The 72,089-nt window shown below is 39.1% G+C and overlaps 4 non-coding genes across 4 annotated transcripts; 2 read left to right on the plus strand and 2 right to left on the minus strand.

The window, feature by feature from the left end:
• Nucleotides 1-3,661: 3,661 nt before the first annotated feature.
• On the plus strand, nucleotides 3,662-3,765 carry LOC130949376 (small nucleolar RNA R71). Its single transcript, XR_009073375.1, has one exon. It is a non-coding gene; the product is annotated as a small nucleolar RNA R71 (small nucleolar RNA).
• Nucleotides 3,766-26,962: 23,197 nt separating this feature from the next.
• LOC130950560 (small nucleolar RNA R71) lies at nucleotides 26,963-27,070 on the plus strand. Its single transcript, XR_009073631.1, has one exon. It is a non-coding gene; the product is annotated as a small nucleolar RNA R71 (small nucleolar RNA).
• Nucleotides 27,071-52,508: 25,438 nt separating this feature from the next.
• Nucleotides 52,509-52,616, minus strand: LOC130951406 (small nucleolar RNA R71). Its single transcript, XR_009073964.1, has one exon. It is a non-coding gene; the product is annotated as a small nucleolar RNA R71 (small nucleolar RNA).
• Nucleotides 52,617-58,183: 5,567 nt separating this feature from the next.
• Nucleotides 58,184-58,291, minus strand: LOC130951413 (small nucleolar RNA R71). The gene has a single exon (XR_009073965.1). It is a non-coding gene; the product is annotated as a small nucleolar RNA R71 (small nucleolar RNA).
• Between the last annotated feature and the right edge of the window lie 13,798 nt (nucleotides 58,292-72,089).

Consider the following 72,089-nt stretch of genomic DNA (forward strand, 5'->3'; position numbering starts at 1 on the left):
TTCAGAATGATTGGCTTCTCTAGGAACTTAGAATTTCGGATAGTGTTATTGACTTTCCTAGTTAAGCATGTTGATTCTTGAACACAGCTACTTATGAGTCTTGGTCGTGGCCCTAAGCATTTTGTTTTCCAGTATTACCACCGGATACACAAATGCCATAGACACATGACTGGGTGAACCTTTTCAGATTGTGACTCAGCTTTGCTAGAGTCCCCAGTTAGAGGTGTCCAGAGCTCTTAAGCACACTCTTTTGCTTTGGATCACGACTTTAACTACTCAGTCTCAAGCTTTACACTTGGACCTTCATGACATAAGCACATGGTTAGGGACAGCTTGATTTAGCCGCTTAGGCCTGGATTTTATTTCCTTGGGCCCTCCTATCCATTGATGCTCAAAGCCTTGGATCCTTTTTACCCTTGCCTTTTGGTTTTAAGGGCTATTGGCTTTTTTTGCTTGCTTTTTCTTTTTCTTTCAAATTTTTTTCACCATTTTTTTTTCGCAAGCCTTTGCTTTTTCACTGCTTTTTCTTGCTTCAAGAATCAATTTCATGATTTTTCAGATCATCAATAACATTTCTCTTTTTTTCATCATTCTTTCAAGAGCCAACAGTTTTAACATTCATAAACAACAAGATAAAAAATTATGCACTGTTCAAGCATTCATTCAGAAAACAAAAGTATTGTCACCACATCAATATAATTGAATTAATTTCAAGGATAAATTCGAAATTCATGTACTTCTTGTTCTTTTGAATTAAAACATTTTTTCATTTAAGAGAGGTGAAGGATTCATGGAATTATTCATAACTTTAAGACATAGTTACTAACTACTAATGATCATGAAGTAGAGACACAAAACATAGATAAACACAGCATAAAAACCGAAAAGCAGAAAGAAATAAGAACAAGGAATGAATCCACCTAAGTGAGGGTGGCGCCTTCTTAAAGGTCCAATGGTGCTTTTTGAGCTCCTTTATGTCTCTTCCTTGCTTATGTTGCATGATTCCTAGTAATTTTGGTGTTCCTATCCTTAGTTGCTCCCAATAATTGTGTGGAGGACAATTTATCCCCTGAGGTATCTCAGGGATCTCTTGATTTGCAGTGAAATGTTCTACCACTGAGCTATAAACCCTTTAGATGAGTCTTTCCATCTCCCATGACTCAGAGGTGGAAGCTTTTGTCTTCCCTTTTTTCTCTTTTTTTTTTTTGAGGTTTCTCTGGCCTTAGGTGCCATCAATGGTTATGGAAAAACAAAAAGCTATGCTTTTTACCACACCAAACTTAGAAAATTGCTCGCCCTCGAGCAAGAGAAGAAAGAAAAGATGATGAAGAAGAAGAAGATATGGAGGAGATGGAGGGATGTGTGTATTCGGCTATATGGGTGTGATTGGATGGGAAAGAGATTTTGAATTTTGAAGGTAGGTGGGGATCCTATGAGGTCCACAAATCCTGAGGTGTCAAGGAATTCCATCCCTGCACCAAATAGGCATGTAAAATGCCTTTGCGCACCATTCTGGCGTTTAAAGGCCGAGTGGTGCACATTCTGGGCGTTCAACGCTCATATGTAACATGTTTCTGGCATTGAACGCCAGTTTCATGCTTGTTACTGGTGTTCAGCGCCAGCTTTTCCTCTAGGCACATTCCTGGTGTTCAAACGCCAGGATGTTGCTTGTTTCTGGCGTTCAGCGCCAGATTCATGCTCTGTTCTCGCGTTGAACGCCAGCCAGATGCTCTTTACTGGCGTTGAACGCCAGCCTGTGCTTCCTCTAGGGTGTGATTTTTCTTCTGCTGTTTTTGATTCTGTTTTTAATTTTTATATTTTTTTCGTGACTCCACATGATCATGTACCTAATAAAACACAAAATAAAAATAAAATAAAATAAAATAAAAATTAGATAAATAAAATTGGGTTGCCTCCCAACAAGTGCTTCTTTAATGTCAATAGCTTGATAGTGGCTCTCATGGAGCCACAAAGGTGATCAGGTCAATGTTGTATAGTCCCAACACCAAACTTAGAGTTTGGATATGGGGTCTTAACACCAAACTTAGAGTTTGGTTGTGGCCTCCCAACACCAAACTTAGAGTTTGACTGTGGGGGCTCTTCTTGACTCTGAACTGAGATAAGCTCTTCATGCTTACTCTCTTTTGTCACAGAGAGATGGCCATGTGCCTTAAACACAAGGTAGTCCCCATTTAATTGAAGGACTAATTCACCTCTGTTGACATCTATCACAGCTCCTGCTGTGGCTAGGAAAGGTCTTCCAAGGATGATGCATTCATCTTCTTCCTTCCTAGTGTCTAAGATTATGAAATCAGCAGGGATGTAAAGGCCTTCAACCTTTACTAACACGTCCTCTACTATTCCATAAGCTTGTCTCAATGACTTGTCTGCCAATTGTAATGAGAACAAGGCCGGTTGTACCTTAATGATCCCCAACTTCTCCATTACAGAGAGTGGCATAAGATTTATCCCTGACCCCAGATCACACAGAGCTTTTGCACAGGTCATGGTGCCTATGGTACAAGGTATCAAAAACTTGCCAGGATTTTGTTTCTTTTGAGGTAAAATTTGCTGAATCCAGGTATCCAGTTCACTAATGAGCAAGGGAGGTTCACTTTTCCAAGTCTCATTACCAAACAACTTGGCATTCAGCTTCATGATAGCTCCTAAATATTGAGCAACTTGCTCTCCAGTCACATCTTCATCCTCTTCAGAGGAAGAATAGTCTTCAGAGCTCATGAATGGCAGAAGGAGATTTAATGGAATCTCTATGGTCTCTATATGAGCCTCAGATTCCTTTGGATCCTTAATAGGAAACTCCTTCTTGCTTGAAGGACGTCCCAGGAGGTCTTCCTCACTAGGATTTTCGTTCTCCTCCTCCCTTGTGCATTCGGCCATATTGATTACATCAATGGCCTTGCACTCTCCTTTTGGATTTTCGTCTGTATTGCTTGGGAGAATACTAGGAGGAGTTTCAATGATTTTCTTACTCAGCTGGCCCACTTGTGCCTCCAGATTTCTGATGGAGGATCTTGTTTCACTCATGAAACTGAAAGTGGCCTTTGACAGATCAGAGACTAGATTGGCTAAATTAGAAGTGTTTTGTTCAGAATTCTCTGTCTGTTGCTGAGAAGATGATGGAAAAGGCTTGCCATTGCTCAGCCTATTGCGTCCACCATTGTTAAAGCCTTGTTGAGGCTTTTGTTGATCCTTCCATGAGAAATTTGGATGATTTCTCCATGATGAGTTATAGGTGTTTCCATAAGGGTCACCCATGTAATTAACCTCTGCCATTGTAGGGTTCTCAGGATCATAAGCTTCTTCAGAAGCTGCCTCTTTAGTACTGTTGGATGCATTTTGCCATCCATTCAGACTTTGAGAAATCAGGTTGACTTGCTGAGTCAACACTTTGTTCTGAGCCAATATGGCATTCAGAGCATCAATTTCAAGAACTCCTTTCTTCTGAGGTATCCCATTATTCACAGAATTCCTCTCAGAAGTGTACATAAATTGGTTATTTGCAACCATGTCAATGAGTTCTTGAGCCTCTACATGCATTTTCTTTAGGTGAATGGATCCACCTGCAGAATGGTCCAATGACATTTTCGAAAATTCAGATAGACCATAATAGAATATATCTAATATGGTCCATTCTGAAAACATGTCAGATGGACATCTTTTGGTCAACTGCTTGTATCTTTCCCAAGCTTCATAGAGGGATTCACCATCTTTTTGTTTGAAGGTTTGAACATCCACTCTCAGCTTGCTCAGCTTTTGAGGAGGAAAGAACTTATCCAAGAAGGCAGTGACCAGCTTATCCCAGGAGTCCAGGCTATCCTTGGGTTGTGAATCCAACCATATTCTAGCTCTGTCTCTTATAGCAAAAGGGAAAAGCATGAGTCTGTAGACTTTAGGATCAACTCCATTCGTCATTACAGTCTCACAGATCTGCAAGAACTCAGTTAAAAACTGATAAGGATCTTCAGATGAAAGTCCATAAAACTTGCAGTTTTGTTGCATTAAGGCAACTAGCTGAGGTTTCAGCTCAAAGTTGTTGGCTCCAATGGCAGGAATGGAGATGCTTCTTCCATCAAATTTGGACGTTGGCTTTGTGAAGTCACCAAGCATTCTCCTTGCATTATTATTATTTTCGGCTGCCATCTCCTTCTCTTGTTCGAAAATTTCTGAAAGGTTGTTTTTGGATTGTTGTAATTTAGTTTCTCTTAGTTTTCTTTTTAGAGTCCTTTCAGGTTCAGGATCAATTTCAACAAGAGTGCCTTTTTCCCTGTTCCTGCTCATATGAAAGAGAAGAAAACAAGAAAAGAAAGAGGAATCCTCTATGTCACAGTATAGAGATTCCTTTATGTTAGTAGAAGAAGAGAGGGGAGAAGAATGAAGAAGAATGAATAGTCTGTATAAAGAGTAAGGATAGGGGAGGTGAAGAGAAGTGTTAGTAAATAAATAATTAAATAGAAGAAGAAAAGAGAAGGGAAATTTCGAAAATAATTTTGAAAAAGGGGTTAGTAATTTTCGAAAATTAAAGATAAGATAAGATTAAAATTTAAAACAATTAAAAAGAAATTTTTTTTTGAAAAAGAGAGAGGTATTTTCGAAAATTGGAGAGGGAAAAGTAGTTAGGTGGTTTTGAAAAAGATAAGAAACAAACACAAAGTCAAAGAGTTAGTTGAAAAAGATATTAAAATCAAATTTGAAAAGATAACAAGATAAGAAGTTAGATAAGATATTTTGAAATTAAATTTTGAAAAAGATAAAATTTTTGAAAAAATATGATAAAAGATAAAAAGATTTAATTCAAAAATTTGAAATTACTTACTTCACAAATAAGAAATTACAAGATAAGATTCTAGAACTTAAAGATTGAACCTTTCTTAACAAGAAAGTAACAAACTTCAAATTTTTGAATCAATCACATTAATTGTTAGTGAATTTTTCGAAAATATGATATAAAGATAAGAAAAAGATTTTGAAAATATTTTGAAAAAGATTTTTGAAATTTTCGAAAAATAGAAAAAAATGAAAAAGATATTGATGAGCGGATAATTTATACGCTTTTTGGCATTGTTTTTAGTATGTTTTTAGTATCTTTTAGTTAGTTTTTAGTATATTTTTATTAGTTTTTAGTTAAAATTCACTTTTCTGGACTTTACTATGAGTTTGTGTGTTTTTCTGTGATTTCAGGTATTTTCTGACTGAAATTGAAGGTTCTGAGCAAAAATCTGATTCAGAGACTGAAAAGGACTGCAGATGCTGTTGGATTCTGACCTCCCTGCACTCGAAGTGGATTTTCTGGAGCTACAGAAGCCCAATTGGCGCGCTCTCAACGGCGTTGGAAAGTAGACATCCTGGGCTTTCCAGCAATATATGATAGTCCATACTTTGCCCAAGATTTGATGGCCCAAACCGGCGCTCAAAGTCACCCTCAGAAATTCCAGCGTTAAACGCTGGAACTGGCATAAAACATGGAGTTAAACGCCCAAACTGGCATGAAAGCTGGCGTTTAACTCCAGAAAAGGTCTCTACACGAAAATGCTTCATTGCTCAGCCCAAGCACACACCAAGTGGGCCCGGAAGTGGATTTTTTTGTCATTTACTCATTTCTGTAAACCTTAGGATACTAGTTTACTATTAATAGGATCTTTTGACATTGTATCTGTACCTCATGACAATTTTACACATTTCATTGTATACTTTCCACAGCATGAGTCTCTAAACCCCATGGTTGGGGGTGAGAAGCTCTGCTGTGTCTTGATGGATTAATGCAATTACTACTGTTTCTTACTCAATCATGTTTGCTTCCATTCTAAGATATCACTTGTTCTTAACCCGGATGAATGTGATGATCCATGACACTCATCATATTCTCAACTATGAACATGTGCCTGACAACCACCTCTGTTCTACCTTAGATTGAGTAGATATCTCTTGGATTCCTTAACCAGAATCTTCGTGGTATAAGCTAGAACTGATGGCGGCATTCAAGAGAATCCGGAAGGTCTAAACCTTGTCTGTGGTATTCTGAGTAGGATTCAATGATTGAATGACTGTGACGTGCTTCAAACTCCTAGCAGGCGGGGCGTTAGTGACAGACGCAAAAGGATCGATGGATTCTATTCCGGCCTGACCGAGAACCGACAGCTGAATTCCGCTATGCTGTGACAGAGCATATGCAATCGTTTTCACTGAGAGGATGGGAGGTAGCCACTGACAACAGTGAAACCCTACATACAGCTTGCCATGATGGAGCCTTGCGTGTTTGATGAAGAAGACAGTAGGAAAGCAGAGATTCAGAAGATGGAGCATCTCCAAGACCTCAACCTATTCTCCATTACTGCTGAACAAGTACTAATTTCATGTTCTTTTGCTTTTTACAATCAATCCTGATAATTTCTGATATCCTGACTAAGATTTACAAGATAACCATAGCTTGCTTCAAGCCGACAAGCTCCGTGGGATCGACCCTTGCTCACGCAAGGTATTACTTGGACGACCCAGTGCACTTGCTGGTTAGTTGTGCGGGATTGCAAAAGTGTTATTGCAATTTTGTGCACCAAGTTTTTGGCGCCGTTGCCGGGGATTGTTCGAGTTTGGACAACTGACGGCTTATCTTGTTGCTTAGATTAGGACTGTTTTATTTTTGTTGGTTTAGAGTCTTTTAGTTGAGTCTAGTTTCATATTTTAAGTTTGGTGTCTTTTGCATGCTTTTATTTTTCTCTTGATTTTCGATTTTGCATGTTCTTAGTCCCTTTTTGATTCATAAAAATTCTAAGTTTGGTGTCCTCTTTGTGTTTTCCTTTAAAATTTTCGAAAATTAGTGTTTGATTTTCTAAAAATTTTAAGTTTGGTGTCTTTTTGTTGTTTTTCTCTTTCCTCTTTTCAAAAAATCAAATCTTTTTCATAAAAATTTTTCAATCATATCTTTTTAATTGCTGTTTTCAAAATCTTTTTAATTAACTAATTGATTTAGTTCTCAATTTGCTTTGATCTTGTTTTCTTTTTGATTTTCGAATTTTTTTTTATTTTAATTTTCTTTTGTTTTATTTTATTCTTTTTTTCGTTTAATTCAAAAAAAAAAACAAAATTTATCTATTTGCAATCATTATCATTTCCCTCTTGTCCAGTATGGACCTAAGAGGGATTGATCAGTCCAAAAGGACTCTGGGGTCATATGCTAACCCCATTACAGCTGCATATGGGAGTAGCATCTGCACACCTCCCATCAAAGCAAGCAGCTTTGAGCTAAATCCTCAACTCATTATCATAGTGCAGCAAAATTGCCAGTATTCCGGTCTTTCACAGGAAGAACCTACTGAGTTTCTGGCACAGTTCTTACAAATTGCTGACACAGTACATGATAAAGAGGTAGATCAGGATGTCTACAGACTATTACTGTTTCCATTTGCTGTAAAGGATCAAGCTAAAAGGTGGTTGAACAACCAACCTACAGCAAGCATAAAGACATGGAAACAGTTGTCTGACAAATTTCTGAATCATTTTTACCCTCCAAAGAGGATGACACAGCTAAGGCTGGACATCCAAGGCTTTAAACAAGAGATAATGAATCCCTCTATAATGCCTGGGAGAGGTATAAGGTATGCTTAGAAAATGCCCCTCTGAAATGTTTTCAGAGTGGGTACAGTTAGACATCTTCTACTATGGGCTTACAGAAAAAGCTCAGATGTCTTTAGACCACTCAGCTGGTGGATCCATACACATGAGGAAGACAATTGAAGAAGCTCAAGAGCTTATAGACACTGTTGCTAGAAACCAATACTTATATTCTAGCAATGAGTTCGTTCCAAAGGAGGAGGTCATGGCATTAGTCACTGATCCTAATCCTCAGGAACAGATGAATGAGCTTAATCAACAATTGCTCCTGATGACAGAACAGTTAGCAGAATTTAAAGAAATGCTCCATGATACTAAGGTTGCTAACAAGAGCATAGAACTGCAGTTGAAACAAGCAAAACAACAAATATCTAAACAAATAACAGAGGAATATCAAGCAGTTCAACTGAGGAGTGGGAAGACACTGAATAACACTGCTCAAAAGAGCAAAAAGCCAAATAAGGAACAATTGACAGAGGATAACCAACCCACTGTTCAAAATCCCTCTGAGGATAGTAAGAACCCAGAGAGGAATGCTATTGGCGTTCAAACGCCAGAAAGGAAAGGAAAGCTGGCGTTAAACGCCCATTCCTTGCCCAGTTCTGGCGTTCAAACGCCAGAAAAGGGGGAAAAGTTGGCGTTAAACGCCCATTTTCCACCCAATCTTGGCGTTCAAACGCCAAGGGGGGATCAGACACCTGAGAGTGCTGATAATTATCCCTCTAACAAGGCTTCTTCAACCACTTCTGTAAGGAATAAACCTGCAGCATCTATGGTTGAAGAATATCAAGCCAAGATGCCTTATCCTCAGAAACTCCGCAAAGCGGAACAGGATAAGCAATTTGCCCGCTTTGCAGACTATCTAAGGACTCTTGAAATAAAGATTCCGTTTGCAGAGGCACTTGAGCAAATACCTTCTTATGCTAAGTTCATGAAAGAGATCCTAAGTCATAAGAAGGATTGGAGAGAAACTGAAAAAGTGTTTCTCACTGAAGAATGCAGTGCAGTCATTCTGAAAAGCTTACCAGAAAAGCTTCAAGACCCTGGAAGCTTTATGATACCATGCACATTAGAAGGTGCTTGCACCAAGACAGCTCTATGTGATCTTGGAGCAAGCATCAATCTAATACCTGCATCCACTATCAGAAAGCTTGGGTTGGCTGGAGAAGTCAAACCAACCAGGATATGCCTCCAACTTGCTGATGGCTCCATTAAACACCCATCAGGCATAATAGAGGACATGATTGTTAAGGTTGGGCCCTTTGCCTTTCCCATTGACTTTGTGGTGCTGGAAATGGAGGAGCACAAGAGTGCAACTCTCATTCTAGGAAGACCCTTCCTAGCAACTGGACGAACTCTCATTGATGTACAAAGAGGGGAAGTAACCCTCAGAGTCAATGAGGATGAGTTCAAGTTGAATGCTGTAAAAGCTATGCAGTATCCAGACACACCAAATGACTGCATGGGCGCTGACATTATTGACTCTCTGGTAGAAGAGATCAATATGGCTGAAAGCTTAGAATCAGAGCTTGAGGACATCTTCAAAGATGCTCAACTTGATCAAGAAGAACTAGAGGAAGCAAAGGAATTTTCGAAAATTCCCCAGGAGGAGGATAAACCTCCCAAGCCTGAACTCAAACCTCTACCACCATCCCTGAAGTACGCATTTCTGGGAGAGGGTGACACTTTTCCAGTGATCATAAGCTCTGCTTTGAATCCACAGGAAGAGGAAGCACTAATTCAAGTGCTAAGGACACACAAGACAGCTCTTGGGTGGTCCATAAGTGATCTCAAGGGCATTAGCCCAACTAGATGCATGCACAAGATCCTGTTGGAGGATAATGCCAAACCAGTGGTTCAACCACAGAGGAGGCTAAATCCAGCCATGAAGGAGGTGGTGCAGAAAGAGGTCACTAAATTACTAGAGGCTGGAATTATTTATCCTATTTCTGATAGCCCCTGGGTGAGCCCTGTCCAAGTTGTCCCCAAAAAGGGAGGCATGACAGTGGTTCATAATGAAAAAAATGAACTGGTTCCTACAAGAACAGTCACAGGGTGGCGTATGTGTATTGACTACAGAAGGCTCAATACAGCCACCAGAAAGGATCATTTCCCTTTACCATTCATAGACCAAATGCTAGAAAGACTAGCTGGTCATGATTACTACTGCTTTTTGGATGGCTATTCAGGCTACAACCAAATTGCAGTAGATCCTCAGGACCAAGAGAAAACAGCATTTACTTGCCCTTCTGGCGTGTTTGCCTATAGAAGGATGCCTTTTGGTCTGTGCAATGCACCTGCAACCTTTCAGAGGTGCATGCTCTCTATCTTCTCAGATATGGTAGAGAAATTTCTGGAAGTCTTCATGGATGACTTCTCAGTATATGGAGACTCATTCAGCTCCTGTCTTAACCACCTATCACTTGTCCTGAAAAGATGCCAAGAGACTAACCTGGTCTTAAACTGGGAGAAATGTCACTTTATGGTGACTGAGGGAATTGTCCTTGGGCACAAAATTTCAAGCAGGGGAATAGAGGTGGATAAGGCAAAGGTAGAGGTAATTGAAAAATTACCACCACCTGCCAATGTTAAGGCAATCAGAAGCTTTCTGGGGCATGCAGGATTCTACAGAAGGTTCATAAAGGATTTTTCGAAAATTGCAAAACCTTTAAGTAACCTGCTAGCTGCTGACACACCATTTGTGTTTGACGCACAGTGTCTTCAGGCATTTGAGACCCTGAAAGCTAAACTGGTCACAGCACCAGTCATCTCTGCACCAGACTGGACATTGCCATTTGAATTAATGTGTGATGCCAGTGACTATGCCATTGGTGCAGTGTTGGGACAGAGGCATAACAAACTTCTGCATGTCATTTATTATGCTAGCCGTGTTCTAAATGATGCACAGAAGAATTACACAACCACAGAAAAAGAACTACTTGCAGTGGTTTATGCCATTGACAAGTTTAGATCCTATCTAGTAGGATCCAAAGTGATTGCGTACACTGACCATGCTGCTCTTAAATACTTACTCACAAAGCAGGATTCAAAACCCAGGCTTATCAGATGGGTGTTACTTCTGCAAGAGTTTGATATAGAAATAAGAGACAGAAAAGGGACAGAAAACCAAGTAGCTGATCATCTGTCCCGAATAGAACCAGTAGCTGGGGCGTCCCTCCCTTCTACTGAGATCTCTGAGACTTTCCCAGATGAGCAACTCTTTGCCATCCAGGAAGCTCCATGGTTTGCAGATATGGCAAACTATAAAGCTGTGAGGTTCATACCCAAGGAGTACAACTATGTGCAAAGAAAGAAATTAATTTCAGATGCCAAGTACTACCTCTGGGATGAACCATATCTCTTTAAGAGATGTGCTGATGGAGTGATCCGTAGATGCGTACCCAGAGAAGAAGCACAAAGGATCCTATGGCACTGCCATGGATCACAATATGGAGGACATTTTGGAAGTGAGCGAACAGCCACCAAAGTCCTCCAGTGCGGCTTCTACTGGCCTACTCTCTATAAAGATTCCCGAGAGTTTGTGCGTAACTGTGACAGTTGCCAAAGAGCTGGTAACCTGCCTCACGGATATGCCATGCCTCAACAAGGGATATTAGAGATAGAATTGTTTGATGTATGGGGAATTGACTTCATGGGGCCATTCCCACCATCATACTCAAACACTTACATTCTGGTGGCAGTGGACTATGTATCTAAGTGGGTAGAAGCAATTGCTACACCCACTAATGATACTAAGACCGTGCTAAAATTCCTCCAGAAAAACATTTTCAGCAGATTTGGTGTTACCAGAGTACTAATCAGTGATGGGGGCTCTCATTTCTGCAACAAACAGCTATACTCTGCTATGGTTAGATATGGAATCAGCCATAAAGTGGCAACTCCGTATCATCCACAGACAAATGGGCAAGCTGAAGTCTCTAACAGAGAGCTAAAAAGAATCCTAGAACGGACTGTGATAGCCCGAAGAAAGGATTGGGCAAAAAGCTTGGATGATGCTCTGTGGGCATACAGAACAGCATTCAAGACTCCTATAGGAACCTCTCCATACCAACTGGTGTATGGGAAGGCCTGTCATTTGCCTGTGGAACTGGAACATAAAGCCTACTGGGCAACCAGATTCCTAAACATGGATGCTCAGTTAGCTGGTGAAAAAAGATTGCTCCAGTTAAATGAGCTAGAGGAGTTCAGACTCAATGCCTTTGAAAATGCAAAAATTTATAAGGAAAAGGCAAAGAAGTGGCATGACAAGAAGTTGTCAACCAGAGTCTTTGAGCCAGGACAAAAGGTTCTGCTCTTCAACTCCAGGCTCAAATTGTTCCCAGGAAAACTCAAATCCCGGTGGAGGGGTCCGTATGTGATCACAGGAGTGTCACCATATGGATATGTTGAGCTTCAGGATATTGATTCTGACAGAAAGTTCATTGTTAATGGACAGAGAATCAAGCATTATCTTGAAGGCAATTTGAGCAGGAGTGCTCAAAACTGAGACTTGAGTAATTCTCAGTGAAGGTCCAGCTAAAGACAGTAAAGAAGCGCTTGCTGGGAGGCAACCCAGTCATTAGGAGGTTATATGATTTGTTCTTACAGAGGCAAGTATCAAAAATGAAGGAATTCACAGAGTTACAGAAGGATTCAGCTCAAAAAGCAGAGAAAATGAGCTTACTGGCGAAAAAATGCCAGTAAGGGGCATTTTGGGCGTTAAACGCCAGAATGGGTACCATTCTGGGCATTTAACGCCAGGAATAGTGCCATTTTGGGCGTTAAACGCCAGAATGGGCACCATTCTGGGCGTTTAACGCCAGGTGTGCAGCATCCTGGGCGTTTTGAAAAACGCCCAGTGATAAAGGATTTCTGGCGTTTAACGCCAGCCAGGGCACCTGGCTGGGCGTTAAACGCCCAAAAGGGGCAACAAATGGGCGTTAAACGCCAGAATGGGTGCCATTCTGGGCGTTTAACGCCAGCAAGGTGGGGGGACCACAATTTTGTTTTCAAATCAAATTTTTTCAAACTTTCCTTTTCTCACCCATACTTTTCTACAAAATCACACTTCAATCATTCACTTTCAAGTCTTCAAAAATCAAAACCATTCTTCAAATTTATTTCAAATCAATTACAAACATTGTTCAAAAATTTCACCCTTTTCTCAATTTCTTTCCATATCTTTTCAAATCTCTCTCTCTTTTTTTCGAAAACTCCCCTCCCCACCTTATAAATACACGTTTGGCTCCCTCATTCCACCACACCATTCGAATTTCCTCTTCCTCCCCCTCTCTTCTCTCTTTTCTTTTGCTTGAGGACAAGCAAAACTCTAAGTTTGGTGTGCTTTTCCGTGATCACTAAGCCAAGATTCATCAAGATTATGGCTCCTAAGGGAAAACAAACCAATTTAAGAGGAAAGAAAGAGACTAATCCAAAGAATCTTTGGAATCAAGAGAAGTTCTTAACTAAAGAACATGAAGACCATTATCACAAAATAATGGGTCTGAGGTCAGTGATCCCGGAAGTTAAATTTGATCTGAAAGAAGATGAGTATCCGGGGATCCAAGAGCAAATTCGAAACAGAGGATGGGAAGTTCTAACCAATCCTGAGACAAAGGTTGGAAGGAACATGGTTCAGGAATTCTACTCAAATCTGTGGCTGACAGATAAGCAGAGAATGACTGGAACCGCTTACCATACCTATAGAACTATGGTCAGAGGGAAAGTTATGTACTTCCATCTGGACAAAATAAGAGAAATCTTCAAGTTACCTCAACTGCAAGATGATCCTGACTCCTTTAATAGGAGGATGGTGAGAGTAGATAAAGGGTTGGATCAAGTTCTAGAGGACATATGCCTCCCTGGAACTAAGTGGATAACCAATTCTAAGGGTGTCCCAAACCAACTCAAGAGGGGAGACCTCAAACCAATTGCAAGAGGTTGGCTAGACTTTATTGGGCGTTCCATATTGCCCACTAGCAACCGTTCTGAGGTTACCATCAAGAGAGCAGTGATGATTCATTGCATTATGCTTGGAAAAGAAGTGGAGGTTCATCATGTGATTGCCTGTGAGATCTACACAATTGCAAATAGGAATTCCACTGTAACCAAATTGGCTTACCCAAGCTTGATCTTCTTGCTCTGTAAAGAGGCTGGGGTGAAGATGGAAGCAGATGAATTCATACCCATTGAACATCCAATCACCAAGAAGTCAATGGAAGGAACAAGAGAAGCAGGGGCGTGAAATCCAAGAGATGAAACGCCAAAAGCTCTCCTCTCAAGCTGAGGGAGCATCCACTTCTCAAAACCAAGGTTGTTGAGTCCTAACTCTGTGAAAACCTCTATTATTAGTAGCCTATGTTTGCGTTTTTGTTTTCTATTTTTAGTTTCATTTTATATTTTGAGTCTTGTTCTTAATTCATAATTAATAAGATTTAAAGTTTATGCCTTAAAGCTATGAATATCCTATGAATCCATCACCTCTCTTAAATGAAAAATGCTTTAATCACAAAAGAACAAGAAGTACAGGATTTCGAAATTTATCTCTGAAACTAGTTGAATTGGTTTGATGTGGTGACAATACTTTTTGTTTTCTGAATGAATGCTTGAACAGTGCATATGTCTCTTGAATTTGTTGTTTTGAGAATGTTAAAATTGTTGGCTCTTGAAAGAATGAAGAGAAAGAGAACTGTTATTGAGGATCTGAAAAATCATAAAAATGATTCTTGAAGCAAGAAAAAGCAGTGAATACAAAAAAAAAATTCGAAAAAAAAAAGAAAGAAAAAAAAAAGAGAAGAAAAGAAAAGAAAAAGAAAGAAATAAAGTTGTGATCCAAGGCAATAAGAGTGTGCTTAAGAACCCTGGACACCTCTAATTGGGGACTTTAGCAAAGCTGAGTCCCAATTATGTGTCTGTGGCATGTATGTATCCGGTGGTAATACTGGAGACAGAGTGCTTTGGGCCACAGCCAAGACTCATACACTAGCTATGTTCAAGAATCATCATACTTAACTAGGAGAATCAATAACATTATCTGAGTTCTGAGTTCTCATAGATGCCAATCATTCTGAACATCAAAGGATAGAGTGAGATGCCAAAACTGTTCGGAGGCAAAAAGCTACTAGTCCCGCTCATCTAATTGGAACTATGTTTCTTTGATATTTTGGAGTCTATAGTATATTCTCTTCTTTTTATCCTATTTTGATTCTCAGTTGCTTGGGGACAAGCAACAATTTAAGTTTGGTGTTGTGATGAGCGGATACTTTATACGCTTTTTGGCATTGTTTTTAGTATGTTTTTAGTATCTTTTAGTTAGTTTTTAGTATATTTTTATTAGTTTTTAGTTAAAATTCACTTTTCTGGACTTTACTATGAGTTTGTGTGTTTTTCTGTGATTTCAGGTATTTTCTGACTGAAATTGAAGGTTCTGAGCAAAAATCTGATTCAGAGACTGAAAAGGACTGCAGATGCTGTTGGATTCTGACTTCCCTGCACTCGAAGTGGATTTTCTGGAGCTACAGAAGCCCAATTGGCGCGCTCTCAACGGCGTTGGAAAGTCGACATCCTGGGCTTTCCAGCAATATATGATAGTCCATACTTTGCCCAAGATTTGATGGCCCAAACCGGCGCTCAAAGTCACCCTCAGAAATTCCAGCGTTAAACGCTGGAACTGGCATAAAACTTGGAGTTAAACGCCCAAACTGGCATGAAAGCTGGCGTTTAACTCCAGAAAAGGTCTCTACACGAAAATGCTTCATTGCTCAGCCCAAGCACACACCAAGTGGGCCCGGAAGTGGATTTTTCTGTCATTTACTCATTTCTGTAAACCTTAGGATACTAGTTTACTATTAATAGGATCTTTTGACATTGTATCTGTACCTCATGACAATTTTACACATTTCATTGTATACTTTCCACAGCATGAGTCTCTAAACCCCATGGTTGGGGGTGAGGAGCTCTGCTGTGTCTTGATGGATTAATGCAATTACTACTGTTTCTTACTCAATCATGTTTGCTTCCATTCTAAGATATCACTTGTTCTTAACCCGGATGAATGTGATGATCCGTGACACTCATCATATTCTCAACTATGAACATGTGCCTGACAACCACCTCTGTTCTACCTTAGATTGAGTAGATATCTCTTGGATTCCTTAACCAGAATCTTCGTGGTATAAGCTAGAACTGATGGCGGCATTCAAGAGAATCCGGAAGGTCTAAACCTTGTCTGTGGTATTCTGAGTAGGATTCAATGATTGAATGACTGTGACGTGCTTCAAACTCCTAGCAGGCGGGGCGTTAGTGACAGACGCAAAAGGATCGATGGATTCTATTCCGGCCTGACCGAGAACCGACAGCTGAATTCCGCTATGCTGTGACAGAGCATATGCAATCGTTTTCACTGAGAGGATGGGAGGTAGCCACTGACAACGGTGAAACCCTACATACAGCTTGCCATGGAAGGAGCCTTGCGTGTTTTATGAAGAAGACAGTAGGAAAGCAGAGATTCAGAAGATGGAGCATCTCCAAAACCTCAACCTATTCTCCATTACTGCTGAACAAGTACTAATTTCATGTTCTTTTGCTTTTTACAATCAATCCTGATAATTTCTGATATCCTGACTAAGATTTACAAGATAACCATAGCTTGCTTCAAGCCGACAATCTTCGTGGGATCGACCCTTGCTCACGCAAGGTATTACTTGGACGACCCAGTGCACTTGCTGGTTAGTTGTGCGGGATTGCAAAAGTGTTATTGCAATTTCGTGCACCAGATATAATTTTTGAAAAAGATAAGATTTTTAAAATTGAAAATTTGACTTGACTTGTAAGAAACAACTAATTTTGAAAATTTTTTACTAAGTCAACTCAAATTTTCAAAAATTATGAGAAAATTAAGGAAAAGATATTTTTTTTGATTTTTGAATATTTTAATTATGAGAGAGAAAAACACAAACATGGCCCAAAACATGAAAATTTTGGATCAAAACACTTAATGCATGCAAGAACACTTTGAAGATCATGATGAACATCAAGAACAAAATTTTGAAAAATTTTTGATGCAAAGAAAACATGCAAGACACCAAACTTAGAAATCTTTAAGGCATGGACACTAACAAACAAAAAATGCATATAAAAAACAACAAACAAGAAGACTTGTCAAGAACAACTTGAAAATCATGAAGAACACTATGAATGCATGAAATTTTCGAAAAATGCAAGAAAAATTTTTAAAAACATGCAATTGACACCAAACTTAAGAATTGACTCAAGACTCAAACAAGAAACACAAAATATTTTTGATTTTTATGATTTTATGATTTTTTTGTATTTTTATAAAATTTTTTCGAAAATAAAGTTTGAAAAAAAAAACGAAAAATAAAAGAAAAATTTTGAAAAAGATTTTTGAAAGGAAAATTACCTAATCTGAGCAACAAGATGAACCGTCAGTTGTCCATACTCGAACAATCCCCGGCAACGGCGCCAAAAACTTGGTGGACAAAATTGTGATCAACAATAATGGCTCTTTGACATGTGCCAAAAAAAACTAACTCAGCACTTTCTTTTCACAACTCCGTTCAACTAACCAGCAAGTGTACTGATACGTAAAAATTAAGATTCACGTACTTACCGACAAGTATACCGGGTCGCATCAAGTAATAAAACTCACCAAGAGTGAGGTCGATCCCATGGAGATTGGTATATTAAGCAATTTTAGTCAAATGGTATATTTAGTCAAGCAAACATGGTTTGGATTTCATGAGAATTGAATTTTTTGATATACTTGCAGAAAATTAAGTGACAATGAATTTAAAGAACTAGAATAAAAGAAGACAATGAAAGTGAATAGCTAAAAATTAAAGTGCAGGAAACTTAAATGACATTGAAACTAAATTGCAAGGAAGTAAAGATTGCAGAAATTTAAAGAGCAAGGGAATAGATTGTAAGGAAAAGAGAAACAGAATGTAAATGGCAAGAATGATAAATTGCAAGAATGTAGAAGAGAATTGGGTAGTGGGTATTCAAAATAACTAAAGAACAAAAGAGATGAATGATAGAGAGATCATTAGGGCTCAGAGATGTAAATTATCATGGATTGACTTGGTTCAACTCCTTCTCAATCATGGGTATAGATCCATGGCAGATTGTGAATAATTGGATCCTAATCTCTTGGCAATCCAATTTCTCTCAACACAATCAATTGCCACTCTCGTGATCTAATTGGTCATGAGAAGATGTGAAGCTCAATTTCTAATCCAAAGCCACACAACTTCCAGGATCTCAACCAAGGGAGGTTACATCTCACATACCAACCCAAAGTGTATTGATCAAAGAAATCATGAAAGGATAACTCTAAACTGAATTCTATGGATTCTTTCTCAAGTTCACCATACAATTCATATAGATTCAATCCTTCTCTCGAATGTAATTGAATCTGTGAAGAACAAGAGTTTCCTATTGGATGAACCACTTGAATTGAGAAAGAGAAGAATTGTTGTCAACCCATTCAAATAAACAGAGCTCCTCCCCCTAATGAAGGTGGGGTTTAGTGAATCATAACTCTAAATTCAACAACAATTGCAAATATAAACATTAAAATTCAATGGAGAAGAAATGAAGAATAAAGAAGAAGAAGTTCTTAAAACTGAAATTTGAAAATTGCAAGAGAGACAAAATAGCTTTCGGGTATCCTCCCGAAAGTGAAGAATAATCACAATGTCAAAGTAAAAGTAAAAGTCTCTAAAAAGTGGAAGAAGAGTCCTCCAAGTACAAAATTTAACTCTATTTATACTACTCCTAAGACTCATTTGGAGGTCCTCAATTGGATTGGCAATGTGGGCTTTTCCATGGTTAAGTTCCTGGTCCAATTAGGGAAGAATTCCCCTTTGAAAGTGGTGAAGAGAACAAGAGCAATTCCTCATCAATTCTGGCCCATCTGAGCGTTGTTGCCAAAAACGTCAGCTCTATGCACGTTGGCAACGTGCAAGTAATTTCCTGGGCACCAGGCTTGGTGCTTGGGCATTGCCAGCCCAAGTTGTTGCCAAACACTTGGCTTTTTTTGAATTCAGTTTTTGGTGCCCAAAGTTGCCTCTTGTTTGAGCTTCAATTTTGTGTTTCACTATAGACTATCATACATGGTTAGAAAGCTCTGAATGTAAGCTTTCCAATGCAACTGAAAACACCTCAATTGGATCTCTATAGCTCAAGTTATGCTCCTTTGAAGAAGGTATGGTCAGGCTGCCTGGCGTTTTTGGTGAACACGCCCATGATAACGCCCAAGGTTGGGGCTCTAAATGAAGCTGACTTTTGAACCTTCAACTGAACTCTAATACCTCACTATGATATATGGCTGGAAAGCTCTTGATGTCTACTTTCCAATGCCACTGATTTCACCTTATTTGGAGTTTTCTAGCTCAAGATACACGCCCTTGAAGAGAGCAACATCAAGCTGCCTGGGCGTTGTTGCCCACGTTGCTGGCAAACACGCCAGCAACAACGCCAGGCTCTCTTTTCTTCTTGGCTTGGGCGTTGTTGCCCACGTTGCTGGCAAACACGCCAGCAACAATGCCGAGATGACTTCCTCCTCCTTGCTTGGGCGTTGTTGCCCACGTTGTTGGCAAACACGCCAGAGACAACGTGCCAACATCTCCCCTGGTAGCTTCCTGGCGTTGCCAACTTGGTCTTCAAGTTGGCAACGTGCAATGTTCTTCCCTGGTGGCTTCCTAGCGTTGCCAACTTGGTCTTCAAGTTGGCAACGTGCAATGCTCCATTTCCTTGTTCTAGGGGCTTAAAGTTGCCTCTAATTTAAGCTTCCATTTCATGCTCCATTATGAACTGTTATATATCGTTGGAAAGCTCTGGATGTCTACTTCTCAACACAATTGGAAGCATGTCAATTGGATCTCTGTGGTTCAAGTTATTCATCCTTGAAGAGGGGAAGGTCAGGCTGTAAATTCTGTTGAACATGCACTAGCACGTTGCCAACTTGGTTTCCAAGTTACCAACGTGCTAATCCTCCTGGCAGCACCAATTTGGGTGTTGGCAACTTGGAAACCAAGTTCCCAACGTGCTATCTCATCCTGGTTGCCTCAAATGGGCGTTGCCAACTTGAGGATCAAGTTGGCAACGTGCATCTCCTTCTTGCTCCAAGATTTCCTTGCACCATTGTCTTCTTGCTTCATCACCTATCATAAACCAAAGAACTTTTCTCAAAGTTTTGCCATCTTATGCATTAAATTTCAAGGAAATCATTCACCTTAACTTGCATATAAACTTCTTGAATCATTTGCATAGATTATGTCAAATTTCACTTAGTTCTTGGTTTATGAATGCATGGAGGAAAAGTTCACAAATTTGTCTATTTATTTCAAAGAAAATGAATGAAGCTAAGCTAAAACTAACTAAACTAACTAAGTAAAATGGTAAATATGCGAATGCATCACAACACCAAACTTAAAATGTTGCTTGTCCTCAAGCAATAGAAAATGATTTGATAACAGAATTTAAGATGCACAAATATTTAAACAGAGAGGAACTCCTTTCAAGAAGTCTATCATCCTTAGTTGTGTAGCCATTTATTCAATGCAAATGATCAAGGCTCATTTACTTCTTTATCAAAATGCTTGCTTTAATACCAGACTAGCTAGATTTATTAGACTCCCTTTTTTCATACCTTAGCACCTAATCCTTAACTTGATTCTTTTCTTTCCAGTTTCCTTTGCTTTAATTGAGCTAAATATCTTGTCTTAAGGCGGCTTTTTAGCATAAGCTTTCAACCAACAATCCCAAACCAGTTGGTTTAAGTTGTTAAGTGTTGAAACACTCTTAAAGATTTACTAGCTCAAGCCTCTCTCCTTAACACATTCTATCACAGGCATATAACTTTGGGATTGTACTTGGATAGTGGTGTCCAGCACCTCTTTGGGTTGCTAAATGTTCTGTTATGGAGCTACTCTTGAAGTGGGGTTTTCAATCGATAATCCCGAGTTAGTTAACTCAAGTTATCGGGTGATGAAGCACCCCTCGGATTTACTAGCCCAAGTATGTCTCCTAACATCAATCACCACAGACACATATCCAAATTTGGTCATTGATGCCTAGCTTTTCATTTTTTTTTCTTTCTCTTTTTTTTCGTTAAGGACTCTTGTGCTTTGAATTTCTTGAGCCTTGTAATTTTTAACCAACTAGTCTTTTATAAACAAGCATCCTTTTGAATTCTTAAACCTTGATTCATTTACAAAGAAACCATGTATACTATCATTCTCTAAGAAACAACTTCATTCTTTCTAAGCCAAATTTCCCTCTGTTCTTGTTTAAATTCCATCTTTTATTCAATCATCAAACAAAAGGACTTAGGACAAACATACATTTCAAACATGATGTAGACATGAGAATGCATAACATAAACAAAAAAAAATGCATAAAAGAGGGATCTTAGAAGGTATATCATGTCTCAGATATACATCTTCTTTATTTATTGAAATACTAAAAGAAACTTCACCACCTTTAAGCTTTGGGTTCCTTTCCTTTGCTTGATTCTCCTTGCTTTCCTTTGCCTTTTGGATCTTGCTTTTTCTTGCTTCTTATTTCTCCTTGTTGTTTTGTTGTTGATCCTTCCTCTATCTTTCTCCATATCCCCGAGCTCACCATCCTATCTCTTAGCCTTTCAATGTTGAACTTCACCCTTGCAATTTCCTGTTCTTCTAAAATCTTATGTGCTTCATTGAATGTTTGGATTTTTGGGTTGAGCACTGGGAGTGTTCCACAAATGTAGCTGAGTTTTTCTTGAGTGCACATATCATAATCAATTCTATCTCTGTGTCTAGCTTCTTTAAACATTCTGTTTTCATTGAATTCTCTGTAAAGCTTATCTTCTCTATCATCCATCCTTTGAAGAAGCTCCTTTTGTTGAGCTTGCTCTTTCCTTAACTGAACCTGCTCTTGTATTACTTTATTCATGGATCTTTCATATTCAGCAGTTGAGTTTTTGATGGCTTCATACATCTTAGTATATTGCTCTTGTTGAAGTTCCATCATGTGCGTTTGATATTCCTTCTGCTGCTCCATCCATTGAGCTTGGGCTCCTCTTTGTTGATCCATCAATTGTCAAAGATCTCTTTGTTGTTGAGCTTGCTCATTTTGGCTTCTTTGAATTTGTGAGTATTGCCCGGAGATTCCTTCTAACGCAGCTTGAAGTTGGTTCATGCTTAGTGCAGCTGGTTCTTCTCTATCATCTTGTTGTTCTCCTTCTCCTTGCTCCCATTCTTCTTCTTGCTCCTCCTCTTGCCTTGTTTCTTTCCTCCTCTTTCTTCTTGCTAAAGGTTGCCTCTCTAATTGGGTTGTGGTGACATACTCCATTAACTTCTTGGTGATGGGTTTCCCAGTGGAGACTATGTCTGTGGAATCAAATTCTCCAAGTGGCACTCCGGCTTCTTCACATAAACGCAAGATAGTGCTAGGATATCCTAGCCAGCCGTCTCTTTGACACCTTCGGCTATGTTAATGATGTTCTTGGCTATGGTTTCTCCCACATCTATCTCCCCTCCTTTCATTATACAATGAATCATTATAGCTCTGTTCAATGTCACCTCTGAGTTGTTTGAGGTGGAGATTAATGATCTTCTCACTATATCATGCCATCCTTTTGCTTGAGGTATGAGATCACCCCTTCTGAGTTTGAGTGGTTGTTTGTGTGAGTCCAACACCCAGTCTGTGCTTACTTTACATAAATCACTTAGAACATCTACACACCTTGGGTCATATTTGATCCTCTCCTCATAGCTAGGTTGCTTGAACCGTTTTGGTTTGGTTTTTAGCACTCTATTGATGGTGTCTGGGCTAAATGGAACTACCACTCCTCGTACATAACTCAAGTATGGTTCTTCCTCCTCATCTTTCTTTATGACATTGGCATAGAATTCATGGATGAGAAGCATACTTACAATTTGGGGTTAGTCACATAGAAGCTCCCATCCCCTTTTTCTAATCACTTTGTGTATGTCTGGGTATTCTTCATCTTTTAGTTTGAAAGGAACCTCCGGGACAATATCTCTGCTTATCATCCAATTGAAGATGCGTTCATGGTATTCAGATTTGAACTTTCTTTCATCAAATGTGGGTTGCTCTTGCATGGGTTGCTTATCCTTCTTCTTCCTAGCTCGTGTTGATGAGGCCATTGAATTGTGATGGTCGAATCTTCCCAACACCAAACTTGAAGCAATGCTTGTCCTCAAGCATACAAGAAGTGTAAGTAAGGGAAGCTTAGATTGGTAAGCTTATAGGGTAAGAAATGAAGGTTTGAAAGTGATTGAAAGGGATTTGTGGAGTGAAGGTGGTTCGGTCATCCTAGGGGTTAAGGTTTGTGAGACAAGTGTGAATAAGAGAAGAAGTGTTTTTTTGGATGAGTGGGTGAAGTATGGCGGTAATCTATATATTGAGAATGAAGTGAAGTGTGGTTATTGTTGGGTGGGATGCAACGTTGCTTTGCATGGTGGAGACATTGCCTTAATGGTTTGGTTGTGTCATGGGAAGTATGAACCTTCTTAGCTAATGCATGTTGAGTTGCTTTTCCTGAAGCACAAACTCCAAGGCACATGTGACTTCCTCTTTCTTCTATGTGCATCCGTGAATCCATATTTCAAGATTCTCTATCACTTCTTTCTTTCACTTCTCTGCAACAAAGATTCAAAAGCCTTAAGATTCTTGAAAACAAATTCTTGACTTATGCTATCTATATTTTTTTTTTGAAATCCTAATGAGGCATTAATTAAAATGACAAATTTAATTCTAAGGGTGTTTTCATATGCTGAATTAAACTAAAATATTTTTTTTCTAGCATTTTATGCATGCATGGACACCAAACTTAGTTTGTGACTAAGTGTTGCAAAAGGAAATTTGCATTTCTTTAAGGTTTGCCACACCAAAGTATGATATATGGTTGGAAAGCTCTTGATGTCTACTTTCCAATGCCACTGATTTCACTTCATTTGGAGTTTTCTAGCTCAAGATACACGCCCTTGAAGAGAGCAACATCAAGCTGCCAGGGCGTTGTTGCCCACGTTGTTGGCAAACACGCCAGCAACAACACCAGGCTCTCTTTTCTTCTTGGCTTGGGCGTTGTTGCCCACGTTGCTGGCAAACACGCCAGCAACAATGCCGAGATGACTTCCTCCTCCTTGCTTGGGCGTTGTTGCCCACGTTGTTGGCAAACACGCCAGAGACAACGTGCCAACATCTCCCCTGGTAGCTTCCTGGCGTTGCCAACTTGGTCTTCAAGTTGGCAACGTGCAATGTTCTTCCCTGGTGGCTTCCTAGCGTTGCCAACTTGGTCTTCAAGTTGGCAACGTGCAATGTTCTCCCCTGGTGGCTTCCTGGCGTTGCCAACTTGATCCTCAAGTTGGCAACGTGCAATGCTCCATTTCCTTGTTCTAAGGGCTTAAAGTTGCCTCTAATTTAAGCTTCCATTTCATGCTCCATTATGGACTATTATATATCGTTGGAAAGCTCTGGATGTCTACTTCTCAACACAATTAGAAGCATGTCAATTGGATCTCTGTGGTTCAAGTTATTCATCCTTGAAGAGGGGAAGGTCAGGCTGTAAATTCTGTTGAACATGCACTAGCACGTTGCCAACTTGGTTTCCAAGTTGCCAACGTGCTAATCCTCCTGGCAGCACCAATTTGGGCGTTGGCAACTTGGAAACCAAGTTGCCAACGTGCTATCTCATCCTGGTTGCCTCAAATGGGCGTTGCCAACTTGAGGATCAAGTTGGCAACGTGCATCTCCTTCTTGCTCCAAGATTTCCTTGCACCATTGTCTTCTTGCTTCATCACCTATCATAAACCAAAGAACTTTTCTCAAAGTTTTGCCATCTTATGCATTAAATTTCAAGGAAATCATTCACCTTAACTTGCATATAAACTTCTTGAATCATTTGCATAGATTATGTCAAATTTCACTTAGTTCTTGGTTTATGAATGCATGGAGGAAAAGTTCACAAATTTGTCTATTTATTTCAAAGAAAATGAATGAAACTAAGCTAAAACTAACTAAACTAACTAAGTAAAATGGTAAATATGCAAATGCATCATGTACTGGGTCATCCAAGTAATACCTTACGTGAGTAAGGGTCGATCCCACAGAGATTGTTGGTATGAAGCAAGCTATGGTCACCTTGTAAATCTCAGTTAGGCAAATTATATTGGTTTATGGATTTTTGAATAATTAATAATAAATAGAAAATAAAAAGGGATAAAAATACTTATGTAAATCAATAGTGGGAATTTCAGATAGGCGTGTGGAGATGCTAGAATCCTTTCGAATCTCTACTTTCTTATTGCTTTCATCCAATCCTTCTTACTCCTTTCCATGGCAAACTGTATGTAGGGCATCACCATCATCAATGGCTACTTTTAATCCTCTCGGGAAAATGGTCCTATGCGCTGTCACTACACGGCTAATCGTCTGGAGGCATCACCCTTGTTGATGGCTACATCCCGTCCTCTCAGTGAAAATGGTCCAAATGCTCTGTCACAGCACGGCTAATCATCTGTCGGTTCTCAATCAGGTTGGAGTAGAATCCATTGATTGTTTTGCGTCTGTCACTAACGCCCAGCCTTCAGGAGTTTGAAGCTCGTCACAGTCATTCAATACCAGAATCCTACTCGGAATACCACAGACAAGGTTAGACTTTCCGGATCCCCATGAATGCCGCCATCTATCTAGCTTATACCATGAAGATTCTGTTGGGGAATCTAAGAGATATGCGCCCGGCCTAAAGTAGAACGGAAGTGGTTGTCAGTCACGCGCGTTCATAGGTGAGAATGATGATGAGTGTCATGGATCATCACATTCATCAAAGTGTTGTGCAACGTATATCTTGGAATAAGAATAAAGAGAATTGAATAGAAAGTAATAGTAATTGTATTGAAACTTGAGGTACAGCAGAGCTCCACACCCTTAATCTATGGTGTGCAGAAACTCCACCGTTGAAAATACATAAGGGGAAAGTTCAGGCATGGCTGAATGGCCAGCCCCCTCAATGATCAAAAGACCGAATGATCAAAGACTAAACAGTAAAGAGATTAAACTGTCAAAAGATGTCTAATACAATAGTAAATTATCCTATTTATACTAGACTAGCTACTAGGGTTTACATGAGTAAGTAATTGATGCATAAATCCACTTCCGGGGCCCACTTGGTGTATGCTTGGGCTGAGCTTGATCTATCCACGAGCTGAGGCTTCTCTTGGAGTTGAACTCCAAGTTATAACGTCTTTTGGGCGTTCAACTCCGGATCATGACGTGTTTCTGGCGTTTAACTCCAGACAGCAGCATGTACTTGGCGTTCAACGCCAAGTTACGTCGTCAATTTCCGAATAAAGTATAGACTATTATATATTGCTGGAAAGCTCTGGATGTCTACTTTCCAACGCCGTTGAGAGCGCGCCATTTGGAGTTCTGTAGCTCCAGAAAATCTATTTCGAGTGCAGGGAGGTCAGATTCCAACAGCATCAGCAGTCCTTTTTGTCAGCCTTTTTCAGAGTTTTGCTCAAGTCCCTCAATTTCAGCCAGAAATTTTTTGAAATTACAAAAAAACACACAAACTCATAGTAAAGTCCAGAAATGTGAATTTAACATAAAAACTAATGAAAACATCCCTAAAAGTAGCTTTAACTTACTAAAAACTACCTAAAAACAATGCCAAAAAGCGTATAAATTATCCGCTCATCATGGCCTTAGACAGATCAGAGACTATGTTTGTTAAGCTAGAGGAGCTCTGCTTAGAATGCTCTGTCTGTTGCTGAGAAGATGATCGAAAAGGCTTATTATTGCTAAGCCTGTTTCTTCCACCATTATTAAAGCCTTGTTGGGGCTTTTGTTGATCCTTCCATGAGAAATTTGGATGATTTCTCCATGAGGAGTTATAGGTGTTCCCATAGGGTTCACCCATGTAATTCACCTCTGCCATTGCAGGGTTCTTAGGATCATAAGCTTCTTCTTCAGAAGATACCTCTTTAGTACTGTTGAATGCATTTTGTCATCCATTCAGACTCTGAGAAATCATGTTGACTTGCTGAGTCAACATTTTGTTCTGAGCCAATATGGCATTCAGAGCATCCATTTCAAGAACTTCCTTCATCTGAGGTGTCCCATTTCTCACAGAATTCTTCTCAGAAGTGTACATAAATTGGTTATTTGTAACCATGTCAATGAGTTCTTGAGCTTCTGCAGGCATTTTCTTTAGGTGAATGGATCCACCTGCAGAATGGTCCAGTGACATCTTAGAGAACTAAGATAGACCATAATAGAATATATCCAAAATGGTCCACTCTGAAAGCATGTCAGAAGGACATCTTTTGGTCATCTGCTTGTATCTTTTCCAAGCTTCATAGAGGGATTCACCATCTTTTTGTTTGAAGGTCTGAACATCCACTCTAAGCTTGCTCAGCTTTTGAGGAGGAAAGAACTTAGCCAAGAAGGCCGTGACCAGCTTATCCCAAGAGTCCATGCTATCTTTAGGTTGAGATTCCAACCATGTTCTAGCCATGTCTCTTACAGCAAAAGGGAAAAGCATAAGCCTGTAGACTTCAGGATCTACTCCATTAGTCTTAACAGTCTCACATTTCTGCAAGAATTCAGTTAAAAACTAATAGGGATCTTCTGATGGAAGTCCATGGAACTTGCAGTTTTGTTGCATTAGAGCAACTAGTTGAGGTTTCAGCTCAAAATTGTTTGCTCCAATGGCAGGGATTGAGATGCTTCTTCCATCAAACTTGAAAGTAGGTGTAGTATAATCACTAAGCATCCTCCTTGCGCCTCCACCATTGTTATTGGGTTCAGCCATATCTCTCTTTTTTTCGAGATTTTCTGTAAGGTTTTCTCTGGATTGTTGTGCTTTAGCTTCTCTAAGCTTCTTCTTCAGGGTCCTTTCAGGTTCAGGATCTGCTTCAACAAGAATGTTCTTGTCCCTGCTTCTGCTCATATGAAAAAGAAAAGAACAGAAAAAGAAGAGGAATCCTCTATGTCACAGTATAGAGATTCCTTTATGTTAGTAAAAGAAGAAAAGAATACAAGAAGGAAAAGAGGAGAATTCGAACTCAGAGAGGAAGAGGGGGTTCGAATTTTTAAGATGAAGAGAAGTGTTAGTAATTAAATAAATAAATAGAAGAAGATGAGAGAGGGAGAAATTCGAAAATAAATTCTGAAAAAGGGTTAGTGATTTTTGAAAATTAAGAGAAGAAATAAAATTAAAATTAAAATTTGAAACAATTAGTTAATTAAAAGAATTTTGAAAAAGAGGGAGGTAATTTTCGAAAATTAGAGAGAGGAAAGTAGTTAGGTGGTTTTGAAAAAGATAAGAAATAGTAAAACAAACAAAAAGTCAATTAGTTAGTTGAAAAATATTTGAAATTCAATTTTGAAAAGATTGGAAGTTAGAAAAGATTTTTGAAATCAATTTTGAAAAAAAATTATGATTGAAAAAGATATTTTGGAAAAGATTTGATTTTCAAAATTAAAATTATTCTAGAATTTAAAGATTGAACCTTTCTTAACAAGAAATTAGCAAACTTTAAATTTTTGAATCAATCTTAGTAAAGTTTTTGAAAATCATGAAATAAAGATAAGAAAAAGATTTTGAAGATTAATTTAAAAAAATTCGAAAACAAATACAAAAAATGAAAAAGATTTTGAAAAGATAAGTTTTTTTAAATTTGAAAAATTGACTTGACTTATAAGAAATAGCTAAGTTTTAAAAATTTTTTACTAAGTCAACTCAAATTTTCGAAATTTATGAGAGAAAAAAGGGAAATATATATATATATATATATAATTTTTTTTATGAACAGCAAGATTGACACAAGACATGAAAAATTAAGATCAAAACACATAATGCATGCAAGAACACTTTGAATGTCAAGATGAATACCAAGAATACTTTGAAGATCATGATGAACATCAAAAACTTATTTTTGTAAAATTTTCAAGAAAAGAAAAACATGCAAGACACCAAACTTAGAAATTTTTAATGCTTAGACACTATGAATGCAAAAATGCATATGAAAAACAACAAAAGACACAAAACAAGAAAATTTAAAGATCAAACAAGAAGACTTATCAAGAACAACTTGAAGATCATGATGAACATCAAGAACTTATTTTTGAAAATTTTCAAGAAAAGAAAAACATGCAAGACACCAAACTTAAAAATTGACTCAAGACTCAAACAAGAAACACAAAATATTTTTGATTTTTATGATTTTATTAAATTTTTTTCTTTTTTTTTCGAAAATCAATTTTTTTTGAAAAACGAAAACAAAGAAGAAAATTTTTGAAAACTTTTTGGAAAACAAAATAAGAAGAAAATTACCTAATCTGAGCAACAAGATGAACCGTCAGTTGTCCAAACTCAAACAATCCCCGGCAACGGCGCCAAAAACTTGATAAGCAAAATTGTGATTTACACTTTTTATAACTCGAACAATTCTTAGTAATGGCTCCAAAAATTTGGTGCACACTACTATGGTTCACTCACATTCTTCACAACTTCACACAACTAACCAGCAAGTGCACTGGGTCGTCAAAGTAATAAACCTTACGTGAGTAAGGGTCAATCCCACGGAGATTGTTGGTATGAAGCAAGCTATGGTCATCTTGTAAATCTCAGTCAGGCAGTTTATAATGGTTATAAAGATTTTCAAAAATAATAAAAATGAAGCATAAAATAAAGATAGAGATACTTATGTAATTCATTGGTGGAAATTTCAGATAAGTGCATAGAGATGCTTTGTTCCTGTTGAATCTCTGCTTTCCTACTGTCTTCCTCCAATCATTCTTACTCCTTTCCATGGCAAGTTGTATGTAAGGCATCACCGTTGTCAATGGCTACTTCCCATCCTCTCAATGAAAATGGTCCAAATGCTCTGGCACAGCACGGCTAATCAGTTGTTGGTTCTCGATCATGTCGGAATAGTGTCTTCCTCCAATCATCTTTACTCCTTTCCATGGCAAGTTGTATGTAAGGCATCACCGTTGTCAATGGCTACTTCCCATCCTCTCAATGAAAATGGTCCAAATGCTCTGGCACAGCACGGCTAATCAGTTGTTGGTTCTCGATCATGTCGGAATAGGATCCATTGATCCTTTTGCGTCTGTCACTACGCCCAATAATCGCGAGTCTGAAGCTTGTCACAGTCATTCAATCCCTGAATCCTACTCGGAATACCATAGACAAGGTTTAGACTTTCTGGATTCTCATGAATGCTGCCAATGGATTCTAGCTTATATCACGAAGACTCTGATCTCACGGAATGGAAGGCTCGGTTGTCAGGCGAGGACGACCATCCGTCGTGCATCAGGAATCCAAGAGATATACACTCTAGATCTCGCTTGTAAAATGGAGGTGGTTGTCAGGCACGCGTTCATAAGGATGGATGATGATGAGTGTCACAGATCATCATATCCATCAGGTTGAAGTGCAGCGAATATCTTATAATAAGAATAAGCTTGGATCGAATAGAAGAACAATGGTAATTGCATTAATTCTTGAGGTACAACAGAGCTCTACACCTTAATCTTTGGTGTGTAGAAACTCCACCATTGAAAATACATAAGTGATGAAGGTCCAGGCATGGCCGAGAGGCCAGCCCCCAAGGTCTAAGAACTAAACGTCCAAAGATTTCCCCTAGTACAATAGTAAAAAGTTCTATTTATACTAAACTAGCCACTAGGGTTTACAAAAATAAGTAATTGATACAGAAATCCACTTCCGGGGCCCACTTGGTGTGTGCTTGGGCTCAGCTTGAGCTTTACACGTGCAGAGGCTGCTCTTGGAGTTAAACGCCAAGTTGTAACATGTTTTTGGCGTTTAACTCTGGTTTGTGACGTATTTCTGGCGTTTTACTCCAGAATATAGCATGGAACTGGTGTTGAACGCTTGCTTCATCTAAGCTCGAACAAAGTATGCGCCGAGTAGGATCTTGGATGGGATGACTGTGACGAGCTTCAAACTCGCGAGTGCTGGGCGCAGTGACAGTGTGCAAAAGGATCAATGGATCTTATTCCGACACGATCAAGAACCGACAGATGATTAGCCCTACGTAACCCGTAGCTGGACCATTTTCACTGAGAGGACGGATGGTAGCCATTGAAAACGGTGATCCCCAATATACAGCTTGCCATGGAAGGGAGTACGCATGACTGGATGAAGGAAGTAGGAAAGTAGAGATTCAAATGGAACACAGCATCTCCATACGCTTATCTGAAATTCCCACCAATGAACTACATAAGTATTTCTATCTTATTTTATATTTATTTATCTTTTTATCATCAAAACCTCATAACCATTTGAATCTGCCTGACTGAGATTTACAAGATGACCATAGCTTGCTTCAAGCTGACAATCTCCGTGGGATCGACCCTTACTCACGTAAGGTATTACTTGGACGACCTAGTGCTGGTCAGCTGCACGGAGTTGTAAGAGAAGTGTGAACTCACGATTTCGTGTACCAGTTCTACAATATGACGCGAGTGCGTGCTTGACACGAACGCGTGACACGCCAAAATGACCAGCGACGCAAACGCGTGACTGACGTGTACGCGTGACGTGCGCGATCTGCAGAATTAACAGAAAATGCTAGGGGCGATTTTAGGCCGTGTTTTGACCCAGTTTTCGGCCCAGAAACACAGACTAAATCAAGGGAACATGTAGAGACTCAAGACAACATTCATTATGCACAATTTTAGGTTTTAGATGTAGTTCTCTAGAGAGAGAGGGAGAGAGGCTCTCTCCTCTCTCTTAGGTTTTAGGATTAGGATTTCTTCTTCTTCTTCTCAATTCCAGGTTCAATGTTCTTTTAATTTAGTTTCTCTTTTATTTGTTTATAAACTCCATGTTAGATTTGATTTTCTGATTTAATACACATTGAGGTATTTCGGATTTATGATTGCTTTCTTCTATTTAGGATATAAATAATTTGGATTGTTCTCCTCCCTTTGCTTTGGTTGAGTAATTGGAGACACTTGAGTTATCAAACTCCTTGTTGATTGAAAATTGGAATTCTTTGCTGATTGATTTGAATTCCCCTAACTCTAGTCTTTTCTTAGGAATTGGCTAGGACCTGAGGATCAAATTGATTCATCCACTTAACATACCTTCATCATTAGAGGTTGACCAAGTGGGAGCAAAATCCAATTCTCATCACAATTGATAAGGATAACTAGGATAGGATGTCCAGTTCTTATACCTTGCATTAGTTTTCATGATAATTAGTTTACTTCCTTGTAATTTACATTCCTTCTTCAAACCTTTCAAAAAACCAAAAAGATACTTTTTTCATAACCAATAATAACACACCTCCCTGCAATTCCTTGAGAGACGACCCGAGGTTTGAATACTTCGGTTTATTTTTATTGGGTTTTGTTACTTGTGACAAACAATCTTTTGTACGAAAGGATTTAGTTGGTTTAGAAGCTATACTTTCAACGAGCCTTTATTTGTGAATTCTAGACCACACTAGAACCCGTTCGTCAATGCGTCTACGCAACTCTTGGTACAAAAACCCGAGAGTTGTGCGAGATTTGGGCAAAAATGGTGCTAGGAGCACAATCCCTGTCCACGTGTACGCGTCGATGAAGCTTAAGCGTCATTGGTCCCCTTCGCCAACCCCCGCGCAAGCGTGGGCGACGCGTATGCATTGTTTGGCGAAATCGCAACTCTTGGTATAAAAACCAGAGAGTTATGTGGGAGTGGCACTGTCACCGTGCCTAACGCACAACTTCACTCCACGCATGCGCGTCATGTGACACTGATAAACCACTATTTCATGGTTCATCTTGTGCTCAATTGAATGTTTTTATCAACTCTTTACCCATTTATTCATACTAATCGCATGTTTAACGTTTTCCTTCCGGAATTTGTGCTATGATTGAAAACATACTTCTTTGGTCTTATATTTGCTAATATTAATCCTCTCTTATTACCATTAGATGCCGTGATATGTGTGTTCAGTGATTTCAGGGATTATAGGGCAGGAATGGCTTGGAGGATGGAAAGGAAGCATGCAAAAGCGGAAGGAATACAAGAAATTGAAGGAACTGCAAAGCTGTCAGCCTGACCCTCTCGCACTACAACGGTCATAACTTGAGCTATAGAGGTCCAAACGATGCGGTTCTAGTTGCATTGGAAAGCTAACGTCCGGGGCTTCGATTTGATATATAATATGCCATAGTTGTCCTGACGCTAGGCAACGCGAACGCGTCATCCACGCGGACGAGTCGCAATTACGAAAATCAGCGTGGCAGATTTCTTCTCCAGTGATTTCTGGGCTGTTTTCGATCCAGTTTGCGGCCCAGAAAACACAGATTAGAGGCTATAAAGTGGGGGAATCCATTCATTCATGAGGAGGTTCTCATAATTCATAATTTTAGTTTTAGATATAGTTTTTAGAGAGAGAGGTTCTCTCCTCTCTCTTAGGATTTAGGTAGGATTTTTAGAAATTATGATTTAATTTGAATCTTCATCAGGTTCAATATTTCCTTTACTTTATATTATTCTCTTATTTTAGATACTTTAATGCTTTTATTGGTATTTGATTTATGTTGCCCAATTGGCTTATGAACTTTTCATGTTAGGATTATACATTATTGAGATGTTTTTAGATTTATGATTTCAATTCAGCTTTCCACATTCTTGGCTTTGGTTAGGAAATCAGTAACTCTTGAGTTATCAAACTCAACGTGATCGATAACCGCTATCTTTACTAATTAGCTTGAACTTCTATAATCCCAACCTTTTCTTAGGAATTAACTAGGATTCAAAGATCAAACTAATTAGCCATTTGACCTTCCTTTGCAACAGCAGAGGTTAACTAAGTGGAGTTAAGATTCAATTTTCGTCATCATTGATAAGGATAACTAGGATAGGACTTCTAATTTCTCATACCTTGCCAAATGTTTATTTTCCTGTCATTTATTTTGTTTACTTGTCATTTATCATATCTGCTCCTCATTCTCAAGACCCCCGATTTACAAAACTCATAACCAATAATAAGAACATACCTCCCTGCAATTCCCTGAGAAGACGACCCGAGGTTTAAATACTTCGGTTATCAATTTATTTAGAGGTTTGTTACTTGTGACAACCAAAACGTTTGTATGAAAGGACTCTTATTGGTTTAGAAGCTATACTTGCAATTGGAATTTATTCTGAATTCTAGACCACGCAAAAGTTCTCTCATCAAAATGGCGCCGTTGCTGGGGAATTGCAAACATGTGCCTTATTATTAGTTATTGTAAATATTTTTCAAACAAAAAAAAATCATATCTTTTTCAAAATCCAATCTTATCTTTTTCAAAATATTTTCTTTTTGTTAGTTTTTGTTTCTATTTTTTTTCTATTACTATGAATTCTCACCCCTCTGGCTTCAAGTTTGATTCCAATGTTATTGTTAGGAATGGACACTATAATGAGAATAGGAATATGCATCAAGGTCAAAGCAATCAAAGATGGACGGAGCCAAGAGGATCTGATCAACCCTTTAGGCAACAACACCTTCCAAGATATCCTGGACGAAGACCATTCTGCAATGCATACAAAAATGATAGATATCCTCAACATGACTTTGGACCACCATACTCACAAGCCCCTTCCCACTATTCACCTCCATATGACCCTAACCCATATCCACCATACCAACCACCTTATGAGCCAAATGAACCATATACAGAACCACCACCTCAATATACACCATCTCCTTATCAGTATCAAGATGAACCACCTTCCTACCATGAACCCTTTCTCCCAACGAATGAACCCTCCTATCCACCCCAAACCTCCATGGAGAAAGCATTTGCTGATCTAAACTCTACTATACAAGCTCTCGTCAACCAAATCGGACCACCAAATACCTTCAATATTCAACCCTCAAGCTCCAATGCACTTCCATCTCAACCACATAATGATCCACCCATCCCATCACCACCATCCATAGAAGAGCACCCACATCCATCAATCCAAGAGCAACATGATCCCAATGATGCTATTGACATGGAACAAGAGAGAAGGGATCATCTTCGCGAATCCATACTTCATAAGGAGCTAGAAGAGGCACTAAAGGTGAAGGTAGAAGAGACCCTTGAAGATGAAGGAGCAATTGAAGGGAGTTGTCATGAAAAGGTAATCATCAAGGAGGAACAAGAGTCAAGGGGTCATTTCAAGGAAACAGTAGATCAATTTCATGCAACCCTTCATCAATTGGAGCAAGCAATAAATCAATTACCTTCCAGACATTCGGACACTCATGGAACCCCCATGGCTTCATACGGACAATCTAATGAAGAACGTAGCATGAAGGAGATACTAGAAACTCCAGTGGACAGTAAGGAGCATGAATTTGTACTGGAACAAATGGAGGAAGCCGAAATTATTGAAGAGGAAGAAGTGGTTGAAGACTTAGGAGATGCAGAACCTCCATGGGAAATTCAAGTCATAAAGCCTCCTTCCAAGGTATTTAAAATTGATGCTGATGAGGGTGTACAACCTCCAAGGCATATCATAGTTGAAGACTTGGAAGAGGTTGATCAAGATATGAAAATTAAAGAAGAAGAAGCACAACCTCCCATGCCCTTGGTAATTAATGAAGAAGAGTTTGAATTAGAAGAAAGCTACCAAGAGGAAGAGGTTGAAATCAAAGAAGTTTTCAAAGAGGTGGAAGTTGTCAAAGAGCACAAGGGAGTGGAGCTTGAAATCACCTTGCCAAAGTTATTGGAGACCCCTCCCCCTAAGTTGCCATCATCCTTCACAACATTCAAGTGGGTAAAATTCATATCCCTTAGCTTTCTAATCCCACTTGAATATGGGCTACTGGAGACGGATGGTCCACTTAGAGCTCTCTGTGGCATTAAGAGTACAACATGGTCAGTGATAAGATTTATCCTGCAAGGTTCAACATGGTTGTGTGCTCAACATTTAAACGCAAAGGTTGGTGTAGAGCTCAACTGAATGGGTCTAGGAAGTTGTCTGGCTGCTTCAGTGAGAATTCAGACTGTTTGCCACCCGGATGGAACAATATTGCTCAACAAGAAGACGAGTGCAAAAGCAAGATTTGGGACCCCGAAATTCAATCTAGAAATCAACACTCTTGGGGCCTTGTCACTTGCTTTAACTTGCTTGAAGGCTTTCTGCGCCTTGTTTGGGACCCCGGAGGCTACTGGAAGTACAAACATTGGTGGGGATTCCTGGATCAGTACAAGCATAAACCACCATAACAGGGAGCTCACCAAAGGTCCAACTTAAGGACTTTAACTAAAAGTGCTAGGTGGGAGACAACCCACCATGGTATGATCGTTCTTTTTCAATTTTATTTCGTGTTGTTTATTTTTTTTTATTTTATTTTCATTGAACCTGGAAGTTTTCATAGCATCTACATTAACACTACATATTGCATACTACATAATTGCATAATAAAAAAAAGGGAAAACACGCACGCGACGTGGCAGCGTCGCTGACGCGTCCGCGTTACTAGTGCGTTGGGAAGAAAAGAATTGAATAGAGAGTCACGCGAGAGCGTGGCTAGAGGCGCGCCATTAGCATAATTTGACCCAATGCGACCGCGTCGCTCACGCGACCACGTCATGTGAAACTTTGGCCTCCCACGCGACCGCGTCATCCACGCGGCCGCGTGCCACGAGAATCGACGTCAAAAAGGTGCATGGCCAAAAGTTGTGCTGGAATTGGGCTGGACTCGTGCTAGAAGCCCAAGCCCTCCCACGCGAACGCATGCCCCACGTGGCCGCGTCGTCTTTCAAAAATGGCCATCCACGCGATCGTATCACCCACACGACCGCGTCACCCAGATTTTTGGCAAAATGCAATTTAAACAGAGAGTTGTGCGAATATGAGGCTGCACTCGCGCCACTAGCACAAATCAAGTGACGTGATCGCGTGACCCACGCATCCGTGTCGCCTGACCTTATTGCGCATTACGCGGCCGCATCACCCACGCGACCGCGTCGCCAGCGTCGCACACCTTAACCTAATATGCCAAAATATTTTATCTTTTCTTCCCCAATCCTAATTTTTCCTCCCTCCTTTCTTACTTACTTCTTCTTCCCTTCTTTCCCTTGTCATTCTTCTTATCTTTCATTTTCTTTTACTTAATTGCATACTTTCATTCATTGCATTATTTTCATTGGTGTTGGAATTTTATTTGGGTCATTGTCTTTTTCTATTTTTTGTGGATTATTTGACAATTATATATTACTTTTTAAAGGGTTGCTTGCATGTTCAATTTAATACTTTCAAATAGCTTATTTACCATGCATGCTATGTGTTTGTGAAAACGCCCGTATGGCATTGTGCACTATTTTTAAGATTTCTTTTAATCTACTACTATAAATGCTTGCTTGTCACAAAACTCTTTTTATATTTTATTAATTAAATATAATTGTTATTACAAACATGTTGTTAGTTTGAAAGACTTGGTAATCTAACTTGGACATTGAATGCTTGATCTATGCTACTCATGCCTTTGCCAGCATGCCAATAAACACCTTGCATTCACTTGTTATCATATGCACTAGCTATTTTCCATTGATGACTTTTCACATGTACTCATGAGCGTGTGTTAACGTCATTCTTCTTTATTGTGCATTGATTACCACCTTTCCCGCTCTCTTCCTTGCTCTAACCCTTAGCTCTAAAAGTTACTTTCTTTTTCCCTTTTCAGGATGGCCACCAAGAAGGGTAAAGAAAAAGCTACTCCCAAATCACCGGCAAGGAAAGGAACAAAAAAAGCCCCAGTTGAAGCAACCCGTCCACTTGTATATCTTAGCATGCACCGAGGACGGTGCAATCTTTAAGTGTGAGAAGGTCGATACCGATCTCCATGGGTTAGCTATTTTCTTCTTTTCAACACCATTGTTTTATTTTCTTTGTTTGTTCATTATTGCATTTGCATGTTTGTTTGATTTTATGCATTTAGCTACTGCTTGGTTAAAATAATAAGTTTCTTTTTAAGATCTTATTTTTGAAAAATTTCACTAATTTAAATTGAAAATTTGTGTTAAATTTGTTTGAAGTTGTATTTGGAACATGGTTTTTGAGCCAAAGAACACACAACAACCTGTGAGATTTTGAGCTTATTTACATGGTTACATTATTTAACCATAAATTTTTATTCTTGTGTGTTTTCTTCTCTATAATTGTAATCTTTTCTTTGTTCCATTCTATATGTCCAATATTTAATATATTTACATGCTTGCATATGATTGAGGCCATTGTTTGATTCTAGCTCACTTATCCCAAAATTAGCCTACCTTTTACATCACTCTTGTTAGCCCCATTGAGTCTTTAATTCCCTCTTATTCTATAAACCACAACACTAGCCTTAAGCAGAAAAACAAATTTAAAATTCCAAGTTGAATCCTTGGTTAGCTTAAGATAAAAATTGTGTAATTGTTTAAGTGTGGGAAACCTATTGGGAACATGGATGATAAAAACAAACGGTGGGAAGTTGAAAAGAATGAAATAATTCAAAATAAAATTTTTGGGAAGCATGCTGGTGGACGAAATTGTGATTACTATCTTTTGAGCTTTAGTATGTATTTACTCTTAGGGCACTGTTTATTTTCTTTATTGGAATTCACAACTCCGTTCAACTAACCAGCAAGTGTACTGGGTCGTCCAAGTAATAACCTTACGTGAGTAAGGGTCGAATCCACAGAGATTGTTGGTATGAAGCAAGCTATGGTCACCTTGTAAATCTCAGTTAGGCAGATTAAATATTGATTTATGGGTTTCGAAAATTAATAATAAAATAAGAAATAATAAAAGGGATAGAGTACTTATGTAGATTCATTGGTGCATAGGAATTTCAGTTAAGTATATGAAGATGCTGTATGGCTCAAGGACGCCTGCCTTCCTACTGCTTCTACTCAATCCTTCTTACTCCTTTCCATGGCAAGCTTTGTATAGGGGTTCACCATCAGCTGTGGCTACTTTCAATCCTCTCGGGGAAATATCCTATGCGGCTGTCACTCGCACAGCTAACCAGTCTGGAGGCATCACCCATGGCTGATGGCTACATCCCATCCTCGCAGTGAAAACTAATGCTCACGCACTCTGTCACAGTACGGCTAATCACCGGTTGGTTCCCTCCCCTACTGGAATAGAATCCCTCTTTTGCGTTTGTCACTAACGCCCAGCAGGTTACAAGTTTGAAGCACGTCACAGTCATTCATTACCGGAATCCTACTCGGAATACCACAGACAAGGTTAGACTTTCCGGATTCCCAGGATCCTACTCGGAACACCACAGACAAGGTTGGACTTTCCGGATCCTCATAAATGCCGCCATCTATCTAGCTTATACCACGAAGATTCTATTGGGGAATCTAAGAGATACACATTCAAGCTCTGTTGCATGTAGAACGGAAGTGGTTGTCAATCACGCGCGTTCATAAGTGAGAATGATGATGAGGGTTATCTAACTCATCACATTCATCATGTTCTTGGGTACGAATGAATATCTTGGAATAAGAATAAGAGAGATTTGAATAAAAGAAAATAGAACTTCATTAATACTTGAGGTACAGCAGAGCTCCACACCCTTAATCTATGGTGTGCAGAAACTCCACCGTTGAAAATACATAAGCAAAGGGTTCAGGCATGGCCGAATGGCCAGCCCCCAAAACATGATCAATGATCTCCTAGGATGAAGAATAAAACAAAACTGAGACCAAAGATGTCTAATACAATAGTAAGAGGTCCTATATATACTAGACTAGCTCCTAGGGTTTACATGAGTAAGTAATTGATGCATAAATCCACTTCCGGGGCCCACTTGGTGTGTGCTTGGGCTGAGCTTGATCAATACACGAGCTAAGGCTTCTCTTGGAGTTGAACTTTGAGTTATGACGTGTTTTGGGCGTTCAACTCCGGATCATGACGTTTTTCTGGCGTTTAACTCCAGACAGCAGCATGAACTTGGCGTTTAACGCCAAGTTACGTCGTCATTCTTCGAATAAAGTATGGACATTATATTGCTGGAAAGCCCTGGATGTCTACTTCCAACGCCGTTGAGAGCGCGCCATTTAGTTCTGTAGCTCCAGAAAATCCATTTCGAGTGCAGGGAGGTCAGAATCCAACAGCATCAGCAGTCCTTTTGTCAGCCTTTATCAGAGTTTTGCTCAAATCCCTCAATTTCAGTCAGAATTTACCTGAAATCACAAAAAAACACACAAACTCATAGTAAAGTCCAGAAATGTGAATTTAACATAAAACTAAGGAAAACATCCCTAAAAGTAGCTTAAACTTACTAAAAACTACCTAAAAACAATGCCAAAAAGCGTATAAATTATCCGCTCATCACAACACCAAACTTAAATTGTTGCTTGTCCCCAAGCAACTGAAAATCAATTAGGATAAAAAGAAGAGAATATACTATAAAGTCCAAAATATCAATGAATATTAATTTAATTAGATGACGGGACTTGTAGCTTTTGCTTCTGAACAGTTTTGGCATCTCACTTTTCCTTTGAAGTTTATGAATGATTGGCTTCTCTAGGAACTTAGAATTTCGGATAGTGTTATTGACTTTCCTAGTTAAGCATGTTGATTCTTGAACACAGCTACTTATGAGTCTTGGCCGTGGCCCTAAGAACTTTGTTTTCCAGTATTACCACCAGATACATAAATGCCACAAACACATAACTGGGTGAACCTTTTCAGATTGTGACTCAGCTTTGCTAAAGTCCCCAGTTAGTGGTGTCCAGAGCTCTTAAGCACACTCTTTTGCCTTGGATCACGACTTTAACCACTCAGTCTCAAGCTTTTCACTTGGACCTTCATGACACAAGCACATGGTTAGGGACAGCTTGATTTAGCCGCTTAGGCCTGGATTTAATTTCCTTGGGCCCTCCTATCCATTGATGCTCAAAGCCTTGGATCCTTTTTTACCCTTGCCTTTTGGTTTTAAGGGCTATTGGCTTTTTCTACTGCTCCTTCTTTTTCTATATACTCTTTTTAGCCCCCTTTTTTTTCGCCATTTTTTTTCTTTTTTTTTTCGCAAGCTTTTGCTATTCACTGCTTTTTCTTGCTTCAAGAATCAAATTCATGATTTTTCAGATCATCAATAACATTTCTCTTTGTTCATCATTCTTTCAAGAGCCAACAATTTTAACACTCATAAACAACAAGATCAAAAGACATATGCACTGTTCAAGCATTCATTCAGAAAACAAAAAGTCTTGTCACCACATCAATATAATTAAATTAAATTCAATAATAAATTTGAAATTCATGTACTTCTTGTTCTTTTGAATTAAAACATTTTTCTTTTAAGAGAGGTGAAGGACTAATGGATTTTATTCATAGCTTTAAGGCATGGTTACATACTAATGATCATGAAATAAAGACACAAAACATAGATAAACACAATATTAAAAACCGAAAAACAGAAAGAAATAAAGAACAAGGAATGAATCCACCTGAGTGAAGGTGGCGCCTTCTTGAAGGTCCAATGGTGCTCTTTGAGCTCCTCTATGCCTCTTCCTTGCTTCTGTTTGAATGATTCATAGTAATTTTGGTGTTTCTACCCTTAGTTGCTTCCAATGTTTGTGTGGAGGATAACTTATCCCCTGAGGTATCTCAGGGATCTCTTGATTTGCAGCCACATGTTCTAACCAACTGAACTATTCCAGCTTATATTAGTAGTCTTTCCATCTCCCATGACTCAGAGGTGGAAGCTTTTTGTCTTCCCTTTGAGGTTTCTCTGGCTTTAGGTGCCATTAATGGTAATGGAAAAGCAAAAAAGCTATGCTTTTACCACACCAAACTTAAAATATTGCTCGCCCTCGAGCAAGAGAAGAAAGAAGAGAAGAAGAAGAAGAAGAAGAATATGGAGGAGAGTGAGGGGAGATGGATTCGGCTATATGGGTGGGATTGGGTGGGAAAGAATTTTGAATCTTGAAGGTGAGTGGGGTTTACGGGAAAGAGTGAGTGGTGAATGAAAAATAGAAGGGATGACCATGAATGGAGAGAGAGAGGGCGAGATAGGTGGGGATCCTGTGAGGTCCACAGATCCTGAGGTGTCAAGGAATTCCATCCCTGCACCGAATAGGCATGTAAAATGCCTTGGTGCACCATTCTGGCGTTCAAACGCCCATTGGTGCACATTCTGGGCGTTCAACGCCCATGTAATGCATGTTTCTGGCGTTGAACGCCAGTTATGCTTGTTCCTGGCGCGTTCAGCGCCAGTTTTTTCTTTGTGCACCATCCTGGCGTTTAACGCCAGGTTGTTGCTTGTTTTGGGTTCAGCGCCAGAATGGTGCTCTGTTCTGGCGTTGAACGCCGGCCAATGCACCTTCTGGGCGTTGAACGCCAGCCCGTGCGTCCTCCAGGGTGAAAAAATTTTTTTCTTCTGTTTTGACTCTGTTTTTAATTTTTTTGATTTTTTCGTGACTTCTCATGATCATGTACCTAATTAAACACAAAAATAACAAAGAACCAAAATAAAATAAAATTAGATAAATAAAATTGGGTTGCCCCAACAAGCGCTTCTTAATGTCAATAGCTTGACATGGCTCTCATGGAACCACAAGGTGATCAGTCAACTTAAGTGTGGTATTCCCAACACCAAACTTAGAGTTTGGATATGGGGTTTGTACACCAAACTTAGAGTTTGGTTGTGGCCTCACAACACCAAACTTAGAGTTTGACTGTGTGGGCTCTTCTTGACTCTGAACTGAGAGAAGCTCTTCATGCTTACTCTCTTTTGTCACAGAGGGATGGCCATGTGCCTGAAACACAAGGTAGTCCCCATTCAATTGAAGGACTAACTCACCTCTGGTGACATCTATTACAGCTCCTGCTGTGGCTAGGAAAGGTCTTCCTAGGATGATGCATTCATCATCTTCCTTCCTATTGTCTAGGATTATGAAATCAGTAGGGATGTAAAGGCCTTCAACCTTTACTAGCACGTCCTCTACTATTCCATAAGCTTGTCTCAATGACTTGTCTGCCAATTGTAATGAGAACAAGGCTGGTTGTACCTCAATGATCCCCAGCTTCTCCATTATAGAGAGTGGCATAAGATTTATTCCTGACCCAAGATCACATAGAGCTTTTTCAAAGCTCATGGTGCCAATGGTGCAAGGTATTAAGAACTTGCCAGGATCTTGTTTCTTTTGAGGTAGAGTTCTCTGAATCCAAGTATCTAGTTCGTTAATGAGCACGGGAGGTTCACTTTCCCAAGTCTCATTACCAAATAGCTTGGCATTCAGCTTCATGATAGCTCCTAAGTATTGAGCAACTTGCTCTCCATCAATCTTCATCCTCTTCAGAGGAATGATATCTTCAGAGCTCATGAATGGCTGAAGGATTTAAAGGAATCTCTATGGTCTCTAGATGAGCCTCATATTCCTCAGATCCTTAATAGGAAACCCTTCTTGCTTGAGGAACGTCCCAGGAAGTCTTCCTCACTGGGATTTTCGTCCTCCTCCTCCTTGGTGCATTCGGCCACTTTGATTAAATCAATGGCCTTGCATTTTCCTTTTGGATTTTCTTCTGTATTACTTGGGAGAGTACTGGGAGGAGTGTCGATGACTTTCTTACTCAGCTGGCCCACTTGTGCCTCCAGATTTCTAATAGAGGATCTTGTTTCATTCATGAAACTAAAGTGGCCTTTGACAGATCAGAGACTATATTTGCTAAATTAGAATTGTTTTGTTCAGAATTCTCTGTCTGTTGCTGAGAAGATGATGGATATGGCTTGCTATTGCCTAGCCTATTACGTCCACCATTGTTAAAACCTTGTTGAGGTTTTTTGATCCTTCAGGAGAAATTAGGATGATTTCTCCATGATGAGTTATAGGTGTTTCCATAAGGTTCACCCATGTAATTAACCTCTGCCATGGCGGGTTCTCAGGATCATAAGCTTCTTCAGAAGCTGCCTCTCTAGTACTGATGGATGCATGTTGCAATCCATTCAGATTTTGAGAGATCATGTTGACCTGTTGAGTCAACACTTTGTTCTGAGCCAATATGGCATTCAGCATCAATTTCAAGAACTCCTTTCTTCTGAGGTACCCCATTATTCACGGAATTCCTCTCAGAGGTGTACATAAACTGGTTGTTTGCAACCAGTCAATGAGTTCTTGAGCCTCTTCAGGCGTTTTTCAGGTGAATAGATCCACCTGCAGAATGGTCTAGTGACATTTTCGAAAATTCAGAGAGACCATAATAGAATATGTCTAATATGGTCCATTCTGAAAACATGTCAGATGGACATCTTTTGGTCAGCTGCTTATAGCTTTCCCAAGCTTCATAGAGGGATTCACCATCTTTTTGTTTGAAGGTTTGAACATCCACTCTCAGCTTGCTCAGCTTTTGAGGAGGAAAGAATTTATCCAAGAAGGCAGTGACCAGCTTATCCCATGAGTCCAGGCTATCCTTGGGTTGTGAATCCAACCATATTCTAGCTCTGTCTCTAACAGCAAAAGGGAAAAGCATGAGTCTGTAGACTTCAGGATCAACTCCATTCGTCTTTACAGTCTCACAGATCTGCAAGAATTCAGTTAAAAACTGATAAGGATTCAGATGGAAGTCCATAAAACTTGCAGTTTTGTTGCATTAAAGCACTAGTTGAGGCTTAAGCTCAAAGTATTGGCTCCAATGGCAGGAATGGAGATGCTTCTTCCATCAAACTGGGACGTTGGTTTTGTGAAGTCACCAAGCATTCTCCTTGCATTATTATTATTATTTTCGGCCATCTCCTTCTCTTGTTCGAAAATTTCTGAAAGGTTGTTTCTGGATTGTTGTAATTTAGCTTCTCTTAATTTTCTCTTCAGAGTCCTTTCAGGTTCTGGATCAATTTCAACAAGAGTGCCTTTTTCCCTGTTCCTGCTCATATGAAGGAGAAGAAACAAGAAAAGAAAGAGGAATCCTCTATGTCACAGTATAGAGATTCCTTTATGTTAGTAGAAGAAGAAAGGGGTAGAAGAATGGAGATGGAGGATTCGGATTTTTAGATGAAGAGAGGTGAAGAGAAGTGTTAGTAATTAATTAATTAAATAGAAGAAGAGAAGAGAGGGAGAAGAATTCGAAAATAATTTTTGAAAAAGGGGTTAGTATTTTTGAAAATTAAAGATGAATTAAATTGAAATTAAAATTTGAAACAATTAAAAAGAATTTTTGAAAAAGAGATAGATATTTTTGAAAATAGAAGAGAGAGAGGTAGTTAGGTGGTTTTGAAAAAGATAAGAAATAAACAAAAAGTTAGTTAGTTGATTGAAAAAAAATTTGAAATCAAATTTGAAAAAGATAAGAAGATAAGAGGTTAGATAAGATATTTTGAAATCAAATTTTGAAAAAGGTAAACTTAAAAAGATAAAAAGATAAAAAGATTTTTAAGAAAAAGATATTTTGAAAAAGATTTAATTTTTAAAATTACTTAACTAACAAGAAACTACAAGATAAGATTCTAGAAATTAAAGATTGAACCTTTCTTAACAAGAAAGTAACAAACTTCAAATTTTTGAATCAATCACATTAATTGTTAGCATATTTTCGAAAAAAATGATAGAAAGATAAGAAAAAGATTTTGAAAATATTTTGAAAAATAATTTTTGAAATTTTCGAAAAATAGAAAAAAAATGAAAAAGATATGATTTTTGAAAAAGATTTTGAAAAGATAAGATTTTTAAAATTGAAATTTTGACTTGACTTGTAAGAAACAACTAATTTTTGAAAATTTTTTGACCAAGTCAACCCAAAATTTCGAAATTTTGGAGGAAAATAAGGAAAAGATATTTTTGATTTTTAAATTTTTAAAGAAAAAAACACAAGAATGACCCAAAACATGAAAATTTTGGATCAAGACACAAGATGCATGCAAGAATGCTATGAATGTCAAGATGAACACAAAGAACACTTTGAAGATCATGATGAACATCAAGAACATAATTTTGAAAAATTTTTGATGCAAAGAAAACATGCAAGACACCAAACATAGAAATCTTTAATGCATGGAAAATATGAATGCAAAAATGCACATGAAAAACATGAAAAGACACAAAGCAAGAAATCATCAAGATCAAACAAGAAGACTTGTCAAGAACAACTCGAAGATCATGAAGAACACTATGAATGCATGGGATTTTCGAAAAAATGCAAGAAAAATTTTAAAAGCATGCAATTGACACCAAACTTAAAATTAACACAAGACTCAAACAAGAAACACAAAATATTTTTTATTTTTATGATTTTCTAATTTTTTTTGTATTTTTATTTTAATTTTTTCGAAAATAAAGTTAAGAAAAACGAAAAATAAAAGAAAAATTTTGAAAAAGATTTTTGTAAAGAAAATTACCTAATCTGAGCAACAAGATGAACCGTCAGTTGTCCATACTCGAACAATCCCCGGCAACGGCGCCAAAAACTTGGTGGACGAAATTGTGATTACTATCTTTTGAGCTTTAGTATGTATTTACTCTTAGGGCACTGTTTATTTTCTTTATTGGAATTCACAACTCCCGTTCAACTAACCAGCAAGTGTACTGGGTCGTCCAAGTAATAACCTTACGTGAGTAAGGGTCGAATCCACAGAGATTGTTGGTATGAAGCAAGCTATGGTCACCTTGTAAATCTCAGTTAGGCAGATTAAATATTGATTTATGGGTTTCGAAAATTAATAATAAAATAAGAAATAATAAAAGGGATAGAGTACTTATGTAGATTCATTAGTGCATAGGAATTTCAGTTAAGTATATGAAGATGCTGTATGGCTCAAGGACGCCTGCCTTCCTACTGCTTCTACTCAATCCTTCTTACTCCTTTCCATGGCAAGCTTTGTATAGGGGTTCACCATCAGCTGTGGCTACTTTCAATCCTCTCGGGGAAATATCCTATGCGGCTGTCACTCGCACAGCTAACCAGTCTGGAGGCATCACCCATGGCTGATGGCTACATCCCATCCTCGCAATGAAAACTAATGCTCACGCACTCTGTCACAGTACGGCTAATCACCGGTTGGTTCCCTCCCCTACTGGAATAGAATCCCTCTTTTGCGTTTGTCACTAACGCCCAGCAGGTTACAAGTTTGAAGCAGTCACAGTCAGTCATTACCGGAATCCTATCGGAATACCAGACAAGGTTAGACTTTCCGGATTCCCAGGATCCTACTCGGAACACCACAGACAAGGTTGGACTTTCCGGATCCTCATAAATGCCGCCATCTATCTAGCTTATACCACGAAGATTTTGTTGGGGAATCTAAGAGATACACATTCAAGCTCTGTTGCATGTAGAACGGAAGTGGTTGTCAATCACGCGCGTTCATAAGTGAGAATGATGATGAGGGTTATCTAACTCATCACATTCATCATGTTCTTGGGTACGAATGAATATCTTGGAATAAGAATAAGAGAGATTTGAATAAAAGAAAATAGAACTTCATTAATACTTGAGGTACAGCAGAGCTCCACACCCTTAATCTATGGTGTGCAGAAACTCCACCGTTGAAAATACATAAGCAAAGGGTTCAGGCATGGCCGAATGGCCAGCCCCCAAAACGTGATCAATGATCTCCTAGGATGAAATAAAACAAACTGAGACCAAAGATGTCTAATACAATAGTAAGAGGTCCTATATACTAGACTAGCTCTAGGGTTTACATGAGTAAGTAATTGATGCATAAATCCACTTCCGGGGCCCACTTGGTGTGTGCTTGGGCTGAGCTTGATCAATACACGAGCTAAGGCTTCTCTTGGAGTTGAACTTTGAGTTATGACGTGTTTTTGGCGTTCAACTCCGGATCATGACGTTTTTCTGGCGTTTAACTCCAGACAGCAGCATGAACTTGGCGTTTAACGCCAAGTTACGTCGTCATTCTTCGAATAAAGTATGGACTATTATATATTGCTGGAAAGCCCTGGATGTCTACTTTCCAACGCCGTTGAGAGCGCGCCATTTAGAGTTCTGTAGCTCCAGAAAATCCATTTCGAGTGCAGGGAGGTCAGAATCCAACAGCATCAGCAGTCCTTTTGTCAGCCTTTATCAGAGTTTTGCTCAAATCCCTCAATTTCAGTCAGAATTTACCTGAAATCATAGAAAAACACACAAACTCATAGTAAAGTCCAGACATGTGAATTTAACATAAAAACTAAGGAAAACATCCCTAAAAGTAGCTTAAACTTACTAAAAACTACCTAAAAACAATGCCAAAAAGCGTATAAATTATCCGCTCATCACATGCCCATGTAAAATCAAAATAATTGAATTACCATGTGCATTAAAACAAAAAAAAATATAATTCAGTATTTGAATAAAGAGGATACAAAAGAATTCCCTAAATGCAAAATAAAGCAATGCACCTGGGACAAAATTAAAACTAATGCATGAGCATGTAACATCAAAAGTGGGAAAAATTTGGGTAGTTAGGTAAAGTATTCTAAAATTGTATAAAGTATGTATATGTTAGGTGAAATCTTTGACTAATCAAGGATTCATTTTATAAAGCTCACTTGGCCATACATATATCCTTACCTTTACCTCAGCCCCATTACAACCCTAAAAAGACCTCATGATGTTTGCATTGGTATGCTAAATATTTGTTGATTGGTTAGATGAAGAACAAGGTTTAGAAAGCATGACTAGGGAAGAGTAGAGTGATTGACCCTAGACACTTGAGAGATTAGAGTGATATACACTTCCTGTGAGGGTTCAATGCTTGATTCTATGTTCCCTGCTTTCATGAGCTATCTTCTTACAAGTTTACTTGTCTTTATTTTATATGATTTGAATTAGTGGAATTTGAATTATTTTTGTCTTGGAGAACTTATTTACTTTTAACCAAGTAGGTAGAATCATTTTTGCATGTAGTTGTATTCATATAGATAGGTTGCATTTCATACATTCTATCATTCCCATTCACTCTTTTAGTTCTCTTGAGCTTAGCATGAGGACATGCTAATGTTTTAGTTCTTGATGAGCGGATAATTTGTATGCTTTTTGGCATTATTTTTAGTATGTTTTTAGTATGATTTAGTTAGTTTTTAGTATATTTTTATTAGTTTTTAGTTAAAATTCACTTTTCTGGACTTTACTATGAGTTTGTGTGTTTTTCGAAAATTTCAGGTATTTTCTGGCTGAAATTGAGGGATCTGAGCAAAAATCTGATCCAGAGACTCAAAAGGACTGCAGATGCTGTTGGATTCTGACCTCCCTGCACTCGAAGTGGATTTTCTGGAGCTACAGAAGCCCAATTGGCGCGCTCTCAACGGCGTTGGAAAGTAGATATCCTGGGCTTTCCAGCAATATATAATAGTCCATACTTTGCCCAAGATTTGATGGCCCAAACCGGCGTTCAAAGTCACCTCAAGAAATTCCAGCGTTAAACGCCGGAACTGGCACCTAATTGGGAGTTAAACGCCCAAACTGGCACTAAAGCTGGCGTTTAACTCCAAGGAAAGTCTCTACACGAAAATGCTTCATTGCTCAGCCCAAGCACACACCAAGTGGGCCCGGAAGTGGATTTTTATGTCATTTACTCATCTTTGTACACCTTAGGCTACTAGTTATCTATAAGTAGGACCTTTTACTATTGTAAAAAGGAAGAAAAAGAGGAGATCTTTTGATCATGTTTTGATGATTGAACCCTCTTTGGGAGGCTGGCCATTCGGCCATGCCTAGACCCTGTTCTTATGTATTTTCAACGGTGGAGTTTCTACACACCATAGATTAAGGTGTGGAGCTCTGCTGTACCTCGAGTATTAATGCAATTACTATTGTTCTTCCATCCAATTCCGCTTGTTCTTTGTCCAAGATATCACTTGTTCTTCAACATGATGAAGGTGATGATTGACGCCCATCACCATTCTCACTCATGAACAAGGTGACTGACAACCATTCTTGTTCTACAAGCATCTGAGGCTTAGTGAATATCTCTTGGATTCCCGATTGCACGATGCATGGTTGATCGCTGACAACCGAGTGCTCGCCTGACAAACGAGCCAACCATTCCGTGAGATCAGAGTCTTCGTGGTATAGGCAGGACTTGATGGCAGCATTCAAGAGAATCAGGAAGGTCTAACCTTGTCTGTGGTATTCTGAGTAGATTCAATGACTGAATGACTGTGACGTGCTTCAAAACTGTAACCTATGGGCGTTAGTGACAGACGCAAAAGAGGGATTCTATTCGGTAGGGGAGGGAAACCAAACCGGTGATTGGCAGTACTGTGACAGAGTGCGTGCATTAGCTTCACTGCGAGGATGGGAGGTAGCTGCTGACAACAGTGAAACCTACACGAGCTTGCCATGGAAGGAGTAAGAAGGATTGGATGAAGGCAGTAGGAAAGCAGAGAGACGGAAGGGAAGGCATCTTCATACACTTGTCTGAAGCTCTTACACCAATGATATACATAAGTATCACTATCTTTATCTTTATATTATTTTCATTCATCATACACATTGAGTTTACCTGACTAAGATTTACAAGATGACCATAGCTTGCTTCAATGCTAACATCTCCGTGGGATCGACCCTTACTCACGTAAGGTATTACTTGGACGACCCAGTGCACTTGCTGGTTAGTTGTGCGAAGTTGTGTAATGCCATGGAATTGAACCACCAAGTTTTGGAGTTCATGACCAGGGATTATGAGAGTTGTGAAAAGTATTGTTCACAATTTCGCGCACCAAGTTTTTGGCGCCGTTGCCGGGGATTGTTCAAGTTTTGAGCAAGCTTTTGGTAACAATGCCTGGGATTGTCTAGTTTGGACAACTGACGGTTCATCTTGTTGCTTAGATTAGGTTTTATTTTTCGAAATTCTTGAAGATGAATTCTAGAGTTTCATGATGATTTGTTGAAATCTGGCTGGCTGAGAAGCCATGTCTAATCTGATTGGACCGAGGTTTCAACTTATCACCACAAGAGCTTGTTGATTTTAATCAATCTTGCTTTTGGAGCAGTGATCTGCTAAGGCTTGGCTGACCTTTGGTCATGTCTAGTGTTTTGGACCGAAGCTTTCTTTGAAAGCTTGGCTGGCTGTGAAGCCATGTCTAATTCCTGGACCGGAGTCTTAGACTAGCTTGCACTGATTCCTGGAATTCTCATTAAGAATTTGATATCTTTTTCCACTTAATTTTCGAAAAACACAAAAAAATTACAAAATCACAAAAAAACCAAAAATATTTGATGTTTCTTGCTTAAGTCTAGTGTCTCATCTTAAGTTTGGTGTCAAATGCATGTTTTGTTATACTTTCGAATCCATGCATGTATTTCTTTGTTTTGATCTTTGAATTCTTTTGGCTTGTGTGTTTCTGTGTCTCATATAGTGTCAGTAGTACACAAACTGCTAAGTTTGGTGTCTTGCATGCATTGTTATTTGATTCTTGTTGCATTTTGATTATTAAAAATCCAAAAATATTTTTTTATTTGTGTCTTCTCAAGTCAATAATACAAGGAATTGAAGATTCAGAACATACTGCAGAGGAATTATACAGAAAAAGCTGGGCATTCAAAATTGCCCAGTGAAGAAGGCAGACTGGCGTTTAAACGCCAGCCAGGGTACCTGGTTGGGCGTTTAACGCCCAAAAAGGGTGCATTTTGGGCGTTAAACGCCAGAATGTATACCATTCTGGGCGTTTAACGCCAGGATGGTGCTAGGGGAAGATTTTGTTTTCAAATCAATTTTTTTTTCAAGTTTTCAAAGTTTTTCAAAACCAAATCTTTTTCAAATCATATCTTTTCAATCAAATGTTTTCAAAATCAATTTCTTTCCTTTTTCAAAGATACTTACTAACAATTAATGATTTGATTGAACATTTTTTGCCTTTTCTATTAAGAAAGGTTTTATGTTTGAATCATATCTTTTCTTGTTAGGCAAGCCATCAAATTTTTTTTTAAAATCATATCTTTTAAAATTGTTTTCAAATCATATCTTTTAAAATTGTTTTCAAATCATATCTTCTCAATCACAATTTTTTTTAACCAATCATATCTTTTAATCACATCTTTTTCAAAATAATTTCAATCATATCTTTTTAATTTCTGATTCCAAAATCTTTTTCAAAAATCATTTTTTTCTCAGTTTTCGAAAATTAAAGACTATTTTTCAAAATGTTTTCAAAATCTTTTAATTGAATTTTCGAAAATTCTCTTCCCTCCTTCCCACATCCTTCTATTTATGGAGTACCACTCCTTCTAAATGCACAATTCGAACCTTATCTAATTAAAGTTCGAATTCTTCTTCTCCTTCTTCTTTCTATTTCTCTTTTCCTCTAACACTTCAAGGAATCTCTATACTGTGACATAGAGGATTCCACATTCTCTTGTTCTCTTCTCTTTCTTATGAGCAGGAGCAGAGACAAAGGCATTCTTGTTGAAGCTGACCCTGAACCTGAGAGGACCTTGAAGCGAAAGCTAAGAGAAGCTAAAGCACAACTCTTTAGAGGACCTGACCGAATTCTTCAAGGAAGAAGAACACATGGCAGCCGAAAAAAAACAACAATGCCAACAATGCAAGGAAGGTGCTGGGTGACTTCACTGCACCTACTCCTGATTTCTATGGGAGAAGTATCTCTATCCCTGCCATTGGAGCAAACAACTTTGAGCTTAAGCCTCAATTAGTTTCTCTAATGCAACAGAATTGCAAGTTCCATGGACTTCCAATGGAAGATCTCATCAGTTCTTAGCTGAATTCTTGCAAATCTGTGACACAGTCAAGACTAATGGGGTAGACCCTGAGGTCTATAGACTGATGCTATTCCTTTTGCTGTAAGAGACGAGCTAGAATATGGTTGGATTCTCAACCTAAAGAAAGCCTGGACTCTTGGGAAAAGCTAGTCAATGCCTTTTGGCAAAGTTCTTTCCACCACAAAGATGGAGTAAGCTTAGAGTGGAAGTCCAAACCTTCAGACAGAAGGATGGAGAATCCCTCTATGAAGCTTGGGAAAGATACAAACAATTAATCAGAAGATGTCCTTCAGACATGCTTCTGAATGGAGCATCATAGGTATTTTTCTATGATGGTCTCTGAACTATCCAAGATGTCTTTGGTAGCTCTGCTGGAGGATCTCTTCATCTGAAGAAGACGCCTGCAGAAGCTCAAGAATTGATTGAAATGGTTGCAAATAACCAATTCATGTACACTTCTGAAAGGAATCCTGTGAACAATGGGACTAGTTAGAAGAAAGGAGTTCTTGAGATTGACACTCTGAACGCCATACTGGCTCAGAACAAGATATTGACTCAACAAGTCAACTTGATCTCTCAAAGTCTGTCTGGAATGCAAAATGCACCTGGCAGTACTAAGGAAGCTTCATCTGAGGAAGAAGCTTATGATCCTGAGAACCCTTCCATGGAAGAGGTGAATTACTAGGAGAACCCTATGGAAACACCTATAATTCTTCATGGAGAAATCACCCAAATCTCTCATGGAAGAATCAAGAGAGACCTCAACAAGGTTTCAATAACAATATGGTGGAAGAAACAGGTTTAGCAATGGCAAGCCTTTTCCATCATCTTCTCAGCAACAGACAGAGAGTTCTAAGCAGAATACTTCTGACTTAGCAACAATGGTCTCTGATCTAATAAAGACCACTCAAAGTTTCATGAATGAAACAAGGTCCTCCATTAGAAATTTGGAAGGACAAGTGGGACAGCTGAGCAAGAAAATTACTGAACTCCCTCCTAGTACTCTCCCAAGTAATACAGAAGAAAATCCAAAAGGAGAGTGCAAAGCCATAGACATGGCCGAATATGGAGAGGAAAGAGAGGAGGAGGACGCCACTGAGGAAGACCTCAGTGGGCGTGTACCAATCTCCTCTGAGTTCCTCAATGAGGAACAATGGGAATCTAAGGCTCAAAATGAGACCATAGAGATTCCATTGGACTTACTTCTGCCTTTCATGAGCTCTGATGAGTATTCTTCCTCTGAAGAGGATGAGTATGTCACTGAAGAGCAAGTTGCTAAATACCTTGGAGCATCATGAAGCTAAATGACAAGTTATTTGGAAATGAGACTTGGGAGGATGAACCACCTTTGCTCACCAAAGAACTGGATGACTTGTCTAGGCAGAAACTGCCTCAAAAGAGGCAAGATCCTGGGAAGTTTTCTATACCTTGTACCATAGGCACCATGACCTTCAAGAAGGCCTTGTGTGACTTAGGGTCAAGTGTAAACCTCATGCCCCTCTCTGTAATGGAGAAATTAGGGATCTTGAGGTGCAAGCTGCAAGAATCTCATTAGAGATGGCAGACAATTCAAGAAAACAAGCTCATGGACTTGTAGAGAATGTTTTGGTGAAGATTGAAGACCATTACATCCCTACTGATTTCATAGTCCTAGAGACTGGGAAGTGCATGGATGAATCCATCATCCTTGGCAGACCCTTCCTAGCCACAGCAAGGCTGTGATTGATGGTGATAGAGGAGAGTTAATCATTCAAGTGAATGAAGAATCCTTGGTGTTTAAGGCCCAAGGACATCCCTCTATCATCATGGAGAGGAAGCATGAAGAGCTTCTCTCATAACAGAGCCAAGCAGAGCCCCCACAGTCAAACTCTAAGTTTGGTGTTGGGAGGCCACAACCAAACTCTAAGTTTGGTGTTGAACCCCCACATTCAACTCTAAGTTTGGTGTTGGGAGGTTCCCACACGGCTCTGAGTATTTCTGAGGCTCCATGAGAGTCCTCTGTCAAGCTAATGACATTAAAGAAGCGCTTGTTGGGAGGCAACCCAATGTTTTATAGTTAACTATTTTCTTTTGTTATTTTATCTTTTTTGTAGGTTGATGATCATAAGAAGTCACAAAAACAATGAAAAAAAGCAAAAACAAAATGAAAAACAGGAAGAAAAACAGCACACCCTGGAGGAGAAGAAGCTGGCGTTCAAACGCCAGTAATGCTAGCTGTTGGGCGTTTAACGCCCAGTCTGGCACCATTCTGGGCGTTTAACGCCAGAAAGGGGCACCAGACTGGCGTTAAACGCCAGTAAAGGGCAACAACCTGGCGTTAAATGCCAGGAATGGGCACCAGCCCGGCGTTTAACGCCAGAAATAGCTCAAAACGTGATTTTGAGCAACATTTGGTGCAGGGATGACTTTTCCTTGACACCACAGGATCTGTGGACCCACAGGACCCCACCATCACTCTCTCTTCTTCCCCATTCACCAATCACCTCAATACCTCTTCCCCAAGAACCTTTACCCCCCTCTCTCCTATAAATACCCTTCTTCAACTCTTCATTTTCACACAACCTAAACACCCTTTCTTACCCTTCTTGGCCGAACACACCACCTTCTCCCTCTTCCTCATTTCTTTGGGAGGCTGGCCATTCGGCCATGCCTAGACCCTGTTCTTATGTATTTTCAACGGTGGAGTTTCTACACACCATAGATTAAGGTGTGGAGCTCTGCTGTACCTCGAGTATTAATGCAATTACTATTGTTCTTCCATTCAATTCCGCTTGTTCTTTGTCCAAGATATCACTTGTTCTTCAACATGATGAAGGTGATGATTGACGCCCATCACCATTCTCACTCATGAACAAGGTGACTGACAACCATTCTTGTTCTACAAGCATCTGAGGCTTAGTGAATATCTCTTGGATTCCCGATTGCACGATGCATGGTTGATCGCCTGACAACCGAGTGCTCGCCTGACAAACGAGCCAACCATTCCGTGAGATCAGAGTCTTCGTGGTATAGGCAGGACTTGATGGCAGCATTCAAGAGAATCAGGAAGGTCTAACCTTGTCTGTGGTATTCTGAGTAGGATTCAATGACTGAATGACTGTGACGTGCTTCAAACCTGTAACCTACTGGGCGTTAGTGACAGACGCAAAAGAGGGATTCTATTCCGGTAGGGGAGGGAACCAAACCGGTGATTGGCAGTACTGTGACAGAGTGCGTGCATTAGCTTTCACTGCGAGGATGGGAGGTAGCTGCTGACAACAGTGAAACCCTACACGAGCTTGCCATGGAAAGGAGTAAGAAGGATTGGATGAAGGCAGTAGGAAAGCAGAGAGACGGAAGGGAAGGCATCTTCATACACTTGTCTGAAGCTCTTACACCAATGATATACATAAGTATCACTATCTTTATCTTTATATTATTTTCATTCATCATCATACACATTTGAGTTTACCTGACTAAGATTTACAAGATGACCATAGCTTGCTTCAATGCTAACATCTCCGTGGGATCGACCCTTACTCACGTAAGGTATTACTTGGACGACCCAGTGCACTTGCTGGTTAGTTGTGCGAAGTTGTGTAATGCCATGGAATTGAACCACCAAGTTTTTGGAGTTCATGACCAGGGATTATGAGAGTTGTGAAAAGTATTGTTCACAATTTCGCGCACCAAGTTTTTGGCGCCGTTGCCGGGGATTGTTCAAGTTTTGAGCAAGCTTTTGGTAACAATGCCTGGGATTGTTCTAGTTTGGACAACTGACGGTTCATCTTGTTGCTTAGATTAGGTATTTATTTTTCGAAATTCTTGAAGATGAATTCTAGAGTTTCATGATGATTTGTTGAAATCTGGCTGGCTGAGAAGCCATGTCTAATCTGATTGGACCGAGGTTTCAACTTATCACCACAAGAGCTTGTTGATTTTAATCAATCTTGCTTTTGGAGCAGTGATCTGCTAAGGCTTGGCTGACCTTTGGTCATGTCTAGTGTTTTGGACCGAAGCTTTCTTTGAAAGCTTGGCTGGCTGTGAAGCCATGTCTAATTCCTGGACCGGAGTCTTAGACTAGCATTGCACTGATTCCTGGAATTCTCATTAAGAATTTGATATCTTTTTCCACTTAATTTTCGAAAAACACAAAAAATTACAAAATCACAAAAAAACCAAAAATATTGATGTTTCTTGCTTAAGTCTAGTGTCTCATCTTAAGTTTGGTGTCAAATGCATGTTTTTGTTATACTTTTCGAATCCATGCATGTATTTCTTTGTTTTGATCTTGAATTCTTTTGGCTTGTGTGTTTCTGTGTCTCATATAGTGTCAGTAGTACACAAACTGCTAAGTTTGGTGTCTTGCATGCATTGTTATTTGATTCTTGTTGCATTTGATTATTAAAAATCCAAAATATTTTTTTATTTGTGTCTTCTCAAGTCAATAATACAAGGAATTGAAGATTCAGAACATACTGCAGAGGAATTATACAGAAAAAGCTGGGCATTCAAAATTGCCCAGTGAAGAAGGCAGACTGGCGTTTAAACGCCAGCCAGGGTACCTGGTTGGGCGTTTAACGCCCAAAAAGGGTGCATTTTGGGCGTTAAACGCCAGAATGTATACCATTCTGGGCGTTTAACGCCAGGATGGTGCTAGGGGAAGATTTTGTTTTCAAATCAATTTTTTTTTCAAGTTTTCAAAGTTTTTCAAAACCAAATCTTTTTCAAATCATATCTTTTCAATCAAATGTTTTCAAAATCAATTTCTTTCCTTTTTCAAAGATACTTACTAACAATTAATGATTTGATTGAACATTTTTTGCCTTTTCTATTAAGAAAGGTTTTATGTTTGAATCATATCTTTTCTTGTTAGGCAAGCCATCAAATTTTTTTTTAAAATCATATCTTTTAAAATTGTTTTCAAATCATATCTTTTAAAATTGTTTTCAAATCATATCTTCTCAATCACAATTTTTTTTAACCAATCATATCTTTTTAATCACATCTTTTTCAAAATAATTTTCAATCATATCTTTTTAATTTCTGATTCCAAAATCTTTTTCAAAAATCATTTTTTTCTCAGTTTTCGAAAATTAAAGACTATTTTTCAAAATGTTTTCAAAATCTTTTAATTGAATTTTCGAAAATTCTCTTCCCTCCTTCCCACATCCTTCTATTTATGGAGTACCACTCCTTCTAAATGCACAATTCGAACCTTATCTAATTAAAGTTCGAATTCTTCTTCTCCTTCTTCTTTCTATTTCTCTTTTCCTCTAACACTTCAAGGAATCTCTATACTGTGACATAGAGGATTCCACATTCTCTTGTTCTCTTCTCTTTCTTATGAGCAGGAGCAGAGACAAAGGCATTCTTGTTGAAGCTGACCCTGAACCTGAGAGGACCTTGAAGCGAAAGCTAAGAGAAGCTAAAGCACAACTCTCTTTAGAGGACCTGACCGAATTCTTCAAGGAAGAAGAACACATGGCAGCCGAAAACAACAACAATGCCAACAATGCAAGGAAGGTGCTGGGTGACTTCACTGCACCTACTCCTGATTTCTATGGGAGAAGTATCTCTATCCCTGCCATTGGAGCAAACAACTTTGAGCTTAAGCCTCAATTAGTTTCTCTAATGCAACAGAATTGCAAGTTCCATGGACTTCCAATGGAAGATCCTCATCAGTTCTTAGCTGAATTCTTGCAAATCTGTGACACAGTCAAGACTAATGGGGTAGACCCTGAGGTCTATAGACTGATGCTATTCCCTTTTGCTGTAAGAGACAGAGCTAGAATATGGTTGGATTCTCAACCTAAAGAAAGCCTGGACTCTTGGGAAAAGCTAGTCAATGCCTTCTTGGCAAAGTTCTTTCCACCACAAAGATGGAGTAAGCTTAGAGTGGAAGTCCAAACCTTCAGACAGAAGGATGGAGAATCCCTCTATGAAGCTTGGGAAAGATACAAACAATTAATCAGAAGATGTCCTTCAGACATGCTTTCTGAATGGAGCATCATAGGTATTTTCTATGATGGTCTCTCTGAACTATCCAAGATGTCTTTGGATAGCTCTGCTGGAGGATCTCTTCATCTGAAGAAGACGCCTGCAGAAGCTCAAGAATTGATTGAAATGGTTGCAAATAACCAATTCATGTACACTTCTGAAAGGAATCCTGTGAACAATGGGACTAGTTAGAAGAAAGGAGTTCTTGAGATTGACACTCTGAACGCCATACTGGCTCAGAACAAGATATTGACTCAACAAGTCAACTTGATCTCTCAAAGTCTGTCTGGAATGCAAAATGCACCTGGCAGTACTAAGGAAGCTTCATCTGAGGAAGAAGCTTATGATCCTGAGAACCCTTCCATGGAAGAGGTGAATTACCTAGGAGAACCCTATGGAAACACCTATAATTCTTCATGGAGAAATCACCCAAATCTCTCATGGAAGAATCAAGAGAGACCTCAACAAGGTTTCAATAACAATAATGGTGGAAGAAACAGGTTTAGCAATGGCAAGCCTTTTCCATCATCTTCTCAGCAACAGACAGAGAGTTCTAAGCAGAATACTTCTGACTTAGCAACAATGGTCTCTGATCTAATAAAGACCACTCAAAGTTTCATGAATGAAACAAGGTCCTCCATTAGAAATTTGGAAGGACAAGTGGGACAGCTGAGCAAGAAAATTACTGAACTCCCTCCTAGTACTCTCCCAAGTAATACAGAAGAAAATCCAAAAGGAGAGTGCAAAGCCATAGACATGGCCGAATATGGAGAGGAAAGAGAGGAGGAGGACGCCACTGAGGAAGACCTCAGTGGGCGTGTACCAATCTCCTCTGAGTTCCTCAATGAGGAACAATGGGAATCTAAGGCTCAAAATGAGACCATAGAGATTCCATTGGACTTACTTCTGCCTTTCATGAGCTCTGATGAGTATTCTTCCTCTGAAGAGGATGAGTATGTCACTGAAGAGCAAGTTGCTAAATACCTTGGAGCAATCATGAAGCTAAATGACAAGTTATTTGGAAATGAGACTTGGGAGGATGAACCACCTTTGCTCACCAAAGAACTGGATGACTTGTCTAGGCAGAAACTGCCTCAAAAGAGGCAAGATCCTGGGAAGTTTTCTATACCTTGTACCATAGGCACCATGACCTTCAAGAAGGCCTTGTGTGACTTAGGGTCAAGTGTAAACCTCATGCCCCTCTCTGTAATGGAGAAATTAGGGATCTTTGAGGTGCAAGCTGCAAGAATCTCATTAGAGATGGCAGACAATTCAAGAAAACAAGCTCATGGACTTGTAGAGAATGTTTTGGTGAAGATTGAAGACCATTACATCCCTACTGATTTCATAGTCCTAGAGACTGGGAAGTGCATGGATGAATCCATCATCCTTGGCAGACCCTTCCTAGCCACAGCAAAGGCTGTGATTGATGGTGATAGAGGAGAGTTAATCATTCAAGTGAATGAAGAATCCTTGGTGTTTAAGGCCCAAGGACATCCCTCTATCATCATGGAGAGGAAGCATGAAGAGCTTCTCTCATAACAGAGCCAAGCAGAGCCCCCACAGTCAAACTCTAAGTTTGGTGTTGGGAGGCCACAACCAAACTCTAAGTTTGGTGTTGAACCCCCACATTCAAACTCTAAGTTTGGTGTTGGGAGGTTCCCACACGGCTCTGAGTATTTCTGAGGCTCCATGAGAGTCCTCTGTCAAGCTAATGACATTAAAGAAGCGCTTGTTGGGAGGCAACCCAATGTTTTATAGTTAACTATTTTCTTTTGTTATTTTATCTTTTTTGTAGGTTGATGATCATAAGAAGTCACAAAAACAATGAAAAAAAGCAAAAACAAAATGAAAAACAGGAAGAAAAACAGCACACCCTGGAGGAGAAGAAGCTGGCGTTCAAACGCCAGTAATGCTAGCTGTTGGGCGTTTAACGCCCAGTCTGGCACCATTCTGGGCGTTTAACGCCAGAAAGGGGCACCAGACTGGCGTTAAACGCCAGTAAAGGGCAACAACCTGGCGTTAAATGCCAGGAATGGGCACCAGCCCGGCGTTTAACGCCAGAAATAGCTCAAAACGTGATTTTGAGCAACATTTGGTGCAGGGATGACTTTTCCTTGACACCACAGGATCTGTGGACCCCACAGGACCCCACCATCACTCTCTCTCTTCTTCCCCCATTCACCAATCACCTCAATACCTCTTCCCCAAGAACCTTTACCCCCCTCTCTCCTATAAATACCCTTCTTCAACTCTTCATTTTCACACAACCTAAACACCCTTTCTTACCCTTCTTGGCCGAACACACCACCTTCTCCCTCTTCCTCATTTCTTTGGGAGGCTGGCCATTCGGCCATGCCTAGACCCTGTTCTTATGTATTTTCAACGGTGGAGTTTCTACACACCATAGATTAAGGTGTGGAGCTCTGCTGTACCTCGAGTATTAATGCAATTACTATTGTTCTTCCATTCAATTCCGCTTGTTCTTTGTCCAAGATATCACTTGTTCTTCAACATGATGAAGGTGATGATTGACGCCCATCACCATTCTCACTCATGAACAAGGTGACTGACAACCATTCTTGTTCTACAAGCATCTGAGGCTTAGTGAATATCTCTTGGATTCCCGATTGCACGATGCATGGTTGATCGCCTGACAACCGAGTGCTCGCCTGACAAACGAGCCAACCATTCCGTGAGATCAGAGTCTTCGTGGTATAGGCAGGACTTGATGGCAGCATTCAAGAGAATCAGGAAGGTCTAACCTTGTCTGTGGTATTCTGAGTAGGATTCAATGACTGAATGACTGTGACGTGCTTCAAACCTGTAACCTACTGGGCGTTAGTGACAGACGCAAAAGAGGGATTCTATTCCGGTAGGGGAGGGAACCAAACCGGTGATTGGCAGTACTGTGACAGAGTGCGTGCATTAGCTTTCACTGCGAGGATGGGAGGTAGCTGCTGACAACAGTGAAACCCTACACGAGCTTGCCATGGAAAGGAGTAAGAAGGATTGGATGAAGGCAGTAGGAAAGCAGAGAGACGGAAGGGAAGGCATCTTCATACACTTGTCTGAAGCTCTTACACCAATGATATACATAAGTATCACTATCTTTATCTTTATATTATTTTCATTCATCATCATACACATTTGAGTTTACCTGACTAAGATTTACAAGATGACCATAGCTTGCTTCAATGCTAACAATCTCCGTGGGATCGACCCTTACTCACGTAAGGTATTACTTGGACGACCCAGTGCACTTGCTGGTTAGTTGTGCGAAGTTGTGTAATGCCATGGAATTGAACCACCAAGTTTTTGGAGTTCATGACCAGGGATTATGAGAGTGGTGAAAAGTATTGGTGAAAAGTGGTGCGTGCATGATACATTGCATGAAAGATAAGTGGCACACCAAACTTAATGTGACAATTTCACTTGGAATTGATGCAAGTATCCAGTAAAGATTGGGAATCAATTTTGTTGCATGGCAACACCAAACATAGAATGCAATCACATGTCAATTCATTTGAACTAAAACTAAACAAAGGAGACTATTCTGTGCTAATAACACACTCACCAAGCGAAGAATTTATAACAAGTAAGGATTTCTTGGTGAGGTATTAACAAAAACAGTTAAGGAGCAAATAAAAGAAAGTATTAAAAACAAAAGAATGACTAAAACCAAGAGAAAGAAAAAATGCCACAGCGAAAGAAAGATAACACTGTAGAGGCATTATGATTATACAAACAAGTGGTGTTGCTGGCCTCATTGCATAAAAAAGTAAATGGCACACCAAACTTAGAAACTTAGTGTGACACTTTCTCTTGAAATTTTTGCAAGTGTCCAGAAAGATTAAAACAGATTGTTGTAGGGCAACACCAAATTTAGAATGTAATCATATACCTAATTATTGGAAATAGACAAAGTAAAGAAAGGAAATGTTACCTATGGTTGGGTTGCCTCCCAACAAGCGCTCTTTTAATGTCATTAGCTTGACATGTTGTTCTCAACTTTCTTCCTCTTCTTCTAGTTTGTTAAGAGGAATGACCTCAAGGGGAAAGAAGAGTCAGTCAATATCCCCTGTCTTGGCCTCTTCCCAGCAAGCTTTCTTTGTTTGCTTGATTTACTTTGCTTGTTGGGGCAGGGGTTGGATTGTTTGTAGTTGACCTTTTCTTTTTCATGGATATGATCACTTGTAGCTTGGTCACAATCCTCTTCTCGATGTTGTTGTGGTTTGCCTTCACTTTTTGGATACCAAGACTTGGTAGTTGTGTGATTGTTAGAGTGTTCCCTTCATCAAGAGCTTCTTGCATTGGTGGTTCAATGAGCCCTTCTTCTATGCAACTTTCTGCCTTACTTGAGTATGGACTTCCTTGATTTTCTTCCTCACTTTCTTATCCTTTCACTTCCTCCATTGCTCTCAACATCTGGGTTTAATAGCACTTTTATGGAGGAGGTTTGTTGTTCTTCCCAAGATTTCTTCATCTCCTCTTCATATCTTTCAATCACAGATTCAAGTGTTGAGAGTCTTTAGTTCAGTAAGGTCTGTAGTGGTTGTGAGTTTTCATGTTTCCTTGTCATCTCAAGTGGCCTCTGTGGATATGAAATTCTTGGCTCATATACCTCCACCACCTCATTCTTCATTGAAATCTCACTTGATACAAGAGTTTTTCTTCCACTTCCTCACTCACAAATTGGTCTTCATCCTCAATGCTTGGTAATCCTAAGTTTCTCCTTATTTTTTCTAAGCGCCTATCCATCTTCTTGAAGAAAGTTTCTTGTTCTTGTTCTTTCCAGGATTATTTTTGTCTTTCTAAGAATTGTTCTTGTCTTTCCAAAAATTTCCTGGACCATTGAAGGTAATCCTCAACTGCTGGCTCAAGAGATGAAGGTTGAGAGTAGTTTTGTGGACATAGATGTGTTGTGGTGAAGTTGTTTCGAGGGGTATGGAATGAATTTTGTGAATACTGAAATGAGTTTTCTGTGTGGTGAAATGAATTCTGTGGTTGGAGAAATGAGTTGTATTGATTTTGAAGGAAACTTTATGTTGAGGCATAGTCAAATGATGAAGAATTTTTAAATGAAGGTTTGCTCAAGTGATGATGGTTCTTGATAAGTGGAGTATGAACCGTCAAATTCTCTCTGGTTTTGCTCCTCCCATTCACAATGTGAGTCACTATTGAATTCATCACAATGTGGATCATTTTGTGGTATTGGGAGCAATCTTGCATGATTGTATTCTCAAAATGATCAAATGATGATGTCTCTTGATTAGCAAAATATGGATCATTAAGATCTCTTTAGTTTTGACCCTCCCAATCACAGCCTGAATAGTTGTCATAGCAATATGAGTCATTTTGTGGCTCTGGGAGGTGTTCATACTCATTCCTTGTTGATACTCCCATCCACCATTAGGATAATGACATAAATCATTTTATGGTGTTGGGTAGTATCTCATGGAACTGTCTTGATTATTTTGTGGCCCTAGAGCATATCCCCATTGGTTGGATTGCTCATAATTTGTCATTTCTTGGTGATATTCCCAGCCATCATTAGAATAGTCATTTGGTGATGGTGGGCAATATCCCATGAAATTTGTTTGATCAAAAGATGAAGTAAACTCCATTTGAATTTTGTAAAACATAGTCACCAATGAAAAGTTGAAATTCATGTCACAAAAGAGAATTTCTTAGTGAGGCAATAACACAAACACCTTAGTGTCAAGAGAAAACAGAAAATTAAAAGAACTTAAAGGAACAAAAACAAAGAAAAATGTTTAATCTAAACTTATCACCACTTAATCATTGTCGATCTAAATCAATTCCCGGTAACGGCGCGAAAAATATGATGGGGGAAAATTAGATTTTCACACAAAATCACCGGCAAGTATACCGGGTCGCATCAAGTAGTAAACTCACAAGAGTGAGGTCGATCCCATGAGGATTGATTGGATCAAGAAACTTTAGAATGGTAATAAATTTAGTTAAGCTAATGTTGATGAATTGAGTGATTTGTGATTGATAGAAAGTAAATAGCAAGAAATTATAAATTGAACGAAAGATAAATTGCAGGAAATGTAAATGGGATTGGGTGCTGAAAAATTAAAGGAAGTAGTAAATTCAAAGACAATAAAAATGAAGATCAACAGAATGAAAGATTCATTAGGGAATGGAAATATCATAATCTAATATGAATCAGATGGGTCTCAACTCCTTTCTCAATCATATGAGTAGATCTATGGCGGATTGAAATTGATTGGATCCCAATTCCTTGGCACTCCAATCTCTCTAATCACAATCAATCTTGCCAATTCCTTGATCCAATTGTCATGAGAAGAGGATAAGTGCATATCTCTCATACACAAGCCACACAATCTCTCAAGATCTCAATTCCTCCTAAATGGTGTTGATCAAGAGAGTTGTGAGAGATAGAGATTCAATTCTAATTTCCATTATTCTCCTTCCGAGGCTCACATGGAAATTCAATGGATCCAAACCCCCTTCCGAAGTGAATGGATCAAATCAACATAGAAGTTATTTCTCAGCTACTCAAGCGGATTGAGAAGAAGAAGATGTTCATCAATCCAATAGAATTATAATAGAGCTCCTCCCCCTAATAAAGTGGGGTTACTGGATCATTGCTCTGAGAACAAGTGCAGAAAATTTAAATTGCATGAAAATAGACTCAGTTCAAGGTAAACTCAAAATTATAGAAGAGCAGAAGTGCAGGAAGTTGAATTGCATAAAAGTAAACTGAATTCCATACAATTGAAATGTAAAAGTGCAGAAAAGAGCAGAAGTGTATCAAACTAAAATTCTACACTACACACTCTGGAGTCTCTAATCCTCCAGCCTTCTGAGCCTCCTTTTCCTAATAAAACTGATGCCTTTATATAGGCTTTCCTAAACTACCAATTGAAATAAAATTCAAAACAAATTACAATTAAATGAAATTCCTATTCTAGTTGATCCTTGTGGTCTTCATTTAGTGATTAGATTGGGCTTGCTTGCTTGTAGTTCAAACGGGCTTAGAATGAAGCTAATTTGAGCAGAAATACACTTCCAGGAGAGCGTAGCGTTCATTTGGAGAACGGAGCATTCAGACACCCACGCGTATGCGTGCTATACGCTTGCGCGTCCCTGGTGTTTTGGCTCATCGACACGTACACGTCACCCACGCGTACGTGTCCCTTGCAACGTTCGCTTTGAGAGCGTAGTGTTCGTGAAATAAACGCTCCTTCCACGCGTACGCGTCACCCACGTGTATGCGTAGATTGCAAAATGTCACATCTACGTTCCAGCATCATGTACGCATTTGCGCAAATCATCAATTTTGTCACATCGACGCGTACGCGTGATGCACGCGTACGTGTCCCTTGCCAATTTTCTAATCCAAATTTGAAAGTATCGCTGGCACTCATTCAAAGTGAACGTAGCGTTTATTGCAGGTGAACGCTGATCCTCCTTCCATGCGTGCGCGCCATGCATGCGTACGCGTGGATCTCCAAAGGTGTCATCCTGTGCGTAAGCACCTTGTACGTGTGCGCGTCACTTGTGAACGTAGCGTTCATCAAATGAACATAGCATTCTCCTGCACTGCTTATTTCTTGCTTTTTCTTACCTATCATCAACCAAACAGAATGCATCAAAGTCTCACCAAAATCATAAGATTTTGCATCCTTCCATAATAATCAAATAAATCAAATAAATCTTACAAAAATCTCATGATAATGCATAAAGTTAATAATGTTTGATTGAATCAAGACAAGCATGAAATTCTTATTCAAACACTTACTTATTGCCTAAGAAATGTATGAAAACTAACTAAAAATGAAGGAAAAAAGCTTGTGAAAACTAGCCTAAGATGACTTGTCATTAGGAACCAAGGAGGAAAAGGGGGATCATTCATTCACACTTGACATACCATTTTTAGCTAGTTGTTTGTTCTTGTTCTTCTAGAGAGAGAAATTCTTATTCCTCTCTTGATCTAGTTTGTTTTTTATCTTCTCTTATTGAAATCCTGAATTGGATCTTGTTAATTTTAATTTTCATTACTCAATTTGAATTCTTTTGTTATAATTTTGTTTAGATGTTGTGTTGAATTTGAATTCTCTTGTTAATTTCTCTCTTCTACTCATTTTATGAATTTATGGATCTTGAATTTCTATTAGTGCATTGATGTTTCCTATGATTGATAGTGTTATTCTAGTTGTTTCTATTGATAATTGTTAGTGGGTAATTGTAATTTCTAATTAATTTGCAATTTGAATATGTCTTTTGTTAATGCATACCATATATTTGATGAAAAATTTCCTTTAATTATGGAGTAGTTTCCTTTACTCTTGGCCTAGGCTAAGGGAACTAGGTAAACTTGAGTCATTGGGTGTAATTGATTTGGTGATTTGAGAACCTTAGTGGTCAAGTTGATACCCATTGACACTAATCCACTATTAAGCCAATTAGTAGTTGAATTAGGGCTTATGGTTTGAGATTGACGAAGCCATTTGACGTACCTAATGCGTTGAGGTAGACATGACATGTATTTCATGCATAGGGGTAGACTTAATGAGCTTGGTTGCTCATAATTGTCAAGATATAGTTATTAGACAAGGATGGTGACCCCAATTTCCATGCCTAGCCAAGAGTTCCTTTTATTATTCATACTTGAAACCCAAAAATCTCAATTTCTTAGTTCTTGTTATAGTTAGTTAGTTTCTTGCACATTAAGATTCTTTACATGTTAAGTCTAGTAGTTTAAATTCTTGATCATGACTCCCAACCCCGAAATTCTAACCAATATTAATGCACATGTTTGCCCATTTCTCGAGAGATGACTGATAAACCCCATTTTTAGAATTTATCTTGCATGGATTTTTGGGGATTTATCAATGATCTTCCACACCTATTCACATAAAAATGTATGATTTTGTGTTCCTTTCCCAACTTTGCTTCAGAGATGGAAACATGCTTCTTTTACACTAATTTAGACACATTTTTAATCCCCTCTATTACAACTCAATGACGTGATCCGTTTGTTAAGTGATTTCAGAACTTACAGGGCAAGGATGGCCTAGAAGGAGGGAAGGAAGCATGCATAAAGGGAAGGAGTATGAAAATAATGGAGCTTTGGAGTTTGAGCAGCGGCGCGAACGCGTACCTTGCATGTATGCACGGATGTGCACTACAAGATTGGCGTGAAGAAGCCAAATGCCTGAGCCGGCACGTTTACATGGCTAAGCCAAATCCTCAGGGACGCGCACGCACGCTTGACGCCTGCGCGCGGATTGTGATGCTCCAGGAATGCGTATGCGTACTGTGCATGTACGCGCCGATGCCGCACGTAATTTTTAAAAGAAAACGTGACCATCGATTTGGGAGCAGTTACAAGCCTTGTCTGGTGTAAATTCCTGGCGGGAAGAGCATAAGAAGACCCAAAGAATAAAGGATTGGGATTCATTCACTCATTTTTACATTTTCTAGATATTTTCCCCCTAGTTAGTTACACTTTGGAAGAGAGAGAAGCTCCAACCTCTCTCTAGAACTTTACAATCTCCATCTTAATTTCTCTTAGAATTCTTGGTGAGATCCATGGCTAACTCATTGTTCTTTTGATCCAAAGTTGTATATCTACTCTTTTCTTCTCAATTAATGCTCCTTTGATTCATTCATTCTAGATCTTAGATTTGTGACTTTGATATTTGGATTTTAATCAATGAAGTGATGAATTTCATTCAATTGTTTGGTTGTTGATGCTTGCCTTGAGTTGCATAGTTTGAATTCAAATCCTTTTTCTCAATTTCCTAATATTTCTTACTATTGCTCACCAATTGTTTGAGGAAATACCAACCCTAATTATGGAGTAGATTCCTCTTACTTGGCTTAAGGGTTGAGTTGTTGGAGATACTTAAATAGTCAACACCAATTGCTAATCCTCAATTGAGAATTCCTAATTGACTTGTGTGTTACTCAATCTAGACTCCCTTGAGGTTAGGCTAGGACTTGTGATTCAAGTAAATTATCTTCACTAAATCTTCCTCCATGCTTAGGAGTTGACTAAGTGAAGCAATGATTAATTGTTGATACAATTGATGGAAGCTATAGTGATGGAACTTCCAATTCTCACCCTTAGCCAAGGCTCCTACCATAATTGATTGTTGTTCATTTTGTTAGCTCGAATTCTTACACCAACTCTCAAAACCACAAAGAACTTCCTAATCAATGATGTACATTCTAAGGCAATTTCTAGGGAAGACGACTCGGGACTCATACTCTCGGTTATAGATTGTAGAATTATTTGATGTGAAATTTGCGTGTCGGTTAGACTATACTCACGATTGGATTTGTTGATGCCTTCTATACCGACATAACAAAGTTCTAACATCAACGACCCGAGGTTTGAATACTTCGATTTACTTTTATTGGGTTTGAACTTTGTGACAACCAATCTTTTAAAATTTGATTTGCGAGGATTGATTATCGGTTTGGACTATACTACCAACGGGAATCATTTGAGTGAAATTCCTAACCGGTATAGATCCTTGTGTCAATAATACCACCACATCAAAGTAACTAGAACACGCAACATATATATTCATCTCAAAATCTCATCCATTTTATTATTTCTTTTCTTTTAAAATTTTATTTAAACTCAGTGAGCAATACATGAGACATCTTTCAAAAGGTAAATATAAAGTACTAAAATAAACAACTTAAGTTGAAAGCAAGGAAATCCTACTAGTGATCATGCAACTAAGAATTGAAAATAGAAAACAGAATGAAATACTAAAAAGCAAAGATAAGATAAAGGGGAGGAGAGTGAAACTTAATCACCTCAGTCATAATGGCTGCTGCTCCCTTCAGGGAGTCTTCTCTGGCACTTCAGCTCTTCTAGTTCATGCCCTTACTTCTGCTGTTCCTCTATTAGCTTATGGAGGATGGTGGACTGGCTCTTGTGCTTCTGTTTCAGCTGATCCATAGTGGATACCAACTGTCCAATGGATACTGCCAGCTGAGTCTAGTACTCATGCGGAGGGAGATCTTGTCCTTGAGGTAGTTCGGGATGCTTCTTCTTAGGAGGGGAATCCGGCTTCTGAAGTGGTGGTTGCCCAAGTTCTCGAGTGTAATCCATACTCTTCTTAGTGATTGGGTTGTCCACTGCAATAAGCATATCTCTATCAATCTGGACATTGGCTGCCTCACATAAGCGGGAGATGAAGTGAGGGAAGGCTAATCTGGAGAGAGTAGAGGTCTTTATTGCAACGCTGTATATCTCCAGAGGGATTACAAGATGAACTTCCACCTCATTACCCAGCATAATACAGTGAATCATCACATCTCTCCTCATAGTAACCTCGGACCGGTTACTAGTGGAGAGGATGGAACATTGAATAAACTCCAGCCATCCTCTGACAATTGGCTTCAGATCATTACTTCTCAACTGGTATGGCCGGCCCTTGGCATCCTTCCTCCACTTGCTCCGGGGAGGCATATATGTAACACCCTAAATTTTAGCACCTCATTATCGTACTAAAAGTCCAAGTGTTACCAAACTCTACTCTTTTAAATTAATACTATATTTATTTAATATTGAGTCTTCGCAAATACAAATCGGATTTTAATTACGAAAAAGGAAAGTATTTACTTTAAACCACATAATCACACAATTATATTCATATAATAATAAATACATGGACTTATTCAAAACTCAAAATACAAGTCCTACCCCTCTAAAATCTCAAAATGACAATTGACAAGGGGTAAATCTCAACTAAACCATCAACATTAAGTACAACATATATATATATATATATATATATATATATATATATATATATATATATATATATATATATATATATTCTTGTAGATCGGTCACGACTTCGCACTAACGCTTCCTGAACCTGTCACTGAAAAGAAATCCTATAAAGAGTGAGAACACCGTCCTTGCAGGTTCTCAGTAGGGACGAAAGTACTATCAAAGTAAAGAGATACTTTCAAATAGAATTAGTTTCATTTAAAAAAAATTGTTTATCCTGGAAATAACCCTACAAAAAAATGCTTTACGGATAGTATTACTTTGAAAAGCCGTAAGGAAACCTCTTTAGTTTACAAAATAGTGCGCTGAATAGTTTAAAATTTAAAAGGACCACAACCATGTCTAAAAGGCTTTCTACCCAATAATTTCCCCCATTCAAAATCCAAAACCAGGTATAACTACAACATACATTCTCAAGCTTTTATCCAATACTCCACTCAGCCTATCTCTTTCCATTACCACCGTCTATCAGCATATAATTCAATAATTTAGTATTAAAACTCAGTTTTCAACAACATTCTATCATCAACATCAAGTACAACCCTCAGCATCACCACCGCTAGCATCAGGGATCTCTCGGTTATACAAATACAAGCAATGCAGACAAATAATACGCAAGTAGGATCAAGTAAGTTAAATAGCACATAATCACATAGAATGGCATATACAATTAGGAAAACCATTACAAATAAGCCAACCCAAACAATTCAAACATATGCAAATGATGTATGCCTATCCTATGACTGATGATATCATATCGATTATATAGCCATCCTGACATGTCCTAGTAGCTAACCATGGACTGAAACACCCATTATGGAGCAAGTGGGTTTGAGCTACAACCCACTTACTACTACCCGCTCAACCTAGAGCTAGTGGAATAACCACTACTGCTGCTACTACCCAGGCGGGTGTTTAAAAGCTCATCTTGCAACAAGTGGAATAACCACTGCTGCTGCTACTACCCAGGCGTCATGGTGCACGAAATTGTGATCACTACTTTGTCCATATTCGAATAATCCCCGGTAATGGCTCCAAAGACTTGGTGCTCAATACCATGGCATAAACACAACTTCGCACAACTAACCAGCAAGTGCACTGGGTCATCCAAGTAATACCTTACGTGAGTAAGGGTCGATCCCACGGAGATTGTTGCTATGAAGCAAGCTATGGTCATCTTGTAAATCTCAGTCAGGCAAACTCAATTGGGTATAGATGATGAATAAAGCATAAAGATAAAGATAGAGATACTTATGTATATCATTGGTGAGAGCTTCAGATAAGCGTATGAAGATGCCTTCCCTTCCGTCTCTCTGCTTTCCTACTGGCTTCATCCACTCCTTCTTACTCCTTTCCATGGCAAGCTCATGTAAGGGTTTCACCGTTGTCAATGGCTACCTCCCATCCTCTCAGTGAAAGCGATTGCATATGCTCTGTCACAGCATAGCGGAATTCAGCTGTCGGTTCTCGGTCAGGCCGGAATAAAATCCATTGATTCTTTTGCGTCTGTCACTAACGCCCCGCCTGCTAGGAGTTTGAAGCACGTCACAGTCATTCAATCATTGAATCCTACTCAGAATACCACAGACAAGGTTAGACCTTCCGGATTCTCTTGAATGCTGCCATCAGTTCTTGCCTATACCACGAAGATTCCGATTAAAGAACCCAAGAGATATTCACTAAGCCTCAGATGCTTGTAGAACAAGAATGGTTGTCAGTCACCTTGTTCATAGGTGAGAATGGTGATGAGCGTCAATCATCACCTTCATCAAGTTGAAGAACAAGTGATATCTTGGACAAAGAACAAGCGGAATTAAATAGAAGAACAATAGTAATTGCATTAATACTCGAGGTACAGCAGAGCTCCACACTTTAATCTATGGTGTGTAGAAACTCCACCGTTGAAAATACATAAGAACAAGGTCTAGGCATGGCCGAATGGCCAGCCTCCCAAAGAGGGTTCAATCATAAAAACATGAT

This window comes from Arachis stenosperma, chromosome 1 (assembly GCF_014773155.1).
Source record: "Arachis stenosperma cultivar V10309 chromosome 1, arast.V10309.gnm1.PFL2, whole genome shotgun sequence".
In the NCBI taxonomy this organism is placed as follows: Eukaryota; Viridiplantae; Streptophyta; class Magnoliopsida; order Fabales; family Fabaceae; genus Arachis; species Arachis stenosperma.